We start from the raw sequence: 70,492 nt of genomic DNA, 5'->3' as shown, positions 1-70,492 counted from the left end.
CATCTTCCTAAAGACAGGGTGTCACCATGTAGCCCTGGCTAGCCTGGAACTTTGCTACACAGACCATGCTGGTCTTGAACTTGCGCTGGTCCTTCCACGCTCGGCTTTTGCTTTCAGTCTGTAAACATGATCTTGTAAAGAGGGATGGCTGCTGGCTCTCCTGACCTCTGAACTGGAGAACTGTGCGGTCTTGCTTTCTGTGAGTCCAGTCCAGGCCCTCTGAGTCACCCTGGAAACTGGTTCTACTGGAACATACCAGAAGAATTCATGTGCCCAGGGATCTTAGATAGGATGAAGTGACACCGTGAGCAAGCAACTCTTATAAGGGACAACATTTCATTGGGGCTGGCTTACAGGCTCAGAGGTTCAGTCCAGTATCATCAAGGCAGGAGCATGGCAGAGTCCAGGCAGGCCTGGCAGTGGAAGAACTGAGAGTTCTACATCTTGTTCTGAAGGCAAACAAGAGAAGATTGTCTCCCATAGGGCTAGGAGGAGGGTCTCCAAGCCCACCCCCACAGTGACACACTTCCTCCAGCAAGGCCACACCTCCTATCAGTACCACTCCGTGTGGGTCAAGCATATTCAAACCACCACACCAGGCTTGCAATGATTTTTATTGGTCTGTGTTAACCCAGGACTTAGTTTACCCTGGCTTCTTCGCTAGGCTGTGTCTGTGTGAGGAAGGCAGGGAGCCAGCCTGATCTCTCAGGACATCTGCCCATATGGTTCATGCTCCCAGCAGAATTAGGGCCGATGCTTCTTTTAGATAACCCTTCCTAGGACGTGGAGTTGTCAAACAGAGACCTCTGGGAAGGGAAACCCAAGTAGCCATAGATAAATCTAGACTACAGACATAGAGAGTCTTCACCTTTCTAACTAATCATTATGTAATCGATTGATGGTTGATTGACTGGCGGTGGTGGTCTTGGTAGAAGGAGTAAGACAGGGTTTCACTGTGTAACTCGAGCCTTCAGTTAGAGATCCCCCTGTCTCAGCTTTCTAAAAGCTAGGATTACAGGCTTGTACCAATACACTCAGTTTTGAGATGAGGGAATTGAAACCCAGAGAGGGTAAATGGTGCATCAAAATCATATAGCACGTATCCATAAAGCCAACACAAGAAACGACAACATTGCTGGGCTCTGGGGCTAAAATATCAGAATTCTGGGTTTAGACTCTGCTGGCTGCAGGACCAAGGCATAGGAAGGGATAAAGCAAACTTTGCTTGCTTTGATCCAGACGTGAACGAGCTGCACATGGCCAGGACTCCATTCTTCATTCACCCCATCTGTAGGAGAATCTCAACAGATGGACTTTGAAAAGCTCTTTGGAGGGGTTGGGGATTTAGCTCAGTGGTAGAGCGCTTGCCTATGCAAGCACAAGGCCCTGGGTTGGTCCTCAGCTAAAAAAAAAAAAAAAAAAAAAAAAAAAAAAAAAAGAAAAGAAAAGAAGGGGTTGGGGATTTAGCTCAGAGGGTAAAGCGCTTGCCTAGGAAGCGCAAGGCCCTGGGTTTGGGCCCCAGCTCCAAAAAAAAAAAAAAAAGAACCAAAAAAAAAAAAAGAAAGAAAAGAAAAGAAAAGAAGAAAAAAAGCAAAGCTCTTTGGAGGCTGGGCACGGTGCTCCCTGCCTGTTATCCCAGCACTTTAGAGTGGGAGGCAGGCCGATTCCGGCCTCATAGTGCGTTTGGGGCCAGCTTGGACTGTGTGAGAACCCATCCCCTGCCTGCATCCTGGAAAAAAATGCAACTTGTCTGGACTGTTAAAAAACAAAACAAAAAAACAAACAAACAAACAAAAAATCCGCCATGGGCTGATCTTCCAGAGGATCTGGGTTCAGTTCCCAGCACCCACGTGACTCACGATCATCTATAACTCCTGTTCCAGGGGATCCGATGCTTTCTTCTGACTTCTGTGGACCCTGCACATACATACATGGTGCACAGATATACATGCAGGCTCCCTCTAGAGCATCCCGGAAATGAGAAAATGCATGATTACAATTACAGAAATAGTTCCCTTGGAATTCAGTGACAGAATACAGCACCTCACAATGAAGACCTGTGCATCTTTCATTTTGGCCAAAAGACCCAAAATTTTAGTTTCACTTCACCTACAAAAAATCAAGTTTTTGTTTTTTTTTTTGTTGCTTTTTTTTTTAGATTTATTTATTTATTATATATATGAGTACAGTGTAGCTGTCTTCAGACACAGCAGAAGAGGGCACCGAATCACACTACAGATGGTTGTGAAACACCCTGTGGTTGCTGGGATTTGAACTCAGGACCTCTGGAAGAGCAGTCAGTGCTCTTAAACACTGAGCCATTACTCCAGCCCGTTGCTTTTGTTTTTGTGGCTGCTGTTGTTTTGTTTCGTTTTGTTTGTTTGTTTTAAAGGAGTTTGTTTGTTATAAAGGAGTTCCAGGCTAGCTTGGAACTTACTACGCAGCCAAGACTGGCCTCAAACTTGTGATCCTCCTGCCTCAACTTCCTAAGTGCTGGGATTATCAAGTTCAGAGTGGCAGTCTTTGTTTTGTTTTTTTTTTTCAGAGTGTGGGTGGGGAAGGGCTGTTTTCATTATTTACTCTTCCAGGAAGAAATACAATTACAGTGTTGCCAGCTGTGTTACAGTGTTGCATATGCTGTGTTTGAAATTTTGTCAACTCTTAATTTTTTTTTGAAAGATTTATTTTATTTATATGAGTACTCTGTATCTGTCTTCAGACACACCAGAAGAGGGCATCAGATCTCATTACAGGTGGTTGTGGGCCACCATGTGGGTGCTGGAAATTGAACTCAGGACCTCTGGAAGAGCAGTCAGTGCTCTTAACTTCTGAGCCATCTCTCCAGCCCCCAACTCTTAATATTTTTTTTTTTTTTTTCGGAGCTGGGGACCAACCCAGGGCCTTGCACTTCCTAGGCAAGCGCTCTACCACTGAGCCAAACCCCAACCCTGGGACCCCCAGGGCTCTTAATTGTTAAAGCACTTTACTTTGTGTGTTTGTGTGTGTGTGTGTGTGTTGTGTGTATGTGTTCGTGTGTGCATGCAGAGAGGGTGTGTTTGTGTACACAAACATGCATGTTGGTGTCTGCGGAAACCAGAAGAGGGCATCTGATCTTTTGGGGTAGGAGTTACCAGTTGTGAATTGTCTGTCATGGATGCTTGGACGCCAACTTGTTTTCTCTGCAAGAGCAGCAAGTATTCCTAGCCACTGAGCCATCCCTCCAGCTGAAGAAATTGTCCATTTTGTAGTTTTGAGAAATTACATGCCTGGTGACAAGACTACTCACATAGCAATTGAGTCACCAAGACGCCATTGTCTCTGTCTGGCCTGTCTGTGTGGCTCTCCTCTTTGTGATAATAGCATGTTATTGGTTCTGTGACAACTCTCCTAGAGTCTTTATGGCTTTGACATGCTGAGCACTTTGAACTGAAGAACAAGGTGCTCCGGCCCTCCTGCCCTCCATCTCCCCAAAGCCTAAGGAGGGGCTCTATCTTCTGAAGGCTCCTAATCTCCCTGGAGATCCAAAGAAAGACTCAACTGTCACATGCTTCTCCCTCCCCAGCAATATCATCACCTGGGGCAGGAGACTCCAGGCATTGTCAGGCTCAGTCACCTGTTCTAATGGCTGCCCCCAGGCAACTTACATTGCCTGAGCGATCTTTTATGTACTTAGCCAGACAACCTTCATTGACTGTGTGTTCCCTCTCTTCTGCCACACCGAGCCTCGGCTCACCATCCGTGGGTAACCTCTCAGGATGTTAGGTAACTGTCAATCATCCAGATTTCTTCAAGGATTATATTCGTGGGGCTCCTGCTTGGAATCTCATGATCCTATGGTTTCTCTCCTAATCACCTACCTTCCATCAACTTAATAGGTAAATCATGGAACCTGCAGAAGGTGAGAGAGAGAGACAGAGAGAGACAGAGACAGAGAGACAGAGAGAGGGAGGAGAGGAACAGAGACAGAAAGAGACAGAGACACAGAGAGAGAGAGACAGAGAGAGAGACAGAGACAGACAGAGAGAGAGAGAGAGAGAGACAGAGAGAGAGAGAGAGAGAGAGAGAGAGAGAGAGAGAGAGAGACAGAGAGAGAGGGACAGAGACAGAAAGAGAGAGAGACACAGAGAGAGAGACAGAGAGAGAGAGAGAGACAGAGAGAGAGAGAGAGACAGAGACAGAGACAGAGACAGAAAGACAGAGACAGAGAGAGACAGAGAGAGAGAGAGAGAGAGGAGAGGGACAGAGAGAGAGAGAGAGAGAGAGAGAGAGAGAGAGAGAGAGAGAGAGAGAGAGAGAGACTGTTTCTCTGAATTACTATGTGATTTTGGGTGCCTGGTAAGATGACTCAGCAGCGAAGGGTGTCTGATACCTGAGCGCCATACCTGGGATTCACACAGGAAAAGGGGAGAACGTCTTCCTGGTAGTTGTCTGCACCTCCACATGCACATACTCTGCACGCACATGAACACCGTAGCACGCACATGAACACCGTAGCATGCAGCTTCCCCTGCAAAATTATATCAATACGCATAAAACATTGTTTAAAAAGAATTTGACTTTGGAATAGTAAAAAGGAGTTATAATGTTACGAGTATTGGATTTGATAGGTTTGAGGATTTACTGATCTCCAAATAGCAATACCTAAAGGCCTGGCAACCCACAGGAGCTCTGTAAGGGCTTAGAGAGAGGCTGGTGGGAGGGACCGAGCAACTTGCTAAGATAAGGTCCTCAACTGCACTTAGCTCATCTCAGAACTCTGACAGGGATCTGGCTATGGTGGAAGCAGGTGGAATAATGTTTGTAAATAACAACTGGAGAGACCGGCCCTGTGTGGGCACTGGGCAGAGCTGTAGGAGAGACGGGGCGGGTGTGGGCGCTGGGCATAGCTGTAGCAATAGGCCCAAGCGTGGCATTATAAACTTTGATTTGAGAATCCTGGAAGCCCAGCTCAGAGAGTTAGATAGAACAACTTGCCTGCACCTTACTCCATCCGACATATCTGACAAACCCTGCATGGCTGAGAGGAGAACTCTGATAAGACAGAAACAAGAGGAAAAACTCTTGTTTTCCAAAGGAGCAACAGAGTCAGACATGATAGTACATGATGTGGTCCCCCTGGAGGGGGAGGCAGGAGGATTAGGAGTTTAAAGCCATCCTCAGCTACATATAGAATTTAACTATAGAATTTCAGTCTGGACAACATCCTATCTAAAGACAAAGACACACATGCACGCGCGCGCGCGCGCACACACACACACACATATACACACACACAAATAAAATAGCTTGTGAGTATAGCTTAGTTGGTAGAATGCTTGTTTAACATGTGTGAAAGCCTTGGGGTCAGTCCTCAGCACTTCGTAAACTGAGCATGGGGTCACGCACCCATAATCCCAGCACTTGGGAGGTAGAACTAGGAAGAGATCAGTTCAAGGTTGACTGCAGCTGAGTTCAAAGCCAGCTTGAGATATAGAAGACTATGTCTCAAAAAAACAACAAAACCAGATAACCAGTGAGTTGAACAAGGTCCACGGTATGCATTCAACAAACGCAGCCCTTCTCCCTTCTTATCGAAGTGTAACGTTAGTGTTCTTGTGACGTCAATCCTCTCTTTCCACCATGTGGATTCCAGGGATTGAACTCAGGATAGCAAGGGTCTTTACTTTCTGGGCCGTCTCACCGAATCTCACTTATATAACTTTGTAGCATGCAGAGACCTTGGACAGAGTTTAAAGGGTGGTGGTGCAGTCCCTTTCACCTCAAAGACTAGAGAACACATTGGCAACAGACACCACATCCACCCCTTGCATGGACCTGTCTGGCAGTGAGGAGAACTTGTGTGTTATCAAAGGAGGATGCTGGGTAAGAAGACAGACATCCAGGGTAAGAGCCAAGCTATTTAAGCTCTGTGGCAGGCCGAGACGTGCAGTTTAACCTGAGTGTCTTTTATTGTTGTTCAAGTTTAATTATTGGAAAGTTAAAAAAAGAAAAGCAAACTGTTTCTTCCAGAAGTGAGTTCTGTATGTGGTAAAGAGATCTGATGGGGAGGGCTACAGTGTACTTATATGTAATAAATAAATAAATCTAAAAAAAAAAAAAAAAAAAAAAAAAAAAAAAAAAAAGAAAAACAAACCTTCTGTATGTGGGTGGGGAGGGGTGTTTTCAAACCTCCTGGTGTGGGCGTCTGAGGACAGGCAACCTGTCTTCAAAGTTGTTTTGTTGTGGCTCCTAACTGGTTTCCTTCTGCCAAAGGAAGTTTCTGTTTGTTTTACTTTTTGATAAAGTTAGTGTTTTCTTGTTGGTCCACAGTAGGTTTCTTTGGGAAGGGTGGGGCTTCCTTGGAAAATTAGTCTCATGAAGGCTTGGTCACAAGTGTCTTTGGGTTTGAATACCTAGGTAGAACAAGGGGTCACTCAAGCCATGGTGTGTGTGTGTGTGTGTGTGTGTGTGTCTGTGTGTGTGCACACACACACATGCAGCGACTCACTGCTCCTCTCTGCTGGTGGCAATGACCAGGTACTTGCTTTGTTCTGGGGCACATCCCTTTTACACACACACACACACACACACACACACACACACACACCCGCCTTTCTCCACTGTGTCCATCTGCCACGCCTTTGGATAATCTCCTAGTCAGTGGCCAGTAAGGTGGAACCCAGCCTGCTCCTGGAACTGTATGTTCACTTCTAGCCCCTGTCTGGATTCACTGGCCTTATAACCCCTCTCCCCCTTTTTTTCGCGATGACTTCTCTGTATTTCTGTATTCCAGGCTGTCCTGGAACTCACTATGTGTAGACTAGCCTGGCCTTGAACTCAGAGCTCTGTTTACCTCTGGCTCCGTAGTGCTGGTGTTAAAGGCATGTACTAACTGCTTATGGACTCTTTGCTGGATTATGCAAGTTACTTTCCCAAGTTCTTCAAGCCTCATATTTGTGGGGCTCCTTTTTGGAATCCCATGTTATAATCCTGCGGTTTCTGTCCTGTTCCTCTGCCTACTGTCAGCTTATCTGTACCTTTTCAGATTCCTTTCTAGCAGGGCCTCAGAAGTCACAAATCTCAGATCTCCCCTTGTACACACATGCACGCATGCATGCACAGAGATCGGGGGTTGGGGCGTGGGGAGGGGGGGAGAGAGAGAGAGAGAGAGAGAGAGAGAGAGAGAGAGAGAGAGAGAGAGAGAGATGTTTGCCTTTAGCCTAGCATTTGGGAGGTCAATTCAAGGTCAGACTGGTTACTACACAGCAGGTTCCAGACCAGTAAGGACTACGTAGCGAGACCTGAGACCCGAGACCTGAGACCTCATTGTTGGCGAATCTTTTGTGCTCCTTTATTGGCTTCTTATAGCCACCACCCTTCCTACCTTTATTCCATGCTGATCTCTTCCAAACCCTCAACATTAGGTAGGAGAGAAAGAAGGTTAGTGGGAAAAGGGATGTAGATATCTTTAGACTACTTCCTGCTAATTAGGGACATTGGGTTCCTTCTTTGCCTCTGTCAGGATATTCAATTTCTTCTTCTCATTTCTTTGCTCACAACATTTGAGAAACTGCAAGATCAGGAAGCAGCAGCAGCAGCCACCATAGACCTTCTCAGGGCTCTCCCATTTATACCCTCTCTAGTGTCCCCAGAATTATATTATCTGCTGCTGGCAAAGGTCACACCCCTCCTAGAGCACAAGACAAATCATAATCATCTGCTGTGAAGCAGCCTCTCATCCCACACCTGGGATTAAAACAAAAGAATATTTACATAACATAACTGGGTTTTTTAAGAAACCAAAATTGTCACTATACCCTTTCAAGAAAAAAAGAGGGTGAGGTGGGGGGGAAATGTGCCTGTATATAGAGTAGATATCACTTATTAGGCCATAGGTGGCTGTCACTTTAAGTAGAACCAGATGTGCTGGTGTGAATACTTTTCCCCAGTTGGAAAGTGCAGACACTGTAGTGAAATCTTCCCAGTGTAAACTGAACACACCACACGATAGTGTGTGTGTGTGTGTGTGTGTGTGTGTGTGTGTGTGTGTCCCAGAGAGGCTTCTTTTCTTCTCTCAAACTCGGCATCAGGGAGACGTCCAGCTATTCAGTGGTTCTCAGCCACATTTAGTCCCTCTCAACCTCTTATTATCTGAGGAGGCACAAAGGGACAGCTTGGGGACATAAGTTCACCCTTCAACACGAATGACCCATGAGTGTTCTTCATTAAACTCCATAAACAACTGCAAACAAATACATTATAATAACACTAGCATTCTCTGCAAACGATGTGTGTGTGTGTGTGTGTGTGTGTGTGTGTGTGTGTCTTTTCTCAGATCTTGTTATGTAAAGATCAACACCAGGGGAGCTTGTTACAGTGTAGGTACTGATTTGGGCCTAGATTGGGGCTTAAACCCCCTGACTTTTATTTAACAAGTTCCCAGGTGATGTCAAAGATGTTTTTGGGGAATGACGATTTGCTCAAGGTGGTTTTAGGCAGCCCTACCACTCTCTTACCAGTCAGCTAAGTTCTCCTGGTGTTATTGTATAGATTGAAGAACTGTGGGTGGGAGAGGGCCTCAAAGCTTTAGGTTTCTGTTACTTTTTGCTCCCTATCCTCACCCACCCTTTTTTTTTTTTTTTTTTTTTTTGTTCTTTTTTTCGAGCTGGGGACCTTTGCGCCTCCTAGGGGGCAAGCCGCCTACCACTGAGCTAAACCCCAACCCACTCCACCCTTTCTTTATCACACACACACACACACACACACACACACACACACACACACAGAGAGAGAGAGAGAGAGAGAGAGAGAGAGAGAGAGAGAGAGAGAGAGATGGATGCACTAGGCAGCATCAGAGACTGACAGGAACTGCATTCAAAGTCTGCAAGCCTAGTTTTGTAGTCTCCACTCTGCTGAGAAGTGCTGGGAGTTGTAGCTCTTTCCAGGCACAGTTTTGTCGTGTGTGCTCTCTAGAATCCACAGACAAACAGCTAAAGGCCCCTCTCACTCTTTGTCATTACAAAAAAAGTCTCCCCCAGGTTTCTTTGAAGTCTGAAGCCTTGTCCTTCCAGCTAAACTCCACTTCTTTGGAAGATGCCATCTCTTTCTGGTCTCTGTGCCCTTATTTGTCAGTTGCAAAGGAAGGATTAAGAGTCAAGGGACCTAGGCAAGCCAGGACACAAAATGAGCATGCACGCAGGGATGCTTACCATAGTATAGTTCTTGCCAAAGAAAAGATCAGTCAAAATGGTTGGCCTATTTCCTATTTTTGGGAAGGATCAGAAGCATGATGGGAAATCAGACTGGAGGATCAGACCCTCCAGTCACCTGGGTACATGAATTCTAGATTCAAGAGCGAGGGGCTACGGAGTTTGCTTGGCAGGTGCCAAGTAAGAGGACTTCAGTTCGAATCCCCAGCCCCATGCAAAAAGCCAGGCATAGCCATGCTCCCCAGTGTTGGGGTAGGGGTGTAGGGCTCAAACAGGTGACCACTGGGTCCTGATTATCCACATATCATCTGCAAGCCTCTGCACAGGTGCATGGTATGCACAGCCACACACATTACACACACAAAGAGGGGAGGGATATTCTTAAGTATTAAATAATTCTACATATATCTGGCAGCTAAGGAGAGACCTGGAGACAGTACCTCTGATCTGAAGAAGTCCTAAAACAGGGGACTGTGAGTATGCAGGGGGGGTCTTATGTAACTCTTGAATTGCAGGCAATGGAAGGGATGTATGTCCATCAGGGGGCTATCTCAGGGAATCTGGATGGCGGAGAGAGGTGCCTGGGGCTTTTGGTTGTATACGGGCAAGGAAGGCCCCAGCCAGATTTCTTCAGGGTCTTAACTGCTATGAGGGGGAGACTGGGTGCTGCCAGGGGAGACAGAAGAGGCAAAATGTCTGTCCCATCCCGGACACACCAGATAAAGATAAGGAGTATCATTTGAGTATCACCATTCCCAAGGGGGTGAAGGTGGCTGTCATGGCTGTGACTGTGTTGTCACCTGCTCCAGCACACACATGTAGTCATACTCATTTGAGAGTCGTTCCCCCCCCCCAACCTGGTGTGAAGGGCAGGTAACCTTTGTGACCCTGGTGGGCCCTTCCACTTGAATTGTAATGACTACCCAGCTTTACTTCTGAAAATACCATTTCTGCCCAGTATTTATTCCATTTGCCCTCTATTTATTTCCTTCAGGGGCATGAAGGCTGGGGTGGCATTATTTTCCATTAACCAAGATGACATGCTGTTTTTCATCAGACATCTATAACATGGATGGGAAAATCAAGTTTCTAACACAGAAAAGAGATCAAGGGCCAATCCCTTGCTCATTCAGTGAGTTTAACACAAGCTCAAGTCATCTGGGAGGAGGGAATACCAATTAAGAAAATGCCTCTATGAGATTCAGGCTACAGGCAAGCCTGTAGGGCATTTTCTTAATTAGGGATTGATGGGGGAGGGTCCAGCCTGTTGTGAGTGGTGCTATGCCTGGGCTAGTGGTCCTGGGTTCTATAAGAGAGCAGGCTGAGTCAGCCATGGGAAGCAAGACAGTAAGCCGCACTCCTTCATGGCCTCTGCATCAGCTCCTGCCTCCAGATTTTTACTGTTTGAGTTTCTGTCCTGACTTCCTTTGATGATGAACAGTGCTTTGGAAGTGTTAGCCAAATAAACCCTTTCCTCCCCCAAGTTTCTTTGGTCATGGTGTTTCATCATAGCAACAGAAACCCTAAAGCACTCAGTAAAATCTCAAAGCTTTTCCTTTAAAGACCCAGGTCAGGTGGTTGCTTAAATCAGTTTTTGTCTGCAGATCCACACTGGCTGGAAGTGACCAACTGTGTCCAGAATGCAAGGGTTGAGGGGGTAGGGTTTTGAAGCCCTGGTTGGCCTCAGAATTACAGCAATATTCCTGCTTTGGCCTCTTGGACGGTGGGATTCAAGGGCAGTTTATAACTCACAGGACAGAGTAAGACCCTATCTCAAATGAATAAACACTAACCATCCCCCAAACTGCTGAGCGTAGTGGCTGGTACACCTCTACAATCTCAACATTTGGGAGGTGGCAGGCAGGAAGATTGTGAGTTCAAAGTTATCCTAAGATACACGACCAGTTTGAGGCCAGCATGGCTTACGTCAGAACTTGGCTCAAAATAAAACAGAATTGTTAAAGATGTCGTCCTAGCTTTTTGGAAGGCTGTGGTTGAGGTGGGAGAATACCTAACTCAGAGCCTTGCCTGCCCTAGAGAAAGAGCTCAAAGCCAGTCTAGGCAACTTAGTATAAAAGCCTGCATCATAAAACAACAACAAAAGACAAATAAAAAAGAGTAGCTTGAATAGGTTGTAAAACTGGCTCTAGGCGAGACCCTTATACGCCCTATCCGGCTTAGACACAGCCCCTAACCCGTCAGCAGGCGGCGCGCACGCCTACACCGCTCTCGGCGCTCCGAACTTCGGTGCCGAGCCTCTGAACCCTGGCGCCACTACTCAGTCCTTGCCACAAATTCCGCCCGCGTCTCCCCCACGCCACAGATGGGAACCCACACCCCTCAGCCAGGTTCCCCATCAGCCAGGACTCAGCAGTCTGTGGGCAGAGGGTTACAGGGCGAGCCCAGCGCAGCATGGGGCGTGCGCGCGCCCTACAGCGTCGAGGCCGCGCACGCCAGAGGCCCCTGGAGGCGGGCCGGTACCCCAAGGCCATTTCCGGGAGGGGCGGGGCCGGGGGCGGTGCATCTCCAATCTCTGCGGCGGCGGCGGAAGGGGGAACCCGGGTCCTGCGACCGGCGAGTGAGTCGCTTGCAGAACCGAGGCGCGTGAGGTGGGCGGCGGCCAGCTGAGCCTCTGCGAGGAAGAAGGCGCGGGTCCACGGCTTGAGGAGGTGGAGCCGCCGCGGTGGGCCAGACAGGGCTGGAGCAGTGGGGAACCAGAAGGAGTTGAAGGGATCTGGGCCGGGGCTCAGGGGAGAGGAGGGAGGTCGAGCTGAGGATTGGGGGGCCGAGAGGGAACCAGGTTGTGGAGAGCTCGCGCTGAGGGTAGTGGGTCTGTGGTTCGGGGAGAGCTGGACTGAGGGGAGCGGGTCCCAGGCTGAGGGGGTGCTGGGTTGAAGGGAGCAGGGCCCGGGCTGAGGGGAGCCGGGCTGAGGGGGAGCTGGGCTGAGGGGAGCCGGGCTGAGGGGAGCAGGGCCCAGGCTAGGAGGAGCTGGACTGAGGGGAGCAGGGCCCGGGCTGAGGGGGAGCTGGGTTGAGGGGAACCTGGGTCGGGGCCAAGGGGAGCAGGGTCAGGACTGAGGGGAAGCGGTCTGAGGGTAAGCAGGGCTGAGGGGAGCAGGGCCCGGTCTGAGGGGGAGCGGGCTGAGGAGGAGTTGGGCTGTGGGAGAGCCGGGCTGAGGGGAGCAGGGCCCAGGTTAAGAGAGAGCCTGGCTGAGGGGGAACTGGGCTGAGAGAAGCAGGGCCCAGACTGAGGGGAGCAGGGCCGGGGCTGAGAGGGATCCGGGCTGATGGGGAACTGGGTTGAGGGGAGCAGACCACGGGCTGAGGGGGTGGGTCCCTGCTGATGGGGATCCGGGCTAAGGGTTGTGGGTTCTCAGCTGTGCCGTGGAGGTGACACAGGCGGGAGTTTGGGGCCAGGGCTGAACAGTGGCGCCAGGGTTCAGAAGCTCGGGGCCGAGGTTCGGGGCGCCGAAAGCAGTCAGCGGCTGAGCGGGGGAAGCAGGTCGGCTGGAGTAGCCCAAGGTCTGGCTTGTGGAGAGGCGGTGGGGCCGTGGGCTCGGGGAAGGGGCGTGTCCCCCGTGTGGACTCTGCTGAGTTCTTCGTGTTCTGGGTTCGGGTCCCGCCAGAGTGCTCACAAACCCGGCAGGGAAGCCCCGAACCTTCCAAGGGGCCAGCCAAGCAGCAGATCCCCGCAGAGTGGCGACTCCTGCTGCGAGTCTTAGAGTAAACAGCCGAGTTTCCCCTTTTCAGACGCAGTAGCAGAGGAGCCCTGAGGAGCCATCTGCAGAGGAAGATGCCGAGTACTGACCTTCTCAAGTTGGTGAGTCCGACCAAGTCTTAGTCAGAAGGTTCTGAGTCATGTGGCCATTTCCCCTCTGATGCTTGCCCTTGCTCAAAGCTGAGCATTCTTGGCCACCTTTCTGAAACTGGAGTTAAGGATCTCGGTGAATAAATGGATGAATACGTTACATAGAACTTATAAATTTCTTTTGACAGCCATTGCTGATGACTTTTCCCTCTTCCTGCTCCTACCACTAGAGCAATTGCTTTTGTTTTGTTTCTGAAACAATGGCTGCCCTTAGAACTCAGGGTGGCCTCGAACTCAGCAGGTACACTTGGCCTTGAACTTTGAGTAATTTTTCCTTCCTTTACCTTCAAGCCCTAGGATTTTTCTTTGTTTTGGTTTTTTGGTTGGTTTTTTTGGAGATAGGGGCTCATTATGTGTAGTCCAGGCTAGCCTGGAACTTGACTATGTAGATCAGGCTGGCCTGGAATTCTAAGAGATTTGCTTGCCTCTGCCTCCTGAGTGCTGGCATTAGATAAAGGAGTAGCCACAAGCTTGTTTTGGTTTTGAGGCAGAAGCTCTCAATGTAGCCTAGGATGGCCTCGAACTAGCAATCCTCCTCCTAACCACCACCTAAATGCACCATCATGCTGGGCTCTTTGAGACAGCATATCACTAAGTATACAGGATGTCTATGAACCTTAGAAGGATGGAGCTGACCTTGAACTCTGTATAGCACATGAAAGACAGGAGTACTTGTTTAGTCTTCAGAGCCTAATGAAAAGTACACCCAAAATAGAACTCAGGGTTCCAAATTTCCTGAATTTTCAGTAGGTAATAAATAGCCTTAACTTCAAATTTTTTTTTTTGGTTCTTTTTTTTTGAGTTGGGACCGAACCCAGGGCCTTGCGCCTGCTAGGCAAGCGCTCTACCACTGAGCTAAATCCCCAACCCCAACTTCAAATTTTTATTACAAGAGAATTATGCTTAGAAATGTTGGAAACTGGGGTTGGGGATTTAGCTCAGTGGTAGAGCGCTTGCCCAGGAAGCGCAAGGCCCTGGGTTCGGTCCCCAGCTCCGGGGGAGAAATGTTGGAAACTGGGGACTGAGAGATGGCTCAGTGGTTAAGAGCACTGACTGCTCTTCCAGAGGTCCTGAGTTCAATCCTAGCAACCATATGGTGGCTCCCACAACCATCTATAATGGGGTCTGATGCCCTCTTCTGGTGTGTGAAGACAGCTACAGTGTACTTATAATAAATAAATCTTTTTTAAAAAAAAATGTTGGAAACTAAATAAAAGGAATCTAATCTCTCCATCCCCCTTCACCTCCTCTTTGCCACAATCTGTTACCTAGAGACAATTCCTTGGATTTGGATAGTTAATGGAGAACAGTTCTTACAGTGAGAACTGAGAAATTTTTTCCTCTGATATGTTGTGTGTGTAAATGCTGAATTCCCATACGGAAGTAGAATTTTTTTTAAAAGATTTATTTATTTTATTTATGAGTGCACTGTAGCTGTCTGTCCTTAGACACACCAGAAGAGAGCTTCAGATCCTATTACAGATGGTTGTGAGCCACCATGTGGTTGCTGGGAATTGAACTTGAACTCAGGACCTCTGGAGGAGCAGTCAGTTCTCTTAACCGCTGAGCCATCTCTCTAGCCGCAGAATATTTCTTCCTGTGCTTTTTTTGGGGGGAAGGGTTAATACACTTTTAAATTTAGGACTTAGTTCATTTAGTATATTTGGAATTCTTTCTGTTCTGAGTAATTTCTCTTGCTGTCATCATCATCGATACCTTCCTGGTACTGTAGAATGGAGATTTTGTTCCAACTTACTGCAATAAGGAATTGACACAGATATGAATGATCCTTGACAAGTCATTTTCTAAAGATATCAGAGATTGCATAGAAGTGCTTTCACTAGAAAGGCTATCATCTTTCTTAACTATAGTGTGTTATTGCCTGGGGCTAAGAAATTAAAAAAAAAAAAAAAAGACCAGACCTAGGTTTTCATAATACATTTTTATTATGATCTGAGTTCAAGGTTCTCTTTCTGCTTTTTACAATACATAAAACTGTTGTGCCAACTGGAAAAGGGGACCTAAGAATGTGAAAAAAAATAACCTCAGTACAGGAAAATATTTCATAATCTTAAAGTGTGAGTGTGTGTGTTTTCAGGATCTTACATGCTAGGCAAGTACTATACTTAGATCCTCATCACTTCTTTTAATATTTTATTTTGAGACAGGATCTTACTGTCTTAGGTAGGCTTCGAACTTAGAATCTTCCTGCTCACCAGGCCCTGATTAGAAACGATCTTAAAAGTCATACGAAAAAAAGGAAAGAAGAAAAAAAAGGGGGTGGGGGGTAGTCATACGGTGGCTTAATATCGTATATGAATCTAGATACTCATCCCTTCTTATTCTGTTAGCAGAATAAGATAGACAGTAGGTAGGAAATCAGTGCAAGGTGGATTCTGGTATAATATAGTTCTTACAACTCCCATCAAGAATGTATTAGATGGGAGTTGGGGATTTAGCTCAGTGGTAGAGCGCTTGCCTAGCAAGTGCAAGGCCCTGGGTTCAGTCCCCAGCTCCGAAAAAAAGAAAAAAAAAAAGTATTAGATGCAGAAAGAGATAATCTATATACTTACTAAATTTTTACCAAAAATCCTGATAAATATGCTGACATCCTCCTTTAATAAATGAAAAAAAATAGACTCTGTTGAGTTCCACAGCAGTTAAGTAGCAAAGTAGTTTAAAGTGGAATGATTTCACCTTTGTAATACTACCTTTGGAGCAGATTTCTGAGAGGTAGAGATTATTGATCATTGTGGCTGACAATGGAGGGTTTAAGAAGAACAGAAATTATAATTATTTGGGGGGGTTCACTTTGGAAATGCATGTGGGGAAAGATTCTTGTCTCCTAGTATTATCTTGCCTTAAAGTCCCTGATGTATTATAAAATTTTGTGTTCCTTTATATTGCAGTTAAAGCAATGAAAATTTGAACTTTGTATCTATAAGTATAATGTCAAAACACTGAAGGATGTTACATGTAAAGGGATTCTTGAGTGACAGGGCTGAAAACTGCTGTGAGAACAGTATGTTGGAGAGAGAGTGTGAAGCTCACCCAGAGTCTGCACATAATCAAGGAGCTTGAGCTCTGTGCGTTCTTGCCCTCAGTTTTGTCTGTCTGGTCTTTTTTCCATTTAGTCATGTGACGTACCATGGGACTGTAACACTTTCCATCCATGTCTCAGGGAGAATAAATGAGCATGTTCCTCTATAGAGGCCATCTCAAGAGGGAATTGAAGTTAGGCAATTTTGTAGCAGCCTTTCTTAACTCTGGCAACATTTTCATCCATATTCTCCTCAGTTTCACCTACTGATGATCACTTTTCAAGATAAAATATATAATTTTAAAGGCAAATTATTTCCTAAAACCCATATATTTCATGGGTGTCTTTTGAGGGATAAGTTTATAGGTTTCCAGGTAAGACAAGCTTACCTTATTTATGCTTATTTATGCTTATGCTTATTTAGGTAAGTTCTTAACCTAGGCAGTTTCGCTTCTGAGGAACTTTTGATGACCATGGCTACTAGCATCTACTAGAGTAAAGCCAGGAATAAAATCAAGTATCCAGTAATGACCATGACCTCCCCAACTAAGGGTGTGTCTTAGAATGTCTGCAGTCCCCACGTTGAAAACCCCAGTTGCAAGTCTCTAATATGGCTGCCTGCTTATCTGCAGTCTTTATTTTCCTGTGAGTAGGGGAGTATGCCAGCCTTGTGCAATGTTACTTGGGTTATTTTGCCCATGACTCAAGCCTTGTTATCTTGGGATGTATCTGGATGCTATAGTGCGATCATCTGCAGGAGAACAGAATCCTGAAGAAATTAATGCTTTCCTGTTCAGCATTTCTGCAACACTTTGAAATTAAGCTGCCATCAGTTTTTTAAATAAAATAATAATAAGATAAAATCTTGGGGCTGGAGAGATAGATGCCTCAGCAGTTAAGAGTTCTGGCTGCTACTCCGGAAGACCCAGGTTTGATTTCCACATGGTAGCTCACAACTATAATTCAGTTCTAGCAGATTCAATATCTTCTGACTTCTTCCGCACCAGGCATATAAGTAGTACCAGACATACAAGCAGGCAAAATACTCATCGTATTAAAAAAATAATAAAATAAAATCTTTCCAGGTCTTTGAACTTGATTCATGACCTTTGACTTTTAAAAATTATTTTTATTATTTTGCATTTTTATTTTATGTGTATGGATGTTTTGCTTTGTGCAGTAACACAGAGGCCTGAAGAAGGCATCAGATTCTTTGTAACTGGAGTTAGAGATGGTTGTGAGCCACCAAGTGGGTGCTGGTGATTAACCCAGGTCTTTTGGACAAGCAACCATTGCTCTTAGCCACTGAACCCTTTCTTCAGCTCTGCCCTTTGTCTGTCTGTCTGTCTGTCTGCTGTCTGTCTGTCTGTATCTTTCTCTCTGGGGGGATACTTTCTGAATCTCAAATAGAATTTAAGAATAAACTAAAAATAGCTTTTGACCCAGGTTTTTCGATTGTAGGATTAATTGGAAGAAAGGGAAATTTCATTTGATGCAACACTTAAAATTGTGTGGGCACCCTGGAGAAAATTGTAGAGTAGGCACGGTATTTTATATTGTTCCAGTCTTACTCTTAATAATTTATGCAGCCTTTATGCAGAATTCTTAATAATTTCTCCAGCCTTTAGTCTAAAGAAAAGTGGGATTACAAATAGATAAGCTACAAACCCCAATTTTGGCTTAGCTTTGATTCTATGTGCCAGTAATTTTTAGTAACACTTGCCTTCTTAATAAACATAACTGTTACTGTTTGTACACATAAGAGGCAGAATTTAGAAGCAGCCTGGGGTTAAGAATTTTCCATGGGGGATTGATTTGTAGTGAATCGTCTTCATGTAAATACACAGAGTCTCATTACTGAGAGAAAAACCCATGTAGTGAATGGAATAGCGAGGGCCAAACTGGTATGGCTCTATCAGTCACCTGGCACATTCAGGATGTGTGTGTTGTGTTCAGGGACTGTTCACCAAGGCAGGGTAGGCTTAAAACTAATGGGGAGCCATGAGTGGTGGTACATACTAGTCAGGTTGATGGTGCGTACTAGTCAGGGTTTTCTCTAGAGGAACAGAACAGAGAGAGAGAGAGAGAGAGAGAGAGAGAGAGACAGAGAGAGAGACAGAGAGAGAGAGAGTGTGTGTGTGTGTGTGTGTACCTAGCTACCTATCTAAAGAGGGGATCTATAAGAGTTCCTTTACAGGTTGTGGTTCAGCTAGTTCAACAGTGACTGTCTCCTGACAGAAAGTGTAAGAATCCAGTAGTGGGGTTGGGGATTTAAGCCTCAGTGGTAGAGCGCTTGCCTAAGCGCAAGGCCCTGGGTTTGGTCCCCAGCTCCAAAAAAAAAAAAAAAAAAAAAAAAAGAATCCAGTAGTTGTTCAGTTTACGAGGCTAAATGTCTCAGCTGGTCTTCAGTATACATAGGAGTCTCCAAGAGCTAGGTTCTAACTCCAGGGAAGCAATGACTCAGCAGCAGGATATATGAACGACCAAGGAGCATGAGGAAATGAAGCAGGTGAAAAGCAACAGCTTCTTTCTTTAGATAAGCTTGTCCTTTATATAGGCTGTCATAGAAGGTGTGGCCCAGATTTATGGTGGGCATTCCAACTTCAAATGATTTGGTCAAGAAAAATGTTTTACAGGTATGCCCAGGTGCTTGGATTTTTAGTTAGTTCCAGATATAGTCAGGTTGACAACCAAGAGTAGGCATCCCACCCATCACCCCAAACTCAAGATAGTTCAACTATCTTCCCGGTCCCAAAAGCTGCAAATCACAATTGTACAGATCAATAAATATTATATGTAAAATAAATATATACTTTATCCTTACTACCTAGATCAAAACAAAAAAGAATTCCTAGTACTCCAGCAGGTTTCTCATGTCCCTGCCACTCCTAGTTGATGTTCATTAAAGGCAGTTATTTCTCTCACTTTAGATTTACTAGGTTGATTTTCAGAATTGTAAGTGGAAACATATTACTTTATGAGTAGCCATTTTGTTGGGTGTTTTGTATCTTTATGTTTTTCTTGTTACTGTGTAGCATTACAATGTATAAATATATTGCAATTTATTCAGTTTATAGTTGATAAACATGTCTCTTGTGTTTGGGTGGTATGAATGACATTGTTACATTCTTGAACTCATATTTTATAAACAGCAAACAAATTTTGTCAAAATGTATAATGCTAGATTTGTATTGCAAATTTAAACAAATTTACACGTCTGTAGAGTTTTCCTTGTTTCTTTCTTTCTTTTTTTTTTTTAATCAATTAATTTCCATGCCTCCTTTTCTTTCTCTTTTGAGACAGGTTTTCTGTACTCAAGGCTAGCCTCAAACTTCATTCATAGTTAGGGCTGGCTTTGAACTCCAGATCTTCTTTTTTTTCTCACAAGTGCTGGAATTACAGGCAGGCATCACTCCCACCCCTAACTTTTTCTGTAGTTTTGAGACAGAGCCTTCCTTACACTGTAGCCCTAGATGGCCTTAAACTCATGACCCGAGTACTGGGGTTGCACGTGTGTATCACTGCCTGTTGCTTAATTCATTTTTGTTTTCTGAGTTGTCAGCTCTTGTTTGTAGTTGAGGATGACCTTGACTTCCTTCCATTCTCCTGATCCCACCTCCAGAGGACTGAGATTACAGTCATGCCCCAACCACACCCAGTTTATGTGGTGCTGAGAGTTGAACCCAAAGCCTCATGCATACTCGGTAACCCTTCTACCAGCTGAGCGACATCCTCAGCCTTAATTTCTTTCTCTCTATTTCTGAGGCAGAGTATCACTGTGAATCTTAGGCTGTCCTTGAATTCCTCGTATTTGCAACTGGAATGACTATTCACTGTACATTTTTTATAAAGCCTGCAAAGTCATTGTTTTGAACTGCATTTGACAGATAGGGCTAAAGTGGAATAGATCCATTGTTTATTGATATCTTAATGGCCCCTAGATTTAAAAACATTAGAAGCAAATATTTGTGGAAATTCTAATGGATGGATCTAGGGCAAAGATGTCATGGCAGACCTGGTTTTTGTCTAGTGTTTTGCTTTTGTTTTCTTGTCAAGAGTTGAAGAAAACAGGGTTGGGGATTTAGCTCAGTGGTAGAGCGCTTGCCTAGCAAGTGGAAGGCCCTGGGTTCAGGGTGGGGAGGGGGTTGGGTGGGGTGGGGTGTTGAGGTTGAAGAAAGCCTGTGTGATTGTTTTGCTCAGTCCTTTTAAAAAGTGTTTTCACACACTTTCCCAGAATCTGTTTGGCTGTCAGAAACATGCGGTTTATGACCTGCAAGCATAGAAGGCAGCTGATTTAGTTCTGTTTTGTTGGTAGGTTAAAAGGCACTTGCAGCTTTCTGATTGATTTATTTGACACTGAAGGTTAAATATTGTTGTAATTTATTTCTGACCAAACCAGGGCATATGGCTATTAAAGTATATTAACCACCTCCTGAAAGAAAAATGCAATGTTAAGCTTAGAAATTAAACTACTTAAGGCCTTTCCCAGGTCTTGACTTTTTTTTTTTCATGGTCTCTGCAAAGGCTGTTTGTGAAGAAGGAAAAAAAGTTAACATCAGATAAGTCATTTGTCAAACATTTAGTAAGTGTTGATTATCAGTAGCGATTCGTTATTTTTTTGTTTGTTTGTTTGTTTTGTTTTGTCTTTAACACAGGGTATTAACTCTGTAGGTGAGGCCAGAACTCCCTCTGTAGCCTCAACTGGCTTGGAACTCAAAAAGCCTGTTTTAGCTTCCCAAGTGCTGTGAAGCCCCATGCCCAGCTTCTTCAGTGATTAAAGTGTGTGTGTGTGTGTGTGTGTGCGTGCGCGCGTGTGTGTTATATCAGTAAGTCAGAGAACAACGTTGTGGAGTCAGGTCTCTCCTTATACCTTACCTGTATGTGGATTCTAGAGATTGAACCTAGGTCACCAGGTTTACTTGGCAAATGCCTTTCTTTACCTGCTGAGCCATCTTGCTGGCCTTTAATTTTTTTTTTTTCCTTTTAATAGTATTTAGTATCCACAGAAACCTTGTGCAAAGATAGAAGCCTTTTTATTTTTATTTAAAAATTGTTTTATGGTGACTCACCTGATAAATAAACACGCACACAAATAAATAAATCATTTATTTTGATTTTATTTAAATGGGGGTAGTCTTGGTATAGAGCTTCAGTTGGCCTGGAACTTGCTATGTAGACCAGGCTGGCCTCAAAACTTAGAGAAATCCACCTGCCTTTGCCTGCTGAGTGCTGGTATTAAAGGCACATGCATCACACCTGGCTCACTAAATGGATATTTGAATAAGAAAAGTAACTGTGCCAGAAATTCACCTGCTCTTCCAGTCTAGTTCTTATCCAGAATGGGGAGTAAGGGTAAAGGGGGAGGGGAGGGGAGGGGATTTTCTAGTTTGTATTTTTATTTTAATGTATTTTTTTCCTTAAGTGTGTGCTTTAGAAAAAAATGTAAAATGATGATTCATATCCAATATTAAAACTTAATATTAAAGACTTTGGGTCATAATAGGGAAACTTGTCACTTGTAATTAATTCAAAAGAGAAATCCTAAAAATACATATATTTCTATAGCAGAGATATTGAAAACGAAACCAGTGTGGTGGCACACACCAGTGATCCTAGCAATTGAGAGGTTGATGGGAACAGGATTTCTGTGAGTTTGAGACCAGCCTGGACTTCATATTAAGTAATGGGTCAATCAGTCACATAGTAGTTAAGTCTTTGTTTCAAAGGAAAACAAAAAAACTAAGAAAAGAGACCGTGGGGCTGGAGAGATGGCTCAGTGGTTAAAAGCACTGACTGCTCTTCCAGAGATCCTGAGTTCAATTCCCAGCAACCACTTGGTGGCTCACAACCCTCTGTAATGGGATCCGATTCCCCCTTCTGGTGTGTCAGTGTACTCATATGTGTAAAATAAATAAGTAATTCTTTGAAAAAAGAAAGAAAGAAAAGAGGTGAGACTGCTTTCTGCAAGTGGCGGGGATGAACCCTGACAAACTTTGTTGTTTACATGTGAAAATTTGTTTGCCTGTCCATCAGTTATCTACAGGTTAGAGAGCACTGTAATGTTACCGTAGGGTCAGAAACCGTAACCCAGAAGGTGACCTAGATAATACTGGCTTTCCTTGGAAGCAAACATTTCCCTGTTTGCTTTTCACAGATTATTAAAATACCTGAAACTCTGTGCGATGTTACTTTTAGACTGACTTCTTCCTTCACTGCTTATTTCTGTTGTAAGATGGGATGGTAGACTTAACGAAGGGTATCTGTGTATGTTGTAGGTCAGAGAGCAAGAATAAGTTCCTGTTCGGTTCTTGTGAACAGGATCTAAAGTCCTCAGTGCCTGAGTGACTTTGGTAGGTTGTGCATGTTAAGATTTCTTGCTCTAACACTAGCATTTTCATTGTAGGGGGAAGACTTCCACAAATGGTTAAAAATTTAGAAAGTCAGGCCTGGAGAAATGCTCAGCAGTTAAGAGCAAAAAGCCTTTTTTTTTTTTTTTTTTTAAGGGGGCCCAAGTTGGGTTCCCAGCAACCGCATCAGGTGGCTCACAGCTACCTGTATCCAGCTCTAGTTAAATTTGATGCTTCTAGCCTCTGTAGGCACTCACACTCATGTGAATCATCTCACACAGACATGACATACACATGTTCACATCATTAAAAATAAAAATAAATCTTTGGTCTGGGCTTCTTAATTCAATGATTAAATCTAGTATGGTAATTATATTTATCTAATTTATGATCTTCCTCAGTCATGATATACTCAAAGAAATAAAAACTTTTATGAAGAATATAACATTATTTTAATGGATCTTACTTATTCAGTAAATTCGTATTTCTAGTGTTTAAGGATTACTTTTCTACTACTCTGCTAAGATAACAGAACCAGTGCATCTTTTTCAGAAGGAAGAGTTTACTGGTGGCTCACAGTTCAGAGGATCAGTCTGACCATCACAGCAGTAGGCAGGCAGGCATGGCATTGGAGCAGTAGCTGAGAGCTTGTATCTGATCCACCAAGTGACAGGCAGAGAGAGCTAAGTGGAAATGGTGTGGGCTTTTGAAACCTCAAAACCTAGTTACACACCTCCTCCAGCAAGGCCACATCTCCTAATCCTCTCAGACTAGGGGCCAAGTGCTCAACTGTGTGATAGCCTATGGGGCCAATTCTCATTCAAACCCCCACCAAAGGGTAATCCACTTCCTTTACATTTTGAAAGGTAGCCTGGCTGGGTCTGCACAGTAAGCCATTTAATTATGATAAAATAGTTCAGAGAACTTTTAATACACATTGGTGGAAGTTTGCATAGGCTAAGTGTGCAGTTTGCTCTTGATGGAGCTTGTCTCTTCTATATCATCGCTAGTTGGTTGCAATGGCTGTTTGGTTTGTTGCTCAATTCTCACTTCTTCTTTAATGACCCCAGAGAGTTTTTCCTTTGGGCTTGTGATTTGCTTTTGCTGATTAACTCTGCTGCCTTTTGAGGCTCCTAGAGATATTTTCTTTTTTCTTTTACCTGTTTACTCTGTGCTCTCAGGTTTTATAGAAAATGATATGTCAGAGAGTCAGATTCTGGGCCTTAATTATAGCACTCTCAGTAGGTGATCTGGGTAAAACAGGTTTTTCTTTTTCTTGGTAGTTAATTTATGCTCTAAAGCTTAAATTTTTTTTTTTTTTTTTTTGTAGCAGGGAGAGGTACAAAACAAATGGGGTTGGAGTTGAAAAAAAAAAAGGAAATGAATTTTTTTCCTACCAAAAGTTAGGTCTATCACCCAAAGGAAATGAACCCCAAAGTTAGGTCTTCCCCCATCGGAATGTGTGAGAAACAGGACCTTCACTTTGTAATAAATAAATTCGCCATACTGATGAAAACAGAACATTTTGTTTTGCTTGCTTTTTTTTGAGACATGGTTTCACTCTATAGCCTGTCCTGGAACTCAAACTCAGAGTGAAACAGTTTTTGTTTTTTTGTTTGGTTAGGTTTTGGTTTTTCTAGACAGGGTTTCTCTGTGTAGCCCTGGCCATCCAGAAGTTCTTTCTCTAGACCAAGGTGGCCTTGAACTCACAGAGATCTGTCTGCCTCTGCCTCCTGAGTGTTGTGGTTAAGGGTGTGCACCACCACTATCTGGTGAGAAACAGTTTTTAATATACAGTTCTGCAGAAAAGGGTGCCAACATAGAGAAAGGTAAAAATGGCTGGTGTGGTGATTTGGTTCAAGATAGTAGGTTTGGTTTTGTTTGTTTTGCTTTGGTTTTTGGTTTTGTTTTGTTTTTGAGACAGGATTTCTCTGTGTGGCTCTGGCTATCCCGGGATCTATAGACGAGACTGACCTTGAACTCAGAGATCCACCTGCTTCTGAGTGCTGGGATTAAAAGCGTGCACCACTGCCCAGCGGCAGTTTTTAAAGTCTCCCATTGTGAGAAATTTTAGCCTTCTTTTTCCTATAAGCTGGTATTTCAGAGAGTTATAGTCTTCACATTCTTCCTGCATAGGCTGCTCTCTAAATTTCCTATCCTTTAGGATGCAAAGCCTCATCTAATTTTCTAAGGCCTATCTTCCCTGACTGTGGACAGTCAGTCAAGAACTCTTGAGTTCTGAGGAAGCTGCCAGAGGTGAGAGAGGGGCCTAACACCTCAGCTTATCTGTGGTATTTTCATGAGATGAGCACTAAGTATACTCTTGTACTAAAAATGGGTGGTAATGATTTATTTCTTGCCAAGGGAATAGTGGTTTTTCTTATGCTGGTGGTTTTACTTAGGGCTTTATGTATGCTAAGGCAAGGGCTCTGTCACTTCTGTGCCTTTCTTTGCAGGATTTCAAAGTAGAAGATTCAAATTTATAATCTGTTTATTTATTTATTATCTGTTCAAAGAATAAATATTAGGAATAGTTGATCTAGTTGACCTGGTGGATTGATGTGACTGATTTAGCACTTCTTAGGAAAGCTTGGTGAATTTATTTTCCTTCCTTCTCAATAGCTGGTCTCAGTAATATAAGTGGGCTGTTTGCTATTTCCCTAAAAGAAAGAGATGGGGAAAGAGTCCTCTGGTTTTCCTTACACCTTGTACCAGGAATTGAACCTAGGGATAGTCAAGTGTTCTACCACGTAGCTACCTTCTCAGCTCTCTCACCTTTCTGTTTTTGTTAATTTATTTTGAGACAGGGCTCACTAAGTTGCCCAGGCTGGTCTTGAACTTGTGCTCCTGTTTGAAAATCAATGTTTCGGGGTCTTCTGCACTAAGTTAACTTCTAGTGGGGTATTCTGAACCATGGTCCTTGAGTAATATTGATGTACTCCGTTGGTTTAGTAGAGAGTGGTGAGCAAGAAGTTAAATTCTTATCTGGGTTTGAGCGGAGGGGAAACACATTTTGAGATTAGTTTTGGGGCCTTAGCTTCTTCATCATTGAAATGAAGATTAAAGTAGATGAACTTTGAAATTATTTTAAATGATAACTTTTTATGACTTTGGAGTCAATAATTAAAAGAAAATAAAAGATTTTATCTGGATGATGTTTGCCTGTATGTATATCTGTGTACCACATGTGTACCTGTGGAGGCCAGAGAAGACTTCCATATCTCCTGAAACTAGAGTTACATGCCGATGACTGTGAGCAGCAGCGTGTGTGGTTGCTGGGAACTGACCCTAGTTCCTCTGCAAGAGCAGCAAGCTTTCCTAACTGCTAAGCCATTTCTCTAGTCCCCAGAGTACTTTCTGAATTAATTCCATTTTTTTTTAGTAGCAGGTAGCAGGCATGTAAGTTTGTAGTTTGAGAAAGCCACACCCAGAGTACTTGGCTTGTGTAGATAACCATTCTGGTCATTTGGCAGTGTTGACTCTTTTGGTTGGGGATGGGGTAGTGAAGCTGTGGGTCCTTGCTTTGGCCATTAGGATAAGTGAAATTTCGGGAGAAGCTAGGGGAACTGCAAGTGTTGAGCCAGTGGATCTTCTGGTTTGCACCACGGATGGTTTGATTCTGAAGGGCAGATGATAGAAAATGAAACAGGCTCGTATCCCCTCTCAACCCTACTTTGCACTATGATCTTTGGATCTCAGTACTTTTGTTTGTCAAGGACACGATCTGCTCTGATGGCCTGTGATATGGCAGCTTGTGACTTGTCAGTTGAGTATACAGAGTTCAAGTGACCGGCCTTTCTTTTCCATATTCAGTCCAAAGCCACTGTGCCCTGCACAGCTTCAGTGGTAAAGATGTAAACATTCTAGGATCTTGCAGAACCCGAGTTCTAAAAGGATATAAGTATTACAATTATTTCACTTCAGTTGAATAAACGTTGAATTCCTAACATGGTAAAGCTGCTTTCAGGCACTCTAGCAGATAGGAGGCTAATATCCAACATATTTGTATTCTTCCTAGCAGGGCCTTGCGCTTGCTAGACAAGAGCTTCTACCACTGAGCTAAATCCCCAACCCCTTATAAAATCTTTGAACTGTTCTCCCTCGTTGGGTTTAGTCTGTTCTCCCTTGTTGGGTTTAGTGCTTTGCTTCAGGTCAGACTAAATCACAATGCCCCTAGGCTGATACAGTTTGGCTGTGACTGTCTCATAAGAAATGGGCAACCCATCAAAGCATGCTAGATAGTTAGCACATTAGACGTTCAAAGAAGACATTGTACTGTGGTGTAAGGATCAACCTTCTGTTGGAAAGTAGTTTCCCCAAAACTCTAATTTTACAGTAATATATAGAGATCAAGAAAATCGTTACCGTTTGAATGTCTTCCTGGGTTAGTGGTTGATTTACTCTCTGCCTGAGGCTACTCTCAGCTGTGGCCGGATGTGTGCTTTCAGACACACAGGCAATTTGAGAGGTAGCTAGCTTATGTGTACTTTAATATTGACCATGCAATCTTAGTTTATGATCCATTATTTAAAAACCAATAGCCAGTTGTTATGGGAGACAGTAATAGGGATTAAGTGTTAGATTGGGATTGAATGAGGCGATGTGAATATAAAAAAGAATAGACGGATCTCTACTGAAGCAGATTGTCCTTAAACCTTAACAATGAAGCAGTCTCTACCAGGGAATGGAGACTGTGCCCAGGTGCTGGGGCTTGGAGCTTTTGAGGGCAGAAAAGGGAATTTTTAGGGGTGGAAGATTCCACACGCACAGCGGATCACCTGTAGTCTCAAGGTTATAAATACCAATGGAAATTGGTATGTTGATTTCTTTCTTTCTTTTTTTCTTTTTTTTTTTCGGAGCTGGGGACCGAACCCAGGGCCTTGCGCTTGCTAGGCAAGCACTCTACCACTGAGCTAAATCCCCAACCGGTATGTTGATTTCTTATGAGTCCCTGGATCCTACCATCCTGAAGAAGATGTTATCAGAATGTCAACTTTCCTATCCAGAGTTTTTCAACGCTAGTTTTAGGTTATTAGTTCTTAATAGATTTTTGTGCCGGTGGATATTGGTAGGTAGTTAGGTCTTTATACACTATGTACAACTTTAATTAGATGTGAATGATACCACATAGCTAGAGTCGAGTCTGCCCTGAACATAAATTAGAAACAGAAAGCTCTGGATGTACCATTGAATATAATGTGTTATGCAATTTGCCCAGGGACACCGAGCACTGAAAGAAGACTGGAAAGGTTAGTTAGGGTTGCAGCTCAGTGGTAGAGTCTATGCCTGGTATGCGAGGAGACCTTGGTTCCATCCCCAGAACTGAAATAGCAAGAGAGAGGGAAGGGGGTCGAATATTGAGTTAGGAAACCTAGGCTTCTGGCCTTTTATTCTGTTACAAACCTGTTTTTAGGAGCACAGCATATCATTTCAAACCCATGGGGCCTCTCCTTAAAAAAGTCAGGATGTTTATGTTGTACTTGATCACTAAGGCTCCCGTTAGTTTCTAGAGTCTATGTTGGAGTGTTGCATCAGGACCCAACCTGGGGCTTGTTCTGGTTTCAAGACCCAAAGGAGCTGCCTTTTTTTCCCAAGGAGATAATACTAGGCTACTCCACAGGACTGTTCATTGGGCTGTCCATGTGGTGAGGTGCTTCTTCATAGGGGAATGAGCCTGTTGTGTGTAGCAATCCAAAGAGGACATTAGGATGAAGCCAAAAGTAATTTCCGTGATCACTTAGTTGCCTACAAAACACTTGTCACAACCTGTTTTACTTTGTTATTATTCTGTCTTTGGAGATAGAGAATTTACAGGACTCATTGTCTAACTAAGAACCAACGGGGTTGGGTCTAGAGAGGTAACCAAGGGCTAAGAGCGCTGATGGAGGACCCTTGCTCAGTTAGTTCCCAGCACTCACGTTGGGTGGTTTATAACCACATGTAACTTGGAGGGATGTAATGTCTCTAGCCTCTTCAGGCACTTACACTCACATGTGTCCACATGAAAATTAAAAATAATTTAAAAAAGAATTATTGGCACAGTCACCAAGAAAATACACTCTTGCTTAATTTAATTTTGTAATTGAGTTAACGAGTGCCGTCTTTATACTGTATTAAGACTTTTGAACATTTGGTTTTCATTTCCTGGTTCTTTGCTTTGCCTCTAATGTTCTGTTATTTTTCATTCATTGCCATGAAGAATTGGCCTCTGATGTCATCTTTAAATCACTAAAATGTAATTCTATGTGAGTTAAAAATTAGTCCCACCACTTATAGCACACGGTTTGGTTTATCTCTGTGCTTTGATCACAGCTTTGTCCTGTGTCGTCTCTGGTAGAAATCAGAGCTTCCCTTTGATAGTGACAGACTCCTTAGTCTCCCCCAGCCTTTTGCTGGAATTGCTGTTGCTTTGTCAGATTGAAGTTGTTGATAGCAGTAGTGGACTCTGGGGAATGGCCACCTGTTGTAGATAAGTAGTTTCCATGGGTAGCCCTCAGGGAACCTAAGACTTGCCTAATGTTAATTGCCTATCAGTAATCCAATTACTAAAGGTATTGTTTTAGTCCATTTGGAATGCTGTAACATAATGTCTTAAACAGAGTGGCTTAGAAACGACAAAACCTTATTTCTCTGACACTGGTGGAGGCTCAGAAGTCAGAGATCAAGGCAGCATAAGTCGAGGGCCCACTTGTAGGAGATGCCACTCAAAAGAGTTCATACAAAGGGGTACCTAAACTGTCTGTCTGCTGTGACCTCACTTAGAAGGAGCAAATCATTCTCTGAAGTCTCTCTTCTTGTAAGGGGAACCAGTTGTACTCAAGGTGGCTCCTCTGACTTTATGGCCTCTGAGGAGTCTTACCTCCTGATAACACTGGCTCAAGGATTTGATCTCACCAGAAATTTGGTGGGGGAACGTAAACGTTTAGTCCATAGCTGCTTCTAGAAAGACTTGTTAATTACCTGTTCTATTTGTGAGGGTTCATGTTCTTAATAATAAATACCCAAGAGGAACCAATCTCAGATCAGTACCATCTCTTTTTTTTTCTTTTCAAAACATCCTCTAACTGCTTTAGCTTTATTTTCCTTCTAGTCTTACTGTAGTTAATGGTACACCACTTAACCGATCCCTCAAACTTGAATTCAAAGTTTGGAATCATGTGAGTTACTCTCACTCCATAGTTCTCGGAAAGTTACTGTTCTTGTTTCCTTTCCGTTAGTTACTATGATAAAACACTGACCAAAAGCATCGCTGATTTGGCTTACATTTCCAGGCCACAGTCTGTTGTTAATGGAAGTTAGGGCCTGAACTCGAAACAGAAGCCATGGAGGAGAACTGCTTGCTGGCTTACAGACTCAAGTTCAGCTAGCCCAACACACACATCAGCCTCTTTCTATACATTTCCCTCTGAAGGCTTTTGTCATTTATATATGGATGTATAAAATATGTATACAAAAGTATAGGGGCTGGAGAGGTGGCTTAAGAGCACTTTTTGCTCTTGCAGGGGACTGTGGTTCAGTTCCCAGTGCCTACATAGTGATTTATAACCATCTCCAATTACAGGGCATCCCACGTTCTCTTCTGACTTCCTCTAGCACCAGACATGCATGGGATACACTGATACCCACGCAGGCAAAGCACAGAAAATAATTTAAAATGTAGATACATTCCCTCTTTAGGTTATAAGTTCACTGGGAATAAGGAACTATGCATTTACCCAAGTTTATGCCACCTTTGGTGCCATCAAAATGTTGAGTGAATAACAAATGATCTAATGAACTAAATTTTCAAGATTAGTAAATAGGGTTAAGAACAGAGCCTTTAAATAAACCACAACCAGGGGTTGGGGATTTAGCTCAGTGGTAGAGCACTTGCCTAGGAAGCGCAAGGCCCTGGGTTTGGTCCCCAGCTCGGGAAAAAAGAACAAAAAAAAAACCAAAACAAAAAAAACCAACCCACAAACTTAAAAGGACAGTCTTAAAGGCCCTACTTGGGGTAGGGGATTTAGCTCAGTGTGTTCAGTCCTGAGCTCCAGTTGGGGGGGTGGGGGGGAAGAGGCCCTACTCAACTTTGTAGTCAGGGAAATAAATAGATGATCAGATTGCAAGTCAGGCTGTGATAAGCCTATCACAAATTAATTCTTGACAAACTTAAAGGAACTTAAAGGGAGAGATGAATTTTCAAGAGTAGCCAGAGCCGGTAGCTCCATTCTGTAATCCCACTACTTGTTAAGTTTAGGCAAGAGGATTTAAGTTTGAGAGCTGCTTTGCCTATAAAGTGAGTTCAAGACTAGCCTGGCAACTTAGTCATACTGTCTCAAAATTAAAAGTAAAGAAGGGTTTGGGATGTAGCTCAGTGGTAGAATATTTACCTGGACCTGGCGTTCATAAAGGAGGTCCTAAGGTCAATCTCAAGAAGGATTTTGACTGATCCTGGTGAGTTTACAAGTGACAGTTTTGTTGTTTATCTCAGACACTGTATGGGATACAGTAATAGTAAAATACTGTGACAGACTCCCAGTAGGTAAGTGAGCATTTAGAGCAGGATTAGCCAACAGTAACCTCATAGTTGAATCTGGCTCTGTGAACTAAGAATGACTTTTACTTTTTTTTTTTTGAGACCGAGTTCATGTTGTCTAGGCCGGCCTCTGAACTGTGGTACCGTTCTAGCCTCTGAGTGCTCGGATTGTTGATATGAACTTGATTTTTACATTTTCAGATGGTTGGCCAATAAAGACTATTTTGTGATACAGCAATCATATGAAAGTCAGATTTCAGGGTGCACATAATTACGCTGTGTAGGAACCTTAGCACGCTGTGCACTGTCCCGCAGCACCAGAGGTGAGTAGCTGTAACAGAATTAGTTCATGGTGCCAAAAATCATCAGTCTGGATCCACACGAGCTATTCTGTTTATGGCTAGACTAGAGAAGGGAGGAGTTCAAAGAGTAGAGAAAAGGTAGTACTCACTTTGAGAATTGGGTACAGAGGAACTGTCGGGAGTACAAGCAGTGAGATAAAGGTGATGGCATACATACATGGACTTGATCTAGATTAGTCCTCTTATTTTACAAAATAAGCAGATCAACACAGAATCAAAGTCCAGGCGGCACTGTCAGGCAGGAGCGCCTGGTATGTAAAGTTGAGGGCGTAGAAGGCGATAAAACGATTGCTGAGATGGAGCCTCATCAGAGTAATGGCTTTGCCCTTGAAAAATGAGAATTGGGCAGAACAAGAGCAGACTTCCCGTCCCTGAATGTAATGTTTCTGTTTTTCTTCTTATATTTCTAGAAGGACTTCGAGCCTTATTTGGAGATTTTGGAAGCATATTCCACAAAAGCCAAGAATTACGTGAATGGGTACTGCACCAAATACGAGCCCTGGCAGCTCATTGTGGGGAGTGTCCTGTGTACTCTGCTGGTAGTCTGGGTGTATGAGCTTATCTTCCAGCCAGAGAGTAAGTAGCCTGCCCCTTCTGTAAAGGTGGACAGGAGTCTCATTCATGGCCGGTGGGTTGGAAGCATCTCTTTTGGTTTGGTTCCGCTTTTTAAAATCTGTTTAGGTGGAAATAGACCCTAATTTAGGAACTGTGAAATTGTTAGGACTTTTGGGTTAACTGTTACTATTTATGGTTTTATGGAGGGGTTTTTGTTTGTTTGTTTGTTTGTTTTCTTTTCATTTGTAGTTTGGGTAAAAATTCCTTAGGTATTAGTTACTGTAAAGATTCACAGATATCTCAGAGTACATGTTTTTCTGGTACTAGTTTCTTCCTACAGCATAATTGTGTTGAGATTTCCAGAGTAGGAATGTATTGCTTTCATTTGTGGCCTTCCTTTTCATTAAAGAGCAGTAGCAGCACTCATAAAGCCACCACCTGGCTACCAAGTGGCCTCAAGGATGTCTGCGTAAGTAACGCACGCACGGCCCTTCTTTGGAGTTAACTTCTGCTAAGGGACAGTAGTACTGACTTGTCAGATGGACTTGAGAAGAAGAACACTTTCTCAGGGGCTTCACACTTCTGAGGTGTGAACAGCTCCTGCACACCCATCCCTTCCCCACCTACGCCTCTAGGTGACTGACTTGACGCTGTGAGTGATTTTCTCCCCGCAGGCACTGCTTGGGGAGCTACTTGATTATCCTCACATCTGTGTAGTAGATGTTAGCAGTGGCTATTTTGTGACGTTCCCTGGCCTTTCCCCACATTGCTATATCTTGAGTAACTTCCTTGGGAGAAGAAATAAATAACTGAAGAAAATCAAGCACTTTTTGTTTGCTATTTCTCCATTGTTTCACTTTCTTAGTGGTATCATCTGTTGGGGTGCACTTTAACTGTTTTTCTGCTTTCCTGTTTTCCCACGAACTAGATGGTTTTAATCTTTGGGCGGTGTGGTGGGGAGTGAGACAGGGCTTCTCTATGTAGCGTTGGTGCTCCTGGAGCTTGCTAGCTCTGTAGACCAGGCTGGCCTCAGACTCAGAAATCTGTCTGCCTCTGCCTCCTGAGTGCTGGGATTAAAGTTGTGCGTCACCGCCAGGTGGTTTTCAATCTGTCATTCAAACGTTGAGCTATTTGAGTAACATTACAGTTACAGCATCGTGAACATTGCAAAACATGACAGCCGAGAGGCAAGTCCATTGCTCTAGAGCTTTTTAATTAAAGTGGAAATGAGACCAGACTGTCCTGTCTCAAATTATAGTTCACCTCAGCTTTAAAACATGGTCTTTAGTTTCTGTTCCTCATCCTTGCTGGATTTTCTCACTGTTGACAAGACTAGCCTTTCACTTCAGCTATGGTTTATATGTGGCTACAGCCTTGGTTGCCTATTTAGGTGTACTCCTTACCCAGGAAGTGTTTGATTCAGTGAGCAAGGAGCCTGGCATATCCGTTTATTCATTTATATTCTCTCTTGCTTCCTCCTCTCCCTCCCTCTCAGCCTTCCCTTTCCCATCTCATTGGCCTTGTCTTGTTTTATTTCAACTTGAGATAAGAGTCTCAACTATGTAGACCAGGCTTGCTTATAGCTTGCAGTGGTCCGTGGTCCTCCTGTCTGTGCCTCTTGAATGCTAAGATGTGCAGGTGTGTATCACCATGCCTGATTTTTTTTTTTTTAACGATGATTTTGTGTGTGTGTGTGTGTGTGTGTGTGTGTGTGTGTGTGTGTGTGTGTGTGTGTTGCCTCTTAAAATTTATTTTATATTTTACGTCTAAGGGTGTTTTACCCATGCATATACATATGTCTATGCACTACATTCATGCCTTACGTTACCCTTTTAAGCCTGGGAGGGGTCATGCTGGGATCAAACATTGGCCTTGTGCATGCCAGGGAAGTAGTCTATCACTGAACTACTTCGGCCTCTCATTTTACTCATTTTAAAGTATTCAGTTTAGTGGTATTCACATCTAATTAATGTTCACATTATTATATATAGTCTCTATCTTCAGAATTTTCTCTTTAGTTCAGATTGAACTTTCAACAGATAAACAATTCCTGAGCCAGGCCTCGTGGTGCACCTTTGAACTCCTAGCCCTTGGAAAGCTAAGGCAGGAGGATTGTAAGTTTGAGGCAAGCCTGGACTATACTGACTCTCTCTCTCAAAGCCCAGAAAACATTTAAGTCTCCATTTCTTATTTTTCCTAAGCCCTAAAAATCACCATTCTGGGTATTTTCCATTTAAAGATTGTATATTTATAAAACCGGACTAAAGTTAAGAGCTGTTGACATTCCTACTTATTTGTTATAATTAGTATTAACTTTAGGTATTTACTTCTTTAAGTTAAAGTGTTTATCTAACTGTAAATATTATTTAGAACATGTTGTCTTGAAGTATGCGTGTACTGCATGATGGTCGGTCTGAGCTGGTTAACATTAACATAATAAATATAATATAATAATATAGTTAACATAACCGCTGTGTCTTCACAGTCAGACAGCTCAGTTGTCAGCTGGTTGTGCCATGCACTGTGCTGAACCTGTAACCGAAACACAGCCATCTTGGGTGCTGGTGCTTGCTTGCTGACCCTGAGTAGTCCATCCGAAAACTACCAAAAACCCTTATATTAGTAAAGTATTCTATTTAAGTCTGTGTCGGTTGAACTCAAGTCATTTTAGCTTTTTTTTTTTTTTAAAGATTTATTTATTTATTATATATAAGTACACTGTAGCTGTCTTCAGACACACTAGAAGAGGGCATCAGATCTCATCACAGATGGCTGTGAGCCACCATGTGGTTGCTGGGATTTGAACTCAGGACCTCTGGAAGAGCAGTCAGTGCTCTTAACCACTAAGCCATCTCTCCAGCCCCATTTTAGCTTTTAATATATACTTTTACTAAAAAAGCAGCCTGTGCTCACCATAGGAAACTTTTTTTTTTTTTTTTTTTTTTTTTTTTTTTTTTTTTTTTTTTTCAGAGCTTTGCATAGCAAGCGCTCTACCACTGAGCTAAATCCCCAACCCCAGGAAACTTTTATACAATATGAATAAGCCACTGAGACCAATTAAAATCTTGCCACTAGAGTATACCAGTTATACTAGTCAGGGTTCCTACAGGAACTAGACCAACAAAATGAATACATATTATGAAAGATTCGCTGGAACAGCTTAGGTGACAGGCAGCTAGTAGATCTAGTAATGACTGTCTTTGTATTGGAAAGCTGAGACTCTAGTAGCCGTTCAGTCTCAAGCTCGGTCTTTCAGCAGTCCCAGTCTTGTACTCACAGCCTGCCTAGAGGATTCATGAGAGCCACTGGCCTTAGTCCACCGTGGAGAGCCAAAGACTCTAGGTTCCAGTGGCTGAGAAGGATTGGCAAAAGACAGGTTTGTCTTTCCCTAGGTGCTGAAGGTGTGGCCCACTCTGGAGAGGTTCTTCTCCTGAACTTAATCCTGTCAAAAGGCTTGTTCTCTGACTTCCACAGATGACATGTGCACCCCTCCCCCAAATGTGTTAAAATAAATTTTTACTTTGTTTATTTATGTAGAATAAGGGTCTCATGTAGCCCTGGCTGGCCTACAACTCACACTTCGTAGACCAGGTTAGCCTTGACCTCACAGAGTTTGCCTTCCTATGCTTCCTCCCAAGCTCTAGGATTAAAAGCATATGCCGCCACACTTAGAAAGAAATTTTAAATTCTTTATTTTATTTATTATGTATGTATGAATGTGTGTGTGTGAAAAGATTTAATTCTATATTACATTGTCTAGAAGAAAATATTCTGAAAACAAAATTTTGCCCACAAATGAGTGGCTTCAGTCTCTTTTCTTGTTGCTTCATCATAGTCTGGGGCTCAGTGGTTTTGTCACCAGCTGTCTTAGTTAGGGTTTTCATTGCTGTGAAGAGACATCACATGGCAGCTCTTATAAAGAAAGACGTTTAATTGGGGCTGGGCCTACAGTTTCAGAGGTTTGGTCCATTATTGTCATGGCAGGAAACATGGCAGCATGCAGGCAAACATGGTGCTGGAGAAGGAGCTTCCCACCATGCTTGGGTTTACTGACCAGTTCCCCAACTCAGAGGCTCAGCCTGGGCCCCTCCTTCACCAAGCAGAGTAGTGACTAGGGCAAAGGAAGCCAGGCACTTACCCTACATGACAGTGTGGAGGGGACACCAGAGAACTCTGTATCAAGCAAAGGAGACTGTTTGCCATACCAGGCATAGCTTGAACAGAGGGCACCTCAAAGCCCACAGTGGCACATCCTCTGACAAGGCCACATCTCCTAATAGTGCCACTACCCTGAGGGACACCCCCACTGCACCTATGGACCAAACATGAGTCTATAAGTGATATTACTGTTCAAACCGTCACATTCCAGTCCCTGGCCCCCATAGGCTTATAGCCATTCTGTAATGCAGAAATGCATTCAGTCCAGCATCAAAGGTCCCTATAGACTATAACAGTTTCAGACTTGCTTAAAAGTCTAAAGTTCAAAGTCTCTTCCCTGATTCATTCAATCTCTTATCTAATCCCTTGTAAAATCAAAACTAAGCAGATTACATACTTCCAAACATGCAATGGCACAGAACATACATTACCATTCTGAAAGGGAACATAGTGAAGAAACACTAAACCCAAGCAGGACTGAGAAGGAGCTGGCTCTGCGTCTCCATGTCTGTGTCGAAGTGCTCTTCTGGTCTCCAACTCCTTTCAGCTTTGTTGGCTGTAACATGCTTCTTTCTTTCGGGCTGGTTCCACTCCCTGGACAGGTATCGCACGACCCTGGCTTGGGTCTCCAGTGCAACCCAGGTTTCACCTTCACAGCTTCATACATTGTCTTCTCTGGTCTCCATGCAGGGGCACCCCCACTGCACTGCATGCCTGGCCTCAGCAGCTTTCCTTAGTCTCTGAGGAAGGTTCCATAACCCCTTTCTTCTCTCTTGACTCTAAGGCCAGAACCATGTTAGGTGAAGCTGCCAAGTTCTGCTGCTTGTGGGGCTGAAACATGGCTCCCTTGTTCAATTACACCCTCACCACCTCTCTGTTCTCAGTGGTTTCTTTCACTGCATAAGCTTGGTTGTCCTGAAATTTGGCTCTGTAGACCAGGCTGACATTGATCTGAGTGCCTCTGTTTCCTGAGTGCTAGGATTAAAGGTGTGTACCACCACACCTGAACTTAAACTTCTTTAATCCCTTTTTGCAAGATGGAAGCTTAACTGGGTTGAAGCATGCTCTGAGGTCACCACCCCCCTTATTACATTTAATATGTTAATATGGACACAGGATTTAGTTCTTCTACTTCCTGGTGCCCCCTTCCTCCTTGAACCATGCATTTTGTAGTATTTCTTTTCATCAAAATGTTCTTCATAAGGGTGGACACTATTAACCACGTGACAGAGTCTTAGTCTAGACTGTGTTGAGATTTCCTTCACCAATTCAGTTCATCTAAATCTCTTCACTGTAGCCTCAATCTTCGGGCAAGGCCAAAAAGCAGCCATATATTTCATCAAAATAGTCACAGGAACAGTCACCAGGCCACATACAACATTCTTCTCCTCTAAAACCTCTTGAGCCAGGACCCCACAGTTCAAATCATCTCAGCACCGCTATCTCCCAAGCTCTACTAGTAGGAGCCACCAAGCAACACTTAAAGTGTTCAACTGCTTTTCTAATTCAGAGTCCCAAATGCACGTTCCTCTAACAAAAGCATGGCCAAGCCGATCCCAGCACTACCCCAGTGCCTGGTACCAGCTTTTGACTTAGTCAGGGTTTTATTGCCGTGCAGAGAGAGATACCATGACCACAGTTCAGAGGTTTAGTCCATTACTGTCACGGCAGGAAGTAAGGCAGCCTGCAGGCAGACATGGCACTGGAGAAGAAGCTGAGAGTTTTATATCTTGATTCACAGGCAGCAGGAAACTGCCATGCTGGGCATAGCTTACGCACAAGACACCTAAAAGCCCCCCCCGCCCCCCCACATTGACACACTTCCTCCAATAAGGCCACGCATTAATAATGTCATTTCCTGTGGGCCAAGCATTCAAACACATGAGTCTGTGGGGCCATTCCTATTCAGACTGCCACAGCAGGATTTACAGTGTTGATGGGACGCAGCAGTGGAAGGCCAGTGCTACCTAAGCAAGCACAATGAAGCCAGGACGCAGGCAGGCCTTGATGAGTGCCAGCCGGGGAGTAGACACTCTGTGTGTACCACCGTTAGGAGTGGCCCCACCCAGATCCCTGAGGAATGCAGCAACAGTGCTTTATTCAGTTCATGCCTCAGAGAAAAGTTGGTCTGGGGTCTACTAGGCTGACCTGGATAGCAGAATAATCTCGATGGTGCGTTTGAGGCAGTGTGGACTCCTAGACTACACTCTCACTGCTCTGAACTGTGCCTTGAACAAGTTCTAGTTCTCCAGTTCTTGGTTGCCTTTTATGCCTGTCATAGATTATGCCTTCTAGCCCAGCCTTAAAATGCCGCTGCTGGGATCAGTGCATTCTGCACAAGTGTCCTTCCAACTCGTTGATTTATAATCACTGCAGTTGACAGGATCAGAATTCTTTGTCCTTTGTAACTGCCTGGAAGCAGACTCTGACGTGTGTTGTTTTCACACTTCCTTTAGGTCTACAATAGCTGTCTGGGTCAGGGTTGTTTGACAGACATGTGTTTTGGGGACAGAAGGACATTTGGACATTTGGAAACCTTGGGAAGGTCAAGAACTCTGGAATATGTGGCAATTCTGCCTCTGGGAATTTATTATATGGCTATACTACACCATGTATTAAAACATTTTTAACATGGTTTGTAACAGCAAAAATCAAGACGAACCTATATGTCCTTCAGTGAGGAGAGGTTTAATAGATTACGAAACTTTTCTTTAATGGAATGTACACGTGTATGTGTGTACACTGGCATGTACATGAACAGGCAGGGGCACACATCTACTCTTACCTTGTACACACAGACAGGAGTGAATGAGGAAATACTAATCTTCACTATTTCTGAGTGGAAAAACAAGGTCTAGTGTAGTACTACGCCATACTACCTCTTCAGTAAAAGGAAGAAAGGAACGAGAGTTTGTCTTTGCTGTTACTGGTTAGATGCATCAAACTCTGGAAGTGTATGCTGGAGACAAACCTTATGTAAGGGCAGGATGAGATCCGGGTGGGAGGAAATGAGGGTGAAGAGACATTACCATATGTGTCTGTCTACTGAAAAGCTGGGCCACATAAATACATTACTCAAAAACTAAAAGGTTTGTTTTTTTTTTTATAAAAAATTGAAAAACTTTCCCTGTGGAAGAAGTGAAGTTGTAAGAGACAACTGAATGGTTGCTGCCTGTTTTTGGTTTTTTTTTTTTTGTTGTTTTTTTTCCTTTTCTTTTTTTCGGAGCTGGGGACCGAAATCAGGGCCTTGCGCTTGCTAGGCAAGCGCTCTACCACTGAGCTAAATCCCCAACCCCTGGTTGCTGCCTGTTAACTGGTAGGTTATATTCATGGAATTTCATGTGACTTACAGAACTATTTGTTTCTTGTAGGTTTATGGTCTCGGTTTAAAAATAAATTATTTAGGCTTATAAGGAAGATGCCATTTATTGGACGTAAGGTAGGTGCAATCTCTTTCCGTGTTCGGGGTGTATTACCTCCTCTTCCTGTTGCTAGATCGGTATTCTCAAAGGAGAGGAATGATTTTTGTCTGCCATACTTGGGAATGTGACAGTGTTTGGAATCTGCTTAGGTTGTGACAACCCTGATAGCAGGCTCCTGGAGTCTGCAGGCCGTCTGGGCTGCCGTAAAACACTCCTGGGGCACAGTATGGACCGCCCAACAGTAGATACGGCTTAAAAGGTTGGAAAGGCTAAGCCTTAGCTAGAACTTTCTGCAACATATTTGGCCAAACTCCAGATGAGAAATCTGCTAAGGAGTAACTTGAAATTAGAAAACCCAATCGAAGTGTTACTGTGCTTTACAACAATATTTGGTTGAACTGAATTTAGATATTCATCTGGGGATTAAATCATGGGTTGGCAGACTTTCTGTGAAGAGGCAGATAGGAAACATTTTTGTCTACTCTGGGTCCACGCAGGAGGAACATAGGTAAGGAATGAACCTGCCAGTTCCAGGGAAACTCTATTCACAAAAGCAGGTAGGCCTCTGGGGATAGTTTCCTGATTCCAGGATCGGAAACTTAAAGATAACAGCTGTTTTCTTGCTCTTTGCTCCTCTTTACAGCAGAGTTGCTCTCTTCACTGTGTCTGTCCCCTTTGCTATCATTCTGGGATAAGATACCTCTCCTTGGGGCTGGGTTCTTTATCAAGGGGGAGATAAGCAGGACAGGCTCCTTACAAGGTATAAGAAAGGCCTATGAATCCTGAGTGTCTTCAAAGCCCCAGTGCCCTGCTCTGACCTGTCTCTCACCTTCTCTCTGGCTTCTCCCAGCTTTATTTACTTTGAGGTTTTTCCTAAACTTTCTGAGTCGGAATCGGGTGGGGGGTTGGGAGTGCGGGGTGAATGGGGTGGGGGTGGGGAGGGAGGCTACTGTAAAAGCTAGGCTGTGACACAAAGGAGAGCGGGCACTTCCTTAGTATTCCCTGATACTTTAATATCTCCACCTTTCTCCTTCAGTTTTAAGACTGATTTGATTTGACCGATTGATTGATATAGATTGGTTGATTTTTTTTTTTTTTTGCAGAGTTGGGGATCAAATGAGGTACCTCTATACCACTGAGCCCCATTCCCAAAGAAACATTCCTTCTTTGGTGGTGGTAGTGGTGATACTGGGGGTCGAATCTGGAACCTCACCAATGCTAGGCAGGCACTTGACTGTTAGTGTCTGTAAAAAGGTTCCTTCTGTTGAGGTTTGGTGGTGATGATGGTGGTGGTATTGATGTCATGGTGGTGGCAGTGGTGGTGGTGATATCGGTGGTGGTCATGGGGACCTCAGACACGCTGGGCAGGTACTCTACTGCTGAGCTGCACTCCTAGCCCCTTCAAAACTTTGAGACAAATAAATGCTAGGATTCTAGAACCCATTCCTAAATTTTTGAAATGATAGAATTGAGGCCATGTAATCAAATCAGACCTTCATTTTTCAGAAGCAGATCTGAGGCTTGGAGACAGGAAGTTACTGTGCATACACATGTGCATTTGTGCCTCATTACTTATTCAACACGTTTATCAAGCACTTCCTCAGTCTGAGTTCTTTTTACTACTTTGCTAGGGAAACAGTGTTGAATGGCACCAAGTCCCTCCTTTTATAGAACTTGCATTTTAGTAGAAAAGACAGAAAGCAAACAAACATATACCATTTGCATTTCAAAATGAATTTTAGAGTGTAACAGAGGCGAGACCTGGGAGTGGGAAGTACAAGCACCCACTGTGATTTTTAATATACTCCCTAGTGGAAATTTTTGGTGTTTTTCCCCCCTTCTTAAACAACATAATCTATGCATGAGCACTCAGCTTTCACAGTTTGTTCATGCTGCCCATGCACTGTGCATGCAGCATGCCCTTCTCTCTCTACGACTTTAAACATGCTGCCTCTGTGTCCATAGCATGCCGCAACATTGTCCAGTACTGTGTGGACACTGCTACTTATAGTGCTGGCATGCTTTAAAGGGGTCACTTTCCTGGGGCTGCACTGAAAGCTATGTAGAAGAATATTTTCTCTTGTATTCTGGTCATCTGTGGCCAGGATTGAGAAAAATATGAATGGTGGGTGTGAGGTCTTGGGCACCAGACTTTACTAACTATATTGTGGAAGTCACAGCACTGTATCACGTAGATAGATACTGTAACACACAGCCTTTCCCTCTACATTTGTCACCCAAGAGTCTCAGAAGTAGCAGCTCCTGCCATTTTGTGTCCGTAATTTACTCTTTTTTTCTCTCCTGAGCACCATTAGTAAACTTTTCTGTCTTTCTTGCTAAAAATAAACTTCCTGAGATGAGGGCCTTTTTCTTTCTTTCTTTCTTTCTTTCTTTCTTTCTTTCTTTCTTTCTTTCTTTCTTTCTTTCCTTTCTTTCTTTTCTTTCTTTCTTTCCTTTCTTTCTTTCTTTCTTTCTTTCTTTCTTTCTTTCTTTCTTTCTTTCTTTCTTTCTTTCGTTTGTCTGTTTGTTTGTTTGTTTTGTTTTGTTTCTTAATGGCTGTATCCCTAGCCTGTAATAACAGTTCAGCAAATATTTGTTGAACAAATGAGTAAGTAAATGAGTAAAAGAAGTGGCTCAGAAAGCGTAGCAATGAGGATGGAGAAGAATGTAGTTGATCAATTACATGGCAGAAAGGACCATAGGTTTTCTGAACACTCGTGGATCAGGTGGGTCAAGCTACCTTAAGGAGGTGCAGGATAGTCATCGCGACAATAATGGAGCCTGTATGGGTACCCGGGAGCTCTGGATCTCCATACTTGTGGTTCCGCTAAAATATCTTTTGAAGTTAACTTGTCAACTGCACAACAGCCAGGATCCCCTTTTACTGTAGCTTGGCCTGTTTCCTGACTGTCTTTATCAATCACAGTATTGCTGTTGCCAACACAGCCATGGGGACCTAAGGCTGCACTCAGGCTAGGCTGACTTCAGGGCCGTGAAGTGTTGGTGACATCAGCACAGCCCAGAAAAAGGGGAAATTTAATGCATCTTTGACTTTCAGGAGGAAAGCTGGCTTTTTAAATCCTTAGAGGCATTGCACACGCTGGCTGGCTAAACAGATAAAATGTTCGTTTTTCTTTAAAAAAAAAAAAGACAAACCCTTCTAATTTAGTAACACCTATGTTGTGCCTGGTGTTGAGACATTGACTCGGTCTCAGGATAGCCTTTCTACTTCTGTGTTTCACTCTTTTTACCGTCCAGTTAACTTTTTTTTCTTTATCCTTGGAGATACAACAGCAGCTTACCAAAGCCAAGAAGGATCTTGTCAAGAACATGCCATTCCTGAAGTTGGACAAAGATTATGTGAAAACCCTGCCTGCTCAGGGTCTGAGCACAGCTGAGGTTCTGGAGAGACTCAAGGAGTACAGCTCCATGGGTAAGCCTTGGCCCAGGGTGCTGTGCTGCCTCTGTCCTGAGTGGCTAATGTTGGCATAGGTCAAGGATCGCTTGGCGCTTACTACGTGTACAGGGGGATCCATTCTCTACTTCAAAGACCAAATTTCATATTGTAGATAGAAGTACAGATTTATGTCAAAATTACGATACCTGTTTCAAGGCACGGAAGACAGAAAACACTGACTGTAGCTTCAGCATCCGGAGATGAGCACAGAGTTCTAACGTCAGTACTCAGGAACCTGGGACAGGAGGATGGCTGGGAGCCCAAGGACAGCCTAGGTTATGTAGTATCAGGACAGCTAGGGTTTATGTAGATGCTGTTTCAAAAAACAAGCAAAATTAAAAAAAAAAAATCAAAGACGATGACAGAGGTCAGGAGACAGGACCTGGAGAGATAGCTTAGCTCTTAAATACACTGTCTATTCTTCCAGAGGCCTGGGATTCAATTCCTAGCATCCACCAGGTGCCTTACTATCATCTGTAATTCTAGTTCCAGGGTTTCAGTTCTCTCTTCTGGTCTCCCTGACAGAAGGCATGCACATGTGTGCACAGACACGCATGCAGGCTGTCACCCTTTCTTCCTTCTGTCGTCTGTTTTTATATTATTTACTGAAGCTGTCTTCAGACACACCAGAAGGGGGCATCAGATCCCATTACAGATGGTTGTGAGCCACCATGTGGTTGCTGGGAACTGAACTCAGGACCTCTGGAAGAGCAGTCAGTGCTCTTAACCACTGAGCCATCTCTCAGCCCTGTTTATTTGTTTATGTCACAACCCATGCTGTATTCTTTGGAAGAATCAAAGAGCAGGATATGAAACCAAGTACCTTCTATCCTTAACCATGGTTACCAGAGGCCTAAGACACATGGGGTGCACAGCCATGTCCTATGAGAAAAGAGTGAAAGTCAGACTGGAAGAAGGAAGGGGTTTGTCCATCCATTTGCTGGCCAGCTTTCTGCTCTCGTGAGAACTAAGAGAGCTCTGCTTTGAAGAGCAGGTGGCTCTGTGTACTTTTCAGTCAGTATGTTTGGGTGACACTCCTCTCACAGACTACTTTCAATAGGGTGTGGCCTTGCGGTAGCAAGGACTGGAAGGACCCATCTCAGATTTATTACTGTAACAGAATGCTTCTGAGACAAGGAGCCGAACTCCGGTGGGGAACCCTTCTCAGCCTTCTTTCATGGTCCCTTCCATGCCTGCTCTTGAATGTCAGTTATGGCACAGGAAGTGGATACTACAGTGTGCATTTTCAGGTCTGAAGTGAATGTGCCCCTCCACTGGCATGCTTTGTGCTCGGGCTACAGCTCTAGAGTCCATATAGCAAGATTTCACGGTTGCCTTTTCTGTCACCTCTGCTTGTAGCAGTTCCCATGACTTCCTGTGACTAGATAGGGAAATGAGGGGAAATACTACAGGAAAGGGCCATATTGGGAACAGGAACTGCGAGGAGGCAAAGGGCTGCTTTTATGCTGAGAGAAGGTAGCTGAAGGAGAGGGCAGCATTACTGTCTGTCTTCACTGAACCTTGATGCGCTTCTGTCTTTTCCTACAATTGTTGGCACTTAATGAATGACCTTTCCTCTCCCTGGCTGTGGTAAGTCATTACCGAAATTCCTTTGTTCTTAATAGAACGGGATTGAGTAACTACTCAGTTTACTCTTTTACTCTTTTTAAAAGTACTTATTTCTAATTAGATGTGTGGGCATGTGTCGCCGTGGGAATATGTATACTTGAGTGCAGATGCCTTCAGAAGCCATAAGAGGGCACCGGGTCCCCTAGAGCTGGAGATTCAGGAATTGTAAGCTGCCTGCTGTGGGTACTGGGAACCGAACTCCAATCCTCTGCAAGAGAATACATGTTCTTAACTGCTGAGGCATATGTCTAATTCCTGAATGTTTTACTCATACTCTGAGGTTTCCGTCTGTCCTGTCTGTATCGATCCCTGTGCTCCCGGTGATGCCTGCTCGCTGACAGTGACCTTAACTTTTTCCGCAGATGTCTTCTGGCAAGAAGGGAAAGCCTCAGGAGCTGTGTACAGTGGGGAGCCGAAGCTCACCGAGCTGCTGGTGCAGGTGCTTATGTGCATGGGTGCCATTTCTGGTTCATTTAAATATTTAATCTCGCTCTCGTAGTAATAATCCCTTAAGGGAAATTTACTACTGAAATAAAACCTTAGAGATTCAAAGGTTTCTTTTCACTTAAAAAGGTAAGTGTGCATACTAATGTCACACACATCTTCAGACTGGAAATGTGAAGTCACTTATATCCCTGGACTTGGCTAGGCCCTCTGAAGAAGCAGTATTTCTAGTGACGGAGCCTGCCAATTTGAGGATACTATTTGTCTTTTGCGACTGGGTCTTCACATGGCCTGGGCTGTCCTTGAACAGCTGTAGACCAGCTACTTCAGACTCAGATCTTCCTGCCTCCACCTCCCAGTGCTAGGACTGAGGGTCTGGTCCGCTGTGCAGGGCTTCATTGAGATCTTCAGTGCTAGAGCCAGTGTTTGATATGGGAGTCAGGGCAAGGCTGACTGAAAGCATACTCCACAAGATGAGCCTGACTTTAGCATGGGACGTAGCTGCTTCCATTTCTAATCGACCTTAGCTTTGAAGCCCACTTCTCATATGAAATTATGGTTAGAGTTGTGATCTCTGGGACCTTGTGTTACGACTGTGAAACCCCACACACCTTGGTGTTAGAGGTACTACTTAGTTATTTCTTGGTGTAACGGTCATAAATCTATGTTTAAACTTTTCATTAACTATAGATGAAGCCCAGGTCCTCACGAAGTGGGAATGAGGTGTCTCTTACATCCCAACTCCCACCCATCACTTTAACCATCCCCGTTACCTTCCTTGTCAAAATGGATCCTGTTCTTTCCCATTTCTTTCTCTCCTTTTGCATAGGATGAGTTTCCATTCATCTCTTCACGGTCCTCTCATCAAAGCCCTTAGAGCACTCAGGATGCTAGCCGTTCCCCATCAGGGTCCCTTAGCACATGCAGACAGATGAACTCACAACAGTGGCTGCTGCTTTGTGGCAGGCAGACTAGTGCTTCCATGTTTCATTGTCATTTTCATATTTAATTATTGCTAGGACCCCGTAAGGTAGATACCATCCGTCCCCTTTGCATATGAAGAAAATGGGGCTCACAGGGCGTATTTGGCCTGTATGGCTAAAAGTGGCAGGCAGAGGTGTGACTTCAAAGCGATGGCAATCCGTTGGTGTTACAGTTTAATACTCCTGTGTTTATATTTCTTCCCTCATCATGTTGTAAAATCGTTTATTTTCATGTCTTATCTCTTACATCATATTCTGGTTCTTAAGCTAGAAAATACATCACACCCTTTTTCTTACTGTTGGACCCAGTACCTGAAAACCGCACTCAGGACATGTTTCTTTGTCTTGTTTAGGATAACAGCCTGTCCTGTACCCCCTTGTCTTTCTTTGCAGGCTTACGGAGAATTCACATGGAGCAATCCACTGCACCCAGATATCTTCCCCGGACTACGGAAGTTAGAGGCAGAAATCGTGAGGATGACTTGCTCCCTCTTCAATGGGGGGCCAGACTCCTGTGGATGTGTAAGTAGCATGTAATAGAAGTTCTAAGGTAGTCCATTACAGTTATTGGACTGTTGTAGAATGGTCTAGATGAAGTGAAGTTTTAAAATGTTAACTTGTACTTTTAAAATACTGAGTGTCAGCATTTTGGTGTATCTTCTAGGTATTTTTCTCTTCAACTTCAGATTTTCAAAAAATGTTCAGCCTATATAAAGTTGCTAGGAGAGTTTAAAGAACACTGCGTTCACCAGATATTGTCTCTACTAGGCTAATCCTCTCCCTTTTTCTCACCTGCTTTTTCATCCATATACCTATTGATCACCATTTTTCTACTGCTATGCGCGCGCGCGCACACACACACACACACACACACACACACACACACACACACACACACACCCCTACCTTTTCCTTTTGGTATTTTGTGATAGAGTCTCATAGCCCAGGTTGGCCTCAGACCTGCTTTGTAGCTGAAGATAATCTGGAACTCCTGGTGCTCCTCCCTCCTCCCTATTGCTGTACTACAGTCCTAGCTCTCTGTGCATTTTCGTCTTTTTTTTTTTTTTTTTCGAGCTGGGGACCAAACCCAGGGCCTTGCGCTTGCTAGCAAGTGCTCTACCACTGAGCTAAATCCCAACCCCACATTTCCTTCTTTTTAAAGTGGTTTTCCTGACACTAGTGTAAAGTTTTAAAAAGCCACCTTCTTTCACATTAGTGAGGTTTATTTCTTGTACAGGGAAGGGTTTGAATTTCCTGCTGTCTTCTGTTGCACTGGAGTACACACTGTTAGAGGGGAAGATCTGGCTTTGGTAGACTGCCTTGCAGAACACTTGGGTATGTTCTGTTTTAGGGCTTAGACAGTTCTTAATGTTAGTTCAGTAATGGATATAATTTTTTTTAATGCTTTGTCAAGCTTTTTACTTACTTAGGGTATTACTGTATGTGGTTGGAAATAGAAGGTCTGTCAGTTTTTTCCTTACATGATAGGCCTATATCAATTGAAAGTCTTTGTTCCTCCGAATCTTCCTGCCCTCACGTCTTTTTCAGGTTATTCAGGAAGTCCACTGTTGAGAGAAGCAAGAAGGCGAGGCCAAATTAAAGAGAAATCTTTAGGCTGAAACTAACTGGGGGTCTTCAATACTTCTGAGATCTTTTTTTTTTTTATGCTTCAAAATTTCTTTCCCTATGTTCATGTACTAAAAAGGTTTTTTATATGTTCAAAGAAGCTGATCGACGAGAGTGACTCGAAGCCTCTGTTTTTTACCTCACAGCTAAACTTCTGTCCTGAAGACAGGACACATGATGTAGATGACTAGGAATTTGGAAATTTTTCTGTTTAGGTCATTGTCGGGCCTTGGTAAGAATGTAAGGCCTGGTAATTCCCCAACTTTCTACACAGCTGCCTTGGTACCTCATGTGACAACTCTGAGGTTTTAGGCTAGACCGCAGGGTGTTGTTGCTGGTCTGTAGAGTCTTCTCCATAGAGATCTACAAACAAGGGTCCCCTGTCTACCTTCCGTGAGCTACTTAAGGAGGGTGGTCACATTAATTCCTCAATTTTCTGAGTTAATCTGCATAACTCTTGACCAGTGGGGATTCTATACCCAATGGTATCTTTATTCTGTGTGTAGATATAGGGAAAGTTTAGTAAACACTTCTCATTCTATCTCAAGTTGACACATAATCTACAATTCGGAAGGTTTTGCTTATCAGCAGATGTAATGGGTAACACTGAATGATCGCTTAGGGCCTTCAGCTTCCTTTTGAAAGAAAACCCCAAGATGGGGTGAACCTTCACAGATGCTGACTCTGAGATGACATTTGCCGGCTCTGTGCTGCAGCCCTTGGCTTTTGGGGAAATTATTCAAGCTCAGTTACTACTAAAAGATTGTGAGATGACAGGATGTATTTACTGAATGTCAGGTCGGGTTTCAGATTTGTTCACTGCTGATCCTGTGGCATACCCTGTAATCCTTGAACCACGCTGTCTGTTCATGTCTGCCCATGTCTGTTTCATCAAACATTTTTTAAGTTCAAAGCAAGCTGCACCTCCTAATATCCACCCTTAACTTACTGTAGCTTCTTTTCTTCACGTAGGTGACTTCCGGGGGAACAGAAAGCATCCTAATGGCCTGCAAAGCATATCGGGACTTGGCCTTAGAGAAGGGGATCAAAACTCCAGAAATGTATGTATGTGTGTCTGCTTCCCCTTGATGGTGTCTGTCCTGGGCAGCGAGGCGTAGAATGAGCCCAACCTGCTTCTCTGCTGCTTTTCTTCCTCCTACGATTCCAGTCTTCTTGCCCCTGGCCCAGCACCTCCTCTACCTTGTCCCGTCACATCCAGTAGCTGGTTATTCGAGCTTATACATGGTGCACGTTTTTAGCAAGAATAGCATCCTTTTTCCAGAGGCGACAGCTAGAACTTCATCCCTGAATCTTGTTGTTCTTTTTTTTTTTTTTTTTCCGGAGCTGGGGACCGAACCCAGGGCCTTGCGCTTCCTAGGCAAGCGCTCTACCACTGAGCTAAATCCCCAACCCCTTCATCCCTGAATCTTGTGTTGTTAATTTATCCAGAGCCTAAGGGAGACTGCCTGTGGAGACCGTGTCTTGAGGTTGAGTGAACATTTCTGAAGTAACTTAGACCACCTCCAGTGGTCCCCAGGAACATTTGCATCTGAGAATTAGTTCTAGAAGGGAGAATTTGAAAACAAGGTTTTTGTTTTGTTTTATTTTTGAGATTTAGTTACATTGTTATTCGTATGATTCTAATCTTGGTTCCTGGCTGAGTTTTCTCTAAACCACCTTCTGTATGATGTATTAATATTACACCTCCTGGGCTGATGTTTTTTTTTCATCTCCAAGTATAGGTAACGAAGTAGTTTTTGTTCATCCAACTGTGACCACTTTGCCTAGGAGAATAAACCGAGCTGCTGTTACTTTGTTCAAATGTAAACATTTGATGCCTGGTACTTAGTGATTGTGGAGATTTTTCTCCTTTAAAGGAAACAGTAGCGGCTGGAGAGGAGTAATGGGGATACCTGTGACTCTGTTTTCTCCTTGAACATTATTTGAAAACTATTTGTAACCATGTAGGAGAGAGAGATTTTCGGTTTTTATAGGTTGGTGATTGTTCAGGTCTGGCAGGCCACTTTGGCCTGAGATTGACTAGCGACTGCTGCTTCTGTCTCTGCCGGGCAACCTCACTGTCTGCTAGAACAGCATTTTGCTCTTCACAGAGGTCTTCTGTGTGATCAGCCCTCCTCAGGAAGTTCTGCCTCATACACCCTCATCTGAACCCTCTGTCTGTTGACTTTTTCCTGTCTGGCCCAATTTATGGTCTGTGCCCTTTTGTGTTCTGAGTTTTCCTTCCTGTTGCCAAAATGATTTTCTACATAGTGGAGAGAAGTTGTCTACAAAAAATCAGTGTGCTTCTTTTTGTTTGCACCAAGAAAATATTAACATAACAGTGTGAGGAAAAGTACTCAGACTTACAGTACCTGGTGACTTAAAGTGCTGCCAAGTTCTCCTGGGTCCTGTTGTGCTTGACCTTTCATTGGCCCCCTTCTCCTCCATCACCTAGTGTGGCTCCTGAGAGTGCCCACGCCGCATTCGACAAAGCAGCTCATTATTTCGGAATGAAGATTGTACGCGTTGCGCAGAAAAAGAACATGGAGGTGGATGTGCGGGTGAGTCTGGAAGGCTTCAGGAGCAGGATATCACGTTGACTAGAGCAGCCAGAGCAGAAACTGGACTGGCAGTGTGACAGGGCAGCCATGTTTCTGAGTTCTGAAAGGTGGACGATCTGGACCCTGATGGTGTCGAGCTGGACTTTACTTTCCCCTCCTTCACTTCCTTTCCTTTATTTGTAAAATGGATATGGATGAACTCGTCCCACCACTCCCTTTCTCAGACCTAAATGCGTTTTTAATGTCTCACCTAAGGGTAGGGACATTTTTTGTTTTATTGAAGTCGTAAGGAAAAGTCAAGTTTTTGCTGAATCATCTCTGGTATACTGTGGCCTGGGACTCACAGTTCACTCCTTTGTCTCCTAGCTCAGTATGGTTTCTGTTTCCATAGCGTTTGCATACAGTTACATTTCCATGTGGACTTGTGTGCTCCCTCCATAGCAGAAGGCAGTCTTCTCCCGGGGTGTAGAGACTCTAAGTGGTCCACATCGTCCTCACAGCAAAAGGCATGAGCAGCTGTGACTAAGGTTCTTACTTCTCTTAAACTTTACTCCCTAGGCAATGAAAAGAGCCATCTCCAGGAACACAGCCATGCTGGTCTGTTCTGCCCCACAGTTTCCTCATGGTGTGATAGATCCTATCCCCGAAGTGGCCAAGGTGAGAGATTTTAGCTATGCAGATTTGAGGCATGCAGGTTAGCACTTTAAAATAGATGGTGTAGGGCTTTGTGAGGAGAAAGGCTTTTGTTTGAGGTTTGACCATAGCAGACATTGACAGTGCTTATCACCCTAAGGCAAGTCCTGCACCTCTTTTGGGAGCTTCTGAAGGTCCCTAGCCATCTTTATTGGGAGAAGGGTAGTAGAGGACCCGACTGCCTTTAAACAAGGTATTTTGAAATAGTACTGACTCTTGTTTCCAACAGGCAGTAATGTGTGCCTACTATACAATGACTACAGTAGGACCTGACCCTCTAGAGGTTGTTAAATCAGAGCTCTGCTGTTTCTCATGTGACGGTTGGGAGAGCCTGAGGTGCATTTTTAAGTACACATTACGTGAAATGTATTTCAGGTGGACACTTTTTAAAAAATATTTATTTTATGTACATGAGTACACCACAGCTGTCTTCAGACAACAGAAGAGGACATCGGATCTCATAAAGGATGGTTGTGAGCCACCATGTGGTTGCTGGGATTTGAGCTCAGGACCTGTGGCAGAGCACTCAGTGCTCTTAACCACTGAGCCATCTCTCCAGCCCCCTAGCTAGACACTTTTGAAGATTAAATATACATGAAAAATAAACTTCATTTAAAAATATCAAAAATAACTATTTGGATCTGTGGGTCAGTTGGTAGAGTATATTCAAGGCTTGTATGAAGCCCTGCATTTGGTCCTTAGCACCCCATGAAACTGGCCATTGTTATATATACTGGTCATCTGAGGCAGGAGGATCAGGAAAATTCAAGGGCTGGATTGCAAGTTCTAGACTGGGATAAATGAGACCATGTCTTCCAATAAATATATTAACGCCCTTTTAACGCCTGTGAGGTAGTACAGACTAGCCCATCTTTCCACTCCTGTTCTGCCTAGGGTTTATTTACATTTTCATATGTCTTTTTAACTAGCTGGCTGTCAAATATAAAATCCCATTCCATGTGGATGCTTGTCTTGGGGGCTTCCTCATTGTCTTCATGGAGAAAGCAGGGTACCCACTGGAGAAACCATTTGATTTCCGGGTGAAAGGTGTGACCAGCATTTCAGCAGATACTCATAAGGTGAGCTGGGGGGGTAACCAAGAGCTGACAGTTGGTGATTTCACTATTCTCCAAACACCTTGTCTTAGGGTTTCTGTTGCTGTGAAGAGACACTCTCATAGAAGAAAACATTTAACTGGGGCTGGCTTACAGTTCAGAAGTTCAGTCTATTTTTGTTGTGGCAGGAAGCATGGGGGCACACAGGCAAACATGGCACTGGAGAAGCAGCTGAGGGTTCTATATCAGGATCCGGGGACAGCTGGAAGAGAAGGTCACACTAGACCTGGCTTGAGCATCCGAGACCTCTAAGCTGTCCCCAGTGACACACTTCCTCCAACAACACCACACCTGTTCTAACAAGGATGCACCTCCCAATAGTGCCCCTCCCTGTGGGCCCACGGGGGCCATTTTCATTTCAACCACCACACAGACCAACATATAAAGTCGGACTCTTGTCTGTCAGCCTGCGGAGGTGACAAGTCAGGGAGAACAGGAGCTCCTGCCTTTCCGTATCCTGGGCTGAAAGGGTTTCCTGCCAACCAACTGTCTAGCTAGGGCCTTTGTGACAAAAGCCGCCAAAGTCTTGAAATTACTGGTGGTGCTGAGGGTTGATACCAGAGTCCCTGAGCCTACGTGACAATATGCGTATGCTGATGGCAGAGTCCTTTTGGGAAAAGAAACCCGTGTGTTCAGGAGCAACCAGCTTACAGTGTTTGATATGTCTGTGCCTGCCTAGAATTCCTGATCCCTCCTTCCTCCAACTCCCATGTGTATGCCACTACGCTCAGCTTCCGCAAGATTTTAAGTAAGGGAAGCCAAAGGCTGAGTAAGAAAGGGGGGAAACCCAGTCTTAAGTTTTCTCTGGATCTCAGATGGCTCACCCCTTACAGTGAGAACAGGAATCCTTCCCTTGAGTCCCTTCTGTCTGTTAACTCCATGAAGTACGAACCTCACCTGAATAGGAAGCCCCTGTGAGAAAGCAGCCACACTTCTGTTCTGTGGGCAGAGCAGCCAGGTCAACCACACTCTAACCTCTTTGCCTCTCCCCTCAGTACGGCTATGCTCCCAAAGGCTCATCAGTGGTGATGTACTCTAACGAGAAGTACAGGAAGTACCAGTTCTTTGTCGATGCAGATTGGCAAGGTGGCATCTACGCATCTCCAAGCATAGCTGGCTCACGGCCTGGTGGCATCATTGCAGCCTGTTGGGCCGCCTTGATGCACTTTGGTGAGAACGGCTATGTTGAAGCTACCAAACAGATCATCAAAACTGCTCGCTTCCTCAAGTCAGAGTATGTGTGGAAAATGGGGTTCTGCTTTGTCTCTTGCTCTCTCCCCTAGTTGGCCCAAGGCATCTCTGCCTGGTAGCACTCCCTTTGACCACTTACTGTCTCCTGATAGACTGGGATTTAGACCAGCCCTTACTAGATGGTGCTGGGAGAAGAGAAACTTGCGTTCTGTGCGTGACTTGGAGTGGGGTAGACTGGGGAAAGTCAGTGGTTCTGGATGGAGTTTGGGACTTGGAAACTTTCTGATGTTCTGTCTGGGAGTCTGATCTCCAGAAAACCCACCCATCCTAGCCTACCCTCCTTGGTGTAAGAGACAAGTCAAGTCCCAGGAGAGTGGGCTGTGATCCTCAACTGAGATAAGGGCTGACAGAATGCATTTGCTCAATTTCTACCTTTGCTTTCTTTTAGACTGGAAAACATCAAAAACATCTTCATTTTGGGGGATCCTCAATTGTCAGTTATTGCTCTGGGCTCCAATGATTTTGACATCTACCGACTATCTAATATGATGTCTGCTAAGGGGTGGAATTTTAACTACTTGCAGTTCCCAAGAAGGTAAGCCTAAAGCCTCTACCCCTTCCTTCATTTCATTACCCGAGGAGCTGAGGTAACAAGGTAACCTGATATTTAGCTTCTAGAGCCTGGCATATTGGTAGCAACTGAAGTTCATAGATATAACAAACAAGGTGGTTTGCTTTAAGCTCAGGTAGAACTGGCTGCCAGCCTCCTGAGACAGGATGTCACTTGTAAGGTTTTTCTCAGTTCTTTCTGTGGCCTCTGTATTCTGTGATCTTTCTTGTGTGTAGCTATCAACTTGCTTCTCTAAGATTCCATTATGTGGGTAACGTTCCCTCAAAGCCCTCTAAAAGGTTTCTGATCGTGCAGGCATGATGTACCCTTCCATGTGCTTTTCTGACTTAATATTTCACTCCAGCTAGATGGGTCTGTACCCATATCTACAACCTTCCTTCCACAGTTACAGCCCTTGACAACTCCAGCCTTTCCCAGAGCGAATTAGGGTTTCTCAAGAGCACTGAGGTCCCTCAGGACTCCAGCTCTATGGTTTTCTCCCCACCGGGGCTTACTCTCTAAGATGAAAACCTCTTTGTTACCCTTCACTGCTCACACACGGTGGAAGTAGCCACCATTGACAATTTGTGGGATGGAGACAGGACAGAGCCGCCAGCCATGTTCATTTGGCTAAGCTGGTTCTTGGGCATGCTAAAAAAACGAATCCCTGATCTCCTGGAATAAAAACCCATAGATTTGAGAGCCTGTCTCGTCTCCCAGGTCCAGAAATAGCAGCCCTGTCAACCAGTACATCCCTCCTCAGGAGTGGCTTTGTTTTAGGGTTTCTTTATTTTCCAAGATCTCCCTCCCACCCCCCTCTCTTTTCTTCCATAGCATTCATTTCTGCATTACGTTAGTACATACTCGGAAGCGAGTGGCAATCCAGTTCCTAAAGGATATCCGGGAATCGGTCACACAAATCATGAAGAATCCTAAAGCTAAGACCACAGGAATGGTAAGAGCACCAGGGCATCCCCGCTTAGAAACATGAGGAGTGTGGGAGGCTGTCCCAGTGTTCATGTCTGTTTCTGCCTCTGCTCAGTGCACAGACTCCTCAGCAGTTAATGCTGCTGGTCCCTGCTTCCTTGTTAGGGATCAGGAGAGAGAGAGAGAGAGAGAGAGAGAGAGAGAGAGAGAGAGAGAGAGAGAGAGAGAGAGAGAGAGTGTGTCTCGAGTTGTGTGAAAAAAAAGCTGCTGAACAGAAGCCGGGTTGCTCTCATACTGTGTGTGTTTACAAAGAAACTTGACACAGAAAAGGCAATGAGCACTTGGGTTTTGTGTGTGTGTGTGTGTGTGTGTGTGTGTGTGTGTGTGTGTGTGTGTTTGTTTTTTAAGACAGTAAACCCCAGAGTAGTTCATTTACTTGGTAAGGCAGGCCGGAAAGTACCTGTCACAAAAATCCTGTGGCAGCTGCTTGTCTGATGGAATGGTGCCTGGGCTAGGAATGGGGGCTGGGTGCACAAGGATGGCAGCTGTACTCACATCACTAATGATGATCTATCCTTGGTTGGATTTGCAGGGTGCCATCTATGGCATGGCCCAGGCAACCATTGACAGGAAGATGGTTGCAGAAATATCCTCCGTCTTCTTGGACAGCCTTTATAGTACAGACCCTGTGACTCAGATGAACCAGATGAACGGTTCTCCAAAGCCCCGCTGAACTTTGACCCTTGATAGATCCATGGAACTTCAGGCCTTCAGAAGGTTCTTGGCATTTGGAACCCACCACACACAACTTGACATCTGGACTGGCTCCTTAGAGCACAAATAGGATAAACCGTAAGATAGCTTCAGCCTCAGGACTCCTTTGTCTCCTTTTGGGGCTTTTAGTTCGAAGACCCTGAAGGATCCCACTGCATAATGAGTCTGCCCTGGTTATTAATGTTGCCCTAGGAATTGTTTTAACCATATTTTCCTCTAACATCTTTAGCATCATCTTCACTTATACGGCAGCCCTGACCTGTCCTGATTGCTTAGGGAAAATGTGAGATAGCAAAAAGGTGTCTCAACGTTCTGGCTGTCAGGCAGGGGGCATTTATGTACTGTGTTCCCTGGGTGGGTGCTAGTCTGTCCCACTTGGGGAGATTTCAGCCTCTGCGTCAGGAGATGCTGCTTGTCTCTCAGGATCGCTCTCATTACAACTTGCTTTACTTTTCCAAGCACAAGTTGGCCAGGCTACTGGCCTCTCTTTTTTTTTTTTAATTACTGGAGTGTGTTCCCTTGACGGGGTTTGAAGTGCTCCTTTGTCTTGTGCACGACCATGGCTGCTGCCACCTTTGGAGATGCCTGTTGGCTGTGATACTCACACTTGTGTGTTCTTATTACTGTAGGGTAGGAAATGAACGTGTTTTTCAGAGAAGCTAGGGCTTTCTGGCTATTGGCGCTGCCTCGAGTCTGGAGTAGCTGTAGATCACACCCGAGCCCTCTCCTGGGCCAGAGGAGCCAAAGCCAGCCCCTTCCCCATATTTTCTTGAACAGCAGCATAGTAAGCACCTAGGTCATGCACATGTGGGCGGTGGTCTTCCCCTTCAACTTTGCCTTAAGCCTTCGTGTAATGAGAATCCAGTTTCATTGAAGAAAACACTCCACAAGTGTCCTTGACTTCCCTCAGTGGGTGTGAAGACGTTCGGAGGACACTTGCTCCATCAGTGTGTTCTCTGCCCCTTCCCCCCTTTTTTAAGCTTCCAAAGGTACGACGGCATTTTAGCTCCAGGTACTGGACGTTCCTCAGGCCCTGCTAAAAGGAAGCAGCATAGGACAAGAGGCATTTTGGAGTAGAAAGGAATGGCTGCAGCCATTACACTTGGGGCCTGGGATTCCTTCGTGAGACTGATCGCCCAGGGTTACAGGGACACAAGCAATCCCTGGCCAACTTCCCACTTGCTTTTCCCTTTTAGGGATTGGGGGCTCTGAGGAAGACCGAGCCCTGTCCTGCTCTGATGACCATACTGTGTGCCTTTCTACCTAGCAGCAAGTAATAAATTTAGTCCTCACCCAGGCCCTGGCAGAAATGGACCCCTATTTGTGGGGTGTCTGTTTTGTAGGAAAGGACTTGGGACAAATCACCAGAAGTCATGTTCTGTTCCTTCCCCTTCCCCTTCTCAGGGATTCCTGAGTATTTGCCTGAGTATGGCTGGCTGGGAGAGCCAAGCCGTCAGACTCTTCCTCACCTTCCTTGGGAAGTGGTCTTCAGCACTGTTCTGACTCCAAAGCTGTGACCAGCTGGCTCATTGCAGGGCAAGCGCATATGTCCACTTCCCTCCTGTGTGCTCTACAGTGCATTATGAGGCTCAGGGATGGTTGGTTTGACCCATGTCAGAGGGAGGCTGAGTTCCTGAGCTCACACACTTTCCAGTGGTTAGAGCTATGCAGGACTCATCTCTGGGCCTACAGTGCATCATGCTGGAGAGGTCCAGGGACCACCTAGCAGGCACCACTGGCTTGCCAGTGGCTAAAATGGAGACCCATCCTTTATAGTCTCAGCAGAGCCAGGGACCAAGCCGTTCCCTTCCTTGTGGTAGCACTGGCATGGGGTGCTGGTGTTTTTCAGAGGGACCTGCTGCAGCCATTTTAATTCATGATTAGGAACCTTAGTGCGACTTAAGACTTCCATTGTGTGTTTATGTGTGCATGCCATACCTAGCCGGTGACTGGGTGGGTAGGGTGTCTAGTATCATGGTATCATGTGGCTTAGTAGGTGCCACAGTAACTTCTGCAAACATTGTACTGTCTTGTTTCTGTATTAGATGTAGCTAGTCACGTGGATATACTGACGTGTTCCTTTTAATATTACCAGTTTTATACTTGGAAAATGGTACTTGCCTCTTTGAAATCTGTTTTGTCTCCTCTAATGTCCCCATCGTCTCCAAGTCCTTTCCTAACTGCGGCAATAACTCTTCAGAAGCAATTGAATAATAAATGTCCCAAATTGTAATCATTGAATGGGTGCATTTTTTTTTTATACAAATCACAAATACAGCAGTTGCTGAATGGGAAGCTGGCGAGCATTCCCCCATTGCTGCCCTTCCCCCACCCACCCATACCTACAACAGTGTCCATCATGTGCGGGCGCTTCAGCGGGGAGCTTAGTTGTCTCCAGGAGCTGTGGTTATGTCTGTCTGGAGATGTCTTTTAATCTTGGCCCTTAGTTCCCTGGGGCCTTTGCCCTGAACTCCTCTCTAGCCATTGTACCAGAATATACTGATAAGCTGGCCTGCTTGTCTACCTTGTCTCTGGGGTGCTTGGAGCGCAGAGGGCATGCCACTCATGGGAGGCAGAACACAGTCCGTAATGGGGATCCTTGGTCCGTGTTTTCCTGGATGAGAAACAGTGGAGTCTGGGACAGTTGCTGTGGTTCCCAGTCTCCTGTATACCCAGGCACCGCGGACATAGAGCTGGGAGTTAGGAATGGGTTGGGGGTTCCCAGTCCCAGTCCTGGTCCATGCTTCTTAGGGCTTCCACATGCCCAGGACTAGGTGGACCCTGGTTTGGTTCCAGCTGAGTGCTGGAGAGTAAGTATAGAGGGAATAAACTAGAGAAGGCCTTCTCTGGAATAGAGGCCTTCCTCTGCAGTGATCCTTGATAAAGAGATGGTCCTGGCTTGTTCAAACTGCTGTATTTGATGGCGAATGTGAATGCATACACCTTACTCTGGGTGAACCGAGGATTAAATACCCTTTAGGGAAGGAATGCTCATTGACCGAACACTCGGCCTATCTAGATACCACATTAGCATAGAGGACTTCCGGTTTTTATGGCTTTCCTCAGAGGTGTGAGCAGGGGATTCCCTACACGAGGTTAGAAGGAGATAACCTGCTAACAGGGAGTCTCCCCATTTTTCTCCAAGCTTAGAGGCTATCCGGTCATGGTGGACTTTAACCTTAACTAGTACACTTTCCCTACACTGATGGATTAGCTGCCTTGGGTGGTCACCTACCAACTGAACAACATGGCTCTGTCTGACCATTCAAAAGCCCATCATTTGGATCGGGCCTATAAGCACTGTTGGATAATGAGCGAGTGTTGGGTGTCACATTCTGTCACATAAGGAAAAGAAGGTTTCCTATGGCTCAAGCAGCCCAACTTTAACACCAATGAGCTTTCATGGCATTCCAGCTCAGTCCAGAACGAGGGCAAAAACGTTATCTTTTCCAAGGTTCCTGACAAATGGCCTAGATCCCTGGTCACCAAAAACCCTAAAATCCTCACCAGGACACTTGAAGATGATCAGTAGAGTATAAGGTCAATCACCGGTACACCCTGGGCAGACCTGGGTGAACTCAAACAGCATGTGAGATGCTGATGGTTGCATAACTTTGTCCTCTGTGTGGTTCTTGATAGTACTGAGTTGCCTCAGCCATACCCAGTGGTGGCAAAAGCTATGTCAGGCCCACCCTGACAGCCACCCATTATAGCTTGGGTGGAAAAAAGTCAGGCTTTGACGACCTTGTTTTTCCCCGTGTGATGCTGGGTATTGAAGCCAGAGCCATGTGCATAGTGGGTAAGTGTCCTACCACTGAGCTATCTCTCCAGCCCTAGTTTATTTTGAGGTAGATTCTCACTTCAGTGACCCAGACTGGGATTGAACTTGTGGTTCTCCTGTCTCCCAAGTAGGTGGCTTCCAGGCCTGTGTCACCAGGCCCAGTCTGACAGCCTTTTTCTTGCTATGGTTATTCAGGCCTTCCTTCCTCTTGTTATTTCAAGCAACTGTCTTTCACCTTGTCTCTGTTTAGAACGTCAGTTACCTGGGTTGATCTGAGAGAGAGAGGAGAGAGAGAGAGAGAGAGAGAGAGAGAGAGAGAGAGAGAGAGAGAGAGAGAGAGAAACTGGTTTCTAAAAGCTGTTGCCTGTCATTTATAGATAGATGTGCCTCAGACAGATGTGGAGCCACCTGGGTTGGCGTTTTCAAGTCCAGATCCATAATTAGAACAGGAAGGCCATTAACAGCAGAGCCAGATCCGCCATGTTCTCTGTCTTTGTCCCACATGCTCAAGTGCTATATCCGAGCGCACTTGGGGACATTGTCTGAAGTGGAACAGATGATGCCACTGTCTTAAGTCTGGGTGGTTATGCTGTTAAGCTCTGTGGACAGATTACGAATGTAGAGATAGTCTCTGCTTCTTCTGGCCCTAGGAGGATCAACTTACGCAGGCTGCCTGGGCTCCAGGCCAGGGGTCATCGATGAAGACTGCAGTGGGGAAGGGTGCTCTGTTTCCTGCTCTGGGTGTTTGGTGACACATGGGTGAAGATGAGATTAGATTGGACTTGGCTCCCAATCTTCCCACTGTATCCTTTTTTGTGCATTTTCTATCCTTGAAAATTCCTAGCCAGGAACCTGACCTATGTAAACTGGTCCTTAACCGTTCCAGTAGGAAACAGTCCATCAATCCCTACACTACCTTGTGTCTTCCTGTAGAGTAACAGCAGGCAAGCCCTAAGTCCTTTGCTAAGACTGAGAATTGCAGCCTTTGGAACCAGGGGTCTTAGGATGGTTTTGGTCTCAGTGTATGGGAAAGTCAGAGTGCACAGAAGGGGACACTGGGTGAGGAACTGGATCCAGTGATAATGGAAGTCACGTTGGCTAGCTGGACAAGTAGTTCCAGCCCAGAGCTCAAGACCTGTGAAGTCAAGAAAGTACTGACATCCCAGCTCAAACAGGAGTCCAGAGCTCTGTTTGAAGGAGGATTGACAGCCTTTTTGCTCTATATAACAATCCTTCAACTGGTTGAATGGAACTCACCTGTATTGGAACAATATGCTTTACTTAGGACCAATCCAAAGCTTAACCTCACCCATCCCTTTGTCCTAACATTCCTGGAATCCTATCTGTCTGGTACCTCATAGCATGTCTAGGCTCGTTCATACAGAATTGGCCATGATAGTAGACAGAAGTAATAGTGGCGGGCTGCCTTTTTAGGTGTGAGTTCACATGCTCGATACACATTGCCCTCCTGCTGATGCTGTGGGTTCACATGCTAGGTACACATTGCCCTCCTGCTGATGCCCTACCAGCAGTTCTGGTTCTCCGAGGTATAACTGGCATCCTTCCTTGTTACCCCTAGTCGCTTCTTTGTGTCCCCTTAGCTCACGTCTCATCTTGTCTAGTAACCCCCACGTGATCATGAACCTGATGCGTAGAGTGCTCTGCTCTCTCCTTTCCCCTCAATACCGTGACCCTGCCTGGCTTCCTACCCAGAATAAGTGCTTCCATTCAATTGCATTTTTGGCGGAGGACAGGTTCAGTGCCTTAGTTGGCCAAGCGTATGCAAAGAAAGCTGTGGGTCTGATCCCCAAAGCCACAAAAACAGAACAGACCCCTCAAAATCAAACACGACACATTCTGGTTTGGCATGACCTGTGGAAAAGAAGGTTCTAGAAGCTGAGCCCATCGATAGCATGGTTTTATTGGAGGCATAAAAGCACTGTTTCCATAATATATTGGGGTTTGTTTTAGTAGTAGGGTCTGAATTGGACTTTCTGTCATGCTTTATCACAGCTACTTGGAAAATTAACTAGAACCGGTAGACAAGGAGCAAGAGGCAGCCTGGGACACAACTGAGGCTAGGAGCTCTACAGAAAAAGGGAGAGCTTATTCAAATTATAACATGGCAGAGCCCCAGTGAGGAGGCTGGCACCAGGAACATTGGCATCGTTCTGCACAGGGAGGGACTCATACCCCTCCCTGACGGAGATGGTGGTCACCGCAAGAGTCAGGGAGCAAGGGCCAGCCTCCTTGGTTCCCTCCCTGGGTTCCTCCTCTAGTCACTCCTTCCCCTAAGGAAATAGGAGGCAGGGTAGATCTATGTCATAGACACAGCAACTTGTTCGATGAAGCTGGCCAGGTTTATATCCCGTTCAGAAAGACCGGCACATTCGTGGGTGCTCAAGGTGATATGGACCTGAATAAGAGAAAGCCATAAGTACAGGGGCAGGCATGTGCCCTCCAAGGAAGAGCGAGAGAGCCACCAGCTATGGGCTCAGCTCTACCAGGGACTGAAGGATAGTAACTGGTCACTATAATTCCTTCTGGTGACAAGAACCAGACAGTAGGGCTGGAGAGATGGCTTAATGGTTAAGAGCACCAACTGCTCTTCCAGAGGTCCTGAGTTCAATTCTCAGCAACCACATGGTGGCTCACAACCATCTGTAATGGATTCTGGTATATCTGAAGGCAGCTACAGTGTACTTGTATACATTAAATAAATAAAATCTTAAACAAACAAAACACTCCTTATTAAAAAAAAAAAGAAAGAAAGAACTGGACACTGGTAATTCCTGAAGACAGTAGCTGGTCACTGCTTTCCTAACTGCTCCAAGATATGTGCAAAACTGTTTACACATCATTTTCCCGTGATAGTTTCCAAAAATAATGATGATTTCAGTAATAGGATAAAAAATTCAAATCCAGAAAACAAAAAAAAAAAAAAAAAACCACCACTACCACCACCAACAACAAAAAACAAAACAAAACAAAACAAAAAAACCCAAAAAAACTAAAGCCAGAGGCCAGCAAGAGGATTCAGTGAGAAAAAGCATTTACCAACAACAGACTTGACACCATGAATTCAACCTCCAGGAACCACAGGGTAGAAGGAGAGAACAGATTTCCACATGCACAGCATATATGTCCCCATATTTACACTTAAATAAATGTAAAAAAATATTTAGGGGGGGCTGGAGAGGTGGCTCAGTGATTGAGAGCACTGACTGCTGTTCCAGAGGTCCTGAGTTCAATTCCCAGCAACCACATGGTGGCTCACAACCATCTGTAAAGAGATCTGATGCCCTCTCCTGGCGTGTCTGAAGACAGCGACAGTGTACTACTCATAGACATAAAATAAATAATTTTTTTTTTTTTTTTTTTTTTTTCCGGAGCTGGGGACCGAACCCAGGGCCTTGCGCTTGCTAGGCAAGAGCTCTACCACTGAGCTAAATCCCCAACCCAAAATAAATAATTCTTTAAAACATTGTTTAAGCCAAAGTTAAAATCAGAACTTAAGGTGGGCTACTAAGCGCATCCTTCGCCTTCTCCTAAAGGGTCCAACAGTTAACTTGGTCATCACAGTCTGATCTGCCAGACTGTATCTAAGTTTGGTTTTATCACTCTTTCATTCTTCCATCTGGAATAAAGCTGTTAACAGTGGGCATGCCCTCCCTTTCTTTTCCTTCCTGAATCTTGCCGCCTTCACTTCTGGCCAGAGTATTTTAAAGTGTTTTAATTTGCATTTCTTATCTTCAGTGAGACTGGCTGTTTTGTGAAGAGTCTCTAGGAAGGAGATAAAAGAGGTGAACATCAACTTATTGGTGAGGAAGGACCTATAGCCAGGTCCAAGGGTGAACCTTTGAGGAGACTTGGGACTCTAAGAGATGTACATATGGGGCAGGGCACGACATGGGGGACAACTTCACTTACCTTGTTGTATACGTTAAACCACTCGGGATGGTGGTCCAGCTTTTCAGCCTGCAGGGCGACTCTTGTCATGAAGCCAAAAGCCTGATAAAATGAAGGAAGCACCAATGGGTCATGGCCAGTAAGGCCTTGATGCAGGAGGATGGCCTAGTTTCTTCCAGGGAGTCCCAGAGCTCTAATGTCCCCCTTGTAACATATTGCCCCTGGTTCTGATGCTGTGTTAAGTGTCTCTAGCATCCCCAATGTGGTCCATAGAGCACCGGCCGTCAGTATCTGCCAGTTCTTTGCTGTTTATTAAGGTCCTTCAAAAGGGCAGGCGCTTATTGCTCGAGACGGTCTACTCCAAAGACCTCCTCGAGTTCTAGAAGGGAGGGTCCAAGGCCCTTCTTTTTGCACTTGGAAATGAATTTCCCCTTGGCTAACAGGACATGACATGAACGCACAGAGTGTAGCCCAGTCAGGCCTGCTCCACATACCCTGTTGAAGTCTTTAAAATGGAACTGTTTGAAGATGGCATCTCGGCCTTCCAGTTCATTCCACCCCACAGCCCGCAGGTTTGGCAGCAGCTGGTCCCGTTCCTCAGCACTCAGCCTGTGTGCCTTGCCAGCCTAGAAGAGGGAGAGCAGAGATGCCCCAGGGCGTTCCTTTCACAGGTCAAGAGTGTGCCTCAGGGGCTGGGGATTTAGCTCAGTGGTAGAGCGCTTGCCTAGCAAGCGCAAGGCCCTGGGTTCGGTCCCCAGCTCCGAAAAAAAAGAAGAAGAAAAAAAAAAGAGTGTGCCTCAGACCTTTGGGAGAAATTCACCCAATGCTGGCTGCTGTGGATACAGATGTCCCTATACAAGCAACAGGTCTTTATTTCCCAGAAATCCCTGCCAGGAGGTGGGGTCTGGGCCCGTATACTGATAGACTCTGGGTCCTGTATTTTTGTTTTGGGATTTTGTATGTTTTGTTGGTTTTGGTACATGTGTGTGTGTGGGTGGGTTCAGGTAAGGTCATATACATGTGGAGGCCAAAGGACAACCTCAGATGTTATTGTTTGGATACCATTTATCTTTAAATTCAATGTCTTAATTAATATTTTTATTTTATGTATATGAGTATTTTGTCTTCACCTAAGTCTGTGCATCACCTGTGTGTCTGGTCCCTGCAGAGGCCAGAAGAGAGTATCGGATACCCTAGAACTGGAGTCACAGGCCGCTGTGAACAGTCATGATTGTGCTAAGAGTCGAATCCAGGTCCTTTGGAAGAGAAGCCAGTGTTTTCCACCACTCAACAACTTTCCAGGACCTCCCCCCACCCCCACCCCCTTTTTTTTGGACATAGTCTGTCATCAAGTAGGCTATGCCGGCTGGCCGTAGATCCTCAGAGATCCATCCTTCTCTGCCTCCCCCAGTGCTGGGATTGCAAGCATACACTATCATGCCAGTGTTTTAAGGGTGGCTTCTGGGAATGAGAACTCCAGACTTCGTACTTGAAAGCACTTTACAAACTAAGCCGAATCTGCAGCCCAGGTCTTGGGTTTTGTACCTCCATTCACAGAGAATGCCAAAGAGAGTGTGTTGTAGCGAAGTGTTCCCCCAACTCATACTCCCAAAGCCTCACAGATGTCTGCCTTTATCTTCTCATGTAAGTGCACCATTGTGTTCCCAAGGTTGTTAAAGCAAAATTCAGCCCAGTCCCAATACATTACAATATGGCATTCCCTCTATGCTCCATCCTCACACCCATTCTGCAATGTTCAGGTGTTCTAGAGAAGAAACAGGCCTCGATAGAGGGGATGTGAGTGATAGAGGGGATGTGAGCAGTCTCTCTTCCGTCTGTCATCCTCAATCGGTGACGTCATCGACTCAAGGTGTGGTCTCTTAGAGCTATAGCCCTGGGGCTGGATGCAGAAACCCATTCAAACACATTCCCAGATGAGTCTCTGCCAACTTCTAGTCGCTGTGAATATTGGCTTCCTCCATGCCCCTGTGTAGTCCACAGCTGTCAGGGTGAGGCTCTCAGGGTGGCTGTCTCAGGAACCGAGGACCACAGGGCCCAGACCCAACATGGAAGTAGTCTGTCAGGGGCACCTGGCAAGCTCATAAGCCTGTTGTACAAAGTGCCCATGGTGTGACCCTCAGCACATACCAGGTCAGGTCCTGAGTGGACCCTCCAGAAAACAGAAGTTAGCGTCAGTTCTATCCTCTAGAGGAACGTGGGGCCATGAGCCTAACAAGCTAGGGTTGTGAAATAGAATCACCTAGGGACACAGTTTTAAACTACGGACAATGACTCAAATTTGGCTTGGGGAGCCAGAGGAAGGTGAACTGTGCCCTGCAAGCCACCCATCATTTCAGTACCCTGGGGTGGGTGGGCCAGATGGTCCCTTGGCTTCCTGGGTAAAGGGGACGAGACCCACTCCTTAGACCAAGAGATGCCAGTGGGATACTTCAGTAAGTTGCAAGGTTATAAAGTGAAAGTCAGCTTCATTTAAAAAACACTCCCTAGGGCAAGAAGGAGACCTGTGACGGGTCACAGGCCAGCAGTGGGGCCTACAGAACCTCACGTGTGTGTGCTCTCAGAAACAAGGGGCTCCACCTCAGTGCAGAGATCTACACTGAGGTTAATAGGGGGGTCTTTCCAGTGTTGCCGGTTCAGTGGCTGATAAGCTGGACCCTGGTAACCAGGCAACTGGGTATCCGAAGAGCACCAGAAGTGTGTGTGTGTGTGTGTGTGTGTGTGTGTGTGTGTGTGTGTGTGTGTGTGTGTGTGTGTGGTACTTTTTAGAATTTTCCAGAACCAAGTCTCTGGCTGACAACCCTCTGAACTCAGATCAGAGGGGTAAGAGCCTTATTTGCTTAGCAAACCTCTGTCAGCCTCTGTTAGCGTGGGTTGCGGGATTACTGATTATCCAAGCCTGTGGTGTCTTTGGTCCCCAATGACTCTTTCCAAGCCTTCCCAGGCTGCCAAAACACCCTCCCATCACTGGAACCGCGCTGTTTGGGAAGGGTTGCAGGGAGGTCTGAGGGCCTCTTTACAAGGGACCTAAGATCCTGACCCACCCCCACACCACCCAACCAAGGTGGGGCACAGCACCCTAACTAGGTGTTAGGGCGGGGCATAAAGTCAGGGACAGCACTGGGGTGCAGAGAGAACTGAGTCCCCCCCCCCAAAAAAAAAAATCTGGCACCCCAAGAGACCAGCTAGCTTTTAGGACCAGAAAGCGCCACGAGACCTGCCTTGCTGCCACACCCTGTTAGACACAGCCAGCAGATCGGGCCTGGGAGTTAGGACAAGCTAGTCTTCCAGGCCCACCGCCAAAGCCACCTCCGGAACCTGCACCCCAGCTCCCCTAAGGAAGGCCAGGCGACTCTAGCCTGGCTCGATGGCGCTGCGGGAGGCTCAGCGTGACCCGCACCCCCAGCATCGGAGCCCTAGTCCCCGCTTCCAGGCCCCCTCTCAGGGTTCACCAGACTTCCAGCGCTTACCATGTCCAGTGCGGGAAGCAGGTGGCGTCAGCGAGGGAGAGCGGCCGGCAGGCAGCAGGCCACCGCGGGGGCGGGGCAGAGATCCGGTGGCCGCGGGTAATTATTAACGTGGGTCCTCCTTACTCCACGCCCTTGCAGCGCTTTTTATGCCCTGTGCTCTGTGAGCATGGCTGCGTGATGGGCTCCAGGCAAAGGCTTTGGCACCTCTGTACCTCTGCTCCCTGTCTGCTGGAGGACTCTGGGCACCAGACTGCCTGACCTATTATATTAACAACAAAAGCCACCCAGATAAATGTCACATACACGGGACTGCACATACACAAAGTGCACAGTCGTAACCATCTTATCAGGAGAGAAGAAGATATTCTAAAGGGGGTCAATGTGTCCCTCCCTTGGGCTATCAGACTATTGAAACAATGGACCCCAAGAAATCAGAACTTCCCCAGGAGAGGCATGTTAGGAGAAGGGAAAGGCTGAGGTCCTGAACCAGCCAGAAGAGAAATTTGTCTACTGGAAAGATTTTACACCGTTCTGACAACTTGCCCAGACCACCTTGTTTACTAAGGCATTCCTTTTGCCCTCTGTTTAACCCTGAGCCGTATATTAGGTCCCAGACGACGGACTTGGAGGATCCTAAATCTCTTCCTTTCTCTTCCCAGTATGGCTGTATTGAGTTTGAATATGGGTGTTTGAATTCCGTGTTTTAATTTTTAAAAAGATGTGTGTGTGTGTGTGTGTGTGTGTGTGTCTGTGTGTGTGTGTGTGTGTGTTCAAATGTATGTTTGTGTGGGCGCACAGGTTTATGTGCACTGTGCACTGTATGCATGTAGCTGCCAAGGAGGCCAGAACGGAACACTGGATCCCCTGGAACTGGATGACGTGCTGTCTTGAGCTGCCTGATATGCGTACTGGAGCCAAATTCAGATTCCCTGCAAGAGCAGTAAGTGCTCTGAACCTCTGAGCCCTCCCCCCAGTCCCTCTGCTGTGACTTGTCTCTTTAGTTGGCATATAGAGAGCAGCTGGCTGAGCCTGGCTTCTCACAGCTGCCAGGGCCCAGGCTCTGACCCTAATAACCCCAGTAACATGGTGGGACATGTGCTTCTCTTAGGCACGGATTAGGAACATCAGCTCTGACCTTTCCCTGTGCTACCAGGTGTCCTCTCTCTACCAGGGCTCCCCCTAAGCCAGCACTCTTCAATTGCAGTGGATCTGTTTGCATTTTCTAGACATCCCCATGCATCCAAACCATTTAGTTTTTATTTACCTCATTTTGTTTTTGGAGTCCCTCCATGTCCCAGTTTCTTCTTTCCTTTCTTTTTTAAAAGATTTATTTATGCATGTGAGTGTTCTTTCTGTATATATACCTGCAGGCCAGAAGAGGGCATCAGATCCCGTTACAGATGGTTGTGAACCACCATGTGGTTCCTGGGAATGGAACTCAGAACCTCTGGAAGAGCAGCCAGTGCTCTTAACCGCTGAGCCATCTCTCCCTCGACCCTCGTTCCTTGTTTTCACCCATGTTCATGTTCCAAGAACTCCTTGTTTTCATGACTAAGTATATTGTTAGTTCCGTAGCTCTGGAAGGTATTGTGTATAAGTTAGTTGTTGGGAGTGGGGCTTCCTTTTCTCTCTAGAGTCTTCTAGAACTTCCCAGGTCTCGGACTGACAACCCTCTGAACTCACTGTTTAGACTGTGAATGAAAGTTCCTGAAAAGGACTACACTGTGTGAAAGGCGGTTCAAACCAAAGCAATGGTTCCCAGCTTTCCTAAGGCTGTGGCCCTTACTACAGTTCCTCATGTGGTGACCCCAGCCATAACATTATCTTCATTGCTGCTTCATAACTATAATTTTGCTGCTGTTATAAATTATAATGTAAATATCTGATTTGCAGGATATTGGAAGTGACCCCCCCACCCCCCCAGATTGAGAACCACTGGGAGCCTCATTGGTTGGGGAGAGTTTGAAATGGTGCAGGTCCAGAATCTGCTAATCTTGGGTCATCTGTGGCTCCCTTAAAACCACCTATTTCTCTCCTCTGTATGTGACTTAGCATGTTGGTGGCTGGTGGGTAAATCCTTTGGAGTGTATAGACTATTGGGTTGGTGGGTTAGCACCGACCCCATGGTTTTAAAGGGCTGCTAGGTGGCGGGTGAGGCCTCTAGCTGAAGTCGCCTACTCTTCTGGAATTCATCCTACCTGATGTTTCCACCAACAGGCTTGAAAAAGTCTTGTTGGAAAAAAATTTGTTTTCTTTACTCTTTTATTAGAAAAGCATCCAGCTGGAGAGATGGCTCAGCGGTTAAGAGCACTGGCTGCTCTTGCAGAGGTCCTGAGTTCAATTCCCAGCATCCACATGATGGTTCCCGACCATCTGTAAATTGATCTGGTGTGCATGAAAAGAGAGCACTTGGGTTGGGGATTTAGCTCAGTGGTAGAGCACTTGCCTAGCAAGCGCAAGGCCCTGGGTTCGGTCCCCAGCTCCGAAAAAAGAAAAAAAAAAAAACAAAAACAAGAAAAGAGAGCACTTATATACATAAAATAAATCAATAAGTCTATTTAAAAATGAAAGAAAAACATCATGTTGGAATTTGGAGTGATTCGAGTGAGTGTCCTTGCACCTCTGTTAGTCATATTTGGATCCAGAATACACTATCCTTTTAGTGTGCAGGCTGTGTGCACGTGTGCAGGCATGCATGTATGTATGAACACATGTTTTCATTTTGCAAGAAGTCACTATGTAGGTGTGGAGAGAATCTGGGTTGTATAACAGACACATGTTTATAAAATCCTGGGGAGCTGGGCATAGCAGCTCAAGCTTTTAATTCCAGAACTCGGAGACATCTGTGAGTTCAAGGCCAGCTTGGTCTACATAGTGAGTTCTAGGCCAGCCTAGTACAAAACTATAAAGGCTGTCTCGAAACAAAACAAAACCAAAAACAAACAAACAAACTCTGAGTGATGGGACAAATCTGGACCGTGTGTGTAATTCTTCCTAAAGCCCCAACAGTTTAAAAATCATTATCTTCTTTTCAATTATTCCTGTCTGTGTGTGTGCTAGTGTGTAGGCACCCCCAGGGGCCAGCTTCCATAGAGCTGGAGTAACAGGCGGTTGTGAGCAACCCAGTGTGAGTTCCGGGAATTAGGCCCTGCTTCTCTGGAAGAGCACTTAGTGCTCTTAACCATTTTTCTAGTCCCTTAAGGCCTAGTTCTTACGAAGAATACGAGGTGAGTGGTTAAAGACTGTTAAATGCTGTTGAGAATGTTAACTCCTTGATAGGTCTTTCCTATGGGCATTCTTCAGTGGAGTTTGCTGTGGTGAATTTTTTCTTTACTGCCTTTAAACAATTGGTTAGGAACTAGCCCCTCCTCTTGATTGACAGCTGCCTTAAGCTGAGTAGGGAACTGTCAATCAATCAGCCCTGTCCTTGGCAATTGGCTCAACTGTCAGCACAGCCGACCAACCGACCGCTGCTTTGTTTCATTCTGAGAGAACTCCACTACTCGGGTTGCAAGACCACTGTAAGCAAGCAGGGCTGCAGCTGAAGCCAGACATGCTGCTGAGGGCTTTGCTGTCGTTCTTGGCAGCCTGCAGAGCCTGGAAAATATTGGGGAACATAGGCCTCTGTGAACAGTAGATAATCTACAGCACCATTTTCATTCAGGATGGGGGGAGAGGTACCTGACCAGTGACTCAGCAAGAAGCCTGTGTTTGGTATAATAGGAAACTCTTTTTTTAAAATATTTTTAAGATTTATTCTTTTATTATATATGAGTACACTGTAGCTGTCTTCAGACACACCAGAAGAGGGCATCAGATCTCATTACAGATGGTTGTGAGCCACCATGT

General features: G+C 44.9%; 2 protein-coding genes across 4 annotated transcripts; one reads left to right on the top strand and one right to left on the bottom strand.

Annotated features, from left to right (window-relative positions):
- Positions 1–11,704: 11,704 nt before the first annotated feature.
- Positions 11,705–57,701, top strand: Sgpl1 (sphingosine-1-phosphate lyase 1). Of its 3 annotated transcripts, none has more exons than XM_032888239.1 (15): positions 11,705–11,766; positions 12,939–13,008; positions 31,731–31,896; positions 39,405–39,472; positions 42,741–42,888; positions 44,904–44,980; positions 46,362–46,490; positions 48,567–48,655; positions 50,050–50,155; positions 50,714–50,812; positions 51,778–51,927; positions 52,959–53,197; positions 53,603–53,749; positions 54,599–54,719; positions 55,284–57,701. In XM_032888239.1, the coding sequence occupies exons 2-15, from the start codon at positions 12,982–12,984 to the stop codon at positions 55,422–55,424; spliced, it is 1,707 nt and encodes a 568-aa protein (XP_032744130.1). In that variant the 5' UTR covers positions 11,705–11,766; positions 12,939–12,981; the 3' UTR covers positions 55,425–57,701. The 3 variants fall into 3 exon arrangements, with proteins under 3 accessions (XP_032744130.1, XP_032744129.1, XP_032744128.1); XM_032888238.1 differs by having other exon boundaries at positions 11,705–11,797; XM_032888237.1 differs by having other exon boundaries at positions 11,711–11,857.
- Positions 57,702–61,142: 3,441 nt separating this feature from the next.
- On the bottom strand, positions 61,143–67,983 carry Pcbd1 (pterin-4 alpha-carbinolamine dehydratase 1). Its single transcript, XM_032888992.1, has 5 exons — positions 67,908–67,983; positions 66,644–66,902; positions 63,650–63,781; positions 63,177–63,257; positions 61,143–61,662 (listed from the first exon to the last, which is right to left on the bottom strand). The coding sequence occupies exons 2-5, from the start codon at positions 66,644–66,646 to the stop codon at positions 61,564–61,566; spliced, it is 315 nt and encodes a 104-aa protein (XP_032744883.1). The 5' UTR covers positions 66,647–66,902; positions 67,908–67,983; the 3' UTR covers positions 61,143–61,563.
- Between the last annotated feature and the right edge of the window lie 2,509 nt (positions 67,984–70,492).

Source organism: Rattus rattus, chromosome 18, assembly GCF_011064425.1.
Source record: "Rattus rattus isolate New Zealand chromosome 18, Rrattus_CSIRO_v1, whole genome shotgun sequence".
Lineage (NCBI taxonomy): Eukaryota > Metazoa > Chordata > Mammalia > Rodentia > Muridae > Rattus > Rattus rattus.
The sequence above is the reverse complement of the archived record's forward strand: the minus strand, read 5'-3'. Positions and strand labels throughout refer to the sequence as shown.

What these genes read in the sequence shown, in the direction of transcription:
- Sgpl1 (XM_032888239.1), top strand. Translation starts at nt 12,982, where the DNA reads ATGCCGAGTACTGACCTTCTCAAGTTG. An exon ending in GTACTGACCTTCTCAAGTTG is followed by an intron (nt 13,009 to 31,730) that starts GTGAGTCCGACC and finishes TTATATTTCTAG; the next exon opens with AAGGACTTCGAGCCTTATTT. An exon ending in TGCCATTTATTGGACGTAAG is followed by an intron (nt 39,473 to 42,740) that starts GTAGGTGCAATC and finishes TTATCCTTGGAG; the next exon opens with ATACAACAGCAGCTTACCAA.
- Pcbd1 (XM_032888992.1), bottom strand. An exon ending in ATTTTAAAGACTTCAACAGG is followed by an intron (nt 63,258 to 63,649) that starts GTATGTGGAGCA and finishes TCATTTTATCAG; the next exon opens with GCTTTTGGCTTCATGACAAG. An exon ending in GGTTTAACGTATACAACAAG is followed by an intron (nt 61,663 to 63,176) that starts GTAAGTGAAGTT and finishes TCTCTTATTCAG; the next exon opens with GTCCATATCACCTTGAGCAC.